We start from the raw sequence: 68,903 nt of genomic DNA, 5'->3' as shown, positions 1-68,903 counted from the left end.
AATAATCTATTACTAAATTTTGAGTTATCCGATTTTATAATTTTTTTTAATCAAAAATGGTATATAATTAATTAGTTTTGACTCAAATATATTTACTTAGGTGAGTTTGAAACTAATGATGATAATTAAGCTTTGATTTAATCTATATTCTATACTAATTTGAGCTTAGAGTTAAACACACACAGCTTCGTGTGAGCTGATAATACTCAACAACTATACGATTTTGCACATTTTTGTTGACAAATTTAGTTTAAATATTATATGAAAATAATTTCTTAATTTTATATTTAGAAGACGGCAAGACTTTCAAGTTTTCTTGTTCAATTTTGTGATAACTTTGCCAATTTGGTCGTGGCAACACTCATGTCTTGATTCGTCAAAGCTCTTCTTTTGGATTGTTATTTATTTGTTCGTAGTTTTCGATTTTCTATATTTCTTTTTTTTAGTAAAGAAAAAAACACTCAAAAATGGTATATAATTAATTAGTTTTGACTCAAATTAATATATTTTGGTAAGTTAAATGCATGTTGACTCAAATTGGTTTATATATAGTGAACAAAATATCAATGCAGAAATATAAGTGAATTAAAAAAGTTAAACAATGGATTTAAATCTAGTGTTTGTTCTATCTTCTTATTTGTTTCTTATACAAATGGTTGAAGGAAACAGTGATGTGAGCTTTTTCTAACTTCTATTTTGTAAAAATTTAATTTCTTATAAGATTATATAATTCAATTTTCTCAAGAAATTTGTTTTTTAGTCAATTTTACAGGAATTTGATTGTGTTGATATATACAAACAACCCGCTTTCCAACATCCATTGTTAAAACACCACAAGATTCAAGTATAGTAGTGATAGTGGTTAATTTGATACAATCAAATGTGACTATGCAATTGTAAAATAATAATCTTGTAACTCTATTATATATATTCCTAATCACATTATTTTGTTTTGTTACAGGAAAATTTTGGTTTCAATGAAAACCATGAAATAGAAAATAAATATAAAGAAAATGATCTAAGTTGTCCAAAAGGATCTGTGCCAATTTTAAAGCAAAAATTTGGAACTGAGAGCTTTCATCTGAACACAATGGAATATTTTGGCCACCATGTAAATTTCTTGTTTTTCATATATTTTTTTCTTCTTTTTCATATATTTTTATTAAAAAAATTATATAAACTCATATAGTTTTTATATAATTCGCAGCTAAAAAAATGAATATAATAAATGTAAAATTTGTGAGCGATCGAGTCTATTTTTAATATACATTTTATATACATGTGATGTATAGTTGGCTACTATCGAGACCATTTTGGATGAGAGCATTTATCGCGGAGCAGAAGCTATGATAAGTGTCCACAATGTAACTGTACAAAATAACCAATACTCTAAAAGTCAAATTTGGTTAGAGAATGGACCTCGTGATGAACTCAATAGCATACAATTTGGATGGGCGGTAAGTTATTATCATTTATAAAAATGAAAGTTATATACATAGTGTGTATTATATATATACTTTAAAAGAAATTTATAAAAAGTATATTTATGCATATATATTCATTGAAAATTAGGCTTAATACTTTCTTTCTGAAAAGAAATATTCACACTTTAAATTTTGTTAATATTTTAAGTTAGCGTACACACGTTTTATCATGTGTTAATATGTTTTTATAGGTTCATCCAAGAATATACGGGGACACTTTGACGCGATTTACAATATATTGGACTGTAAGTGAATGAGTTTTGTTTTTTTTAATAGCAAATGATTATTATTTTTTCTACATGACTAACCAATAAAATAAAGTTGACTACATTTTCTATATATCTTTGCATCTTCATAAGAGATAATAATTTCTTTGTATGTTTATAAAATAAAAACATGTGTTGCATTTTTCACTTTGTGTCTACCTCAAAATATTTTGACTTTTTAAAAATTTCAGGCAGATGGATATAAGAAAACTGGATGTTATAATACAAATTGTCCTGGTTTTATTATTACAAGTCGAGTTCCCTCCATTGGAAGCTATATTAGTAGATCTTCTATTTACGTTGGTAAAGAAACAAGATATGTCACACCACAAGTTTTTCAGGTAAAATTTTCACATGTTATATGTCAAATAGTTTATTTGAAAAATAGTCTATTTCATCAAGTTTGTGATTTAAATGGCCAAAATTTGAAAGTTCGTGAATATAATATTTATCTATTTTCTTGTTAAAATAACATATATGCTTATAATATTCAACTATTTTTGTAATCATTTTTAGAGTTTTTTTTAATATTTATTAGGATGGTTTCACCGGAAATTGAGCGCTAAAAATATTAGATGAAATAATTGGTTATTGGCCCAAGGAATTATTCACACACTTAAGAAAAGGAGCTTCTTCGGTGCGATACGGAGGAAATACCTTCACATCTCCTAATGGAATTAGTCCTCCAATGGGAAATGGACATTTTCCAGTTATTGACTTTCACAAAAGTTCACATTATGTTCATGTTAAAGTGAGGAATTCAAATTATCAACTCGTTGACATTGAAGACAATAGAATAAGATGTTATGCAGATTCTTACAAGTGTTATAGAGTATCATTATGGGGTTACTTCAAGTCAACTGGAGTAGCTTTCTCTTTTGGTGGACTAGGTGGAAACTGTGGTAGTTGATGATAGAGGAATTTTATATATGTACCAACCAAAACTATATTAAATTTGCAACATAAATAAAACTTCACTAAACTACTCTCATCTTGTGAACAAGACGTTTTTAAGGTCTTTTAAACAAACACTTAAGGATGTGTGCATGAGAAAGTAATTCAAAGTCAGAAGATACCAAAGAGAAATTAAACAAACCACACTTAAATTTCTACTAACTTGGTTACAAATCTAAAAATTTAAGTTTCAACAACACGAACCTATTTTTATAACAAAACAAACAAAATGTTAAGGGTGTGGTGCCCAACATTTTTTCTTCATGTTGTATATATTTTCCACAATTCAGACATATTTAAAACTGTTTCGATAAGGATTGATATCTTCAATTCCTTACCTTTGGTGTCTTAAAAAGCTAAGACTGGGGAGACCCTCGAGGTCGGATAGAAGTAGAGATGATCGGCTGGATTGAGATTCAGTATTGTCCCTCTGGTAAAATTCTTGAGTCTTGACATGAGATTATATCTAGGATTTGTGCTTTGTTTGATCTTGGTCTGATGAAGTCATTAGTGGCATAGTATAATGTTCTAGATTTCAAACATCATCAAAATAAATAATTGTTCAGATCACAATGGACGACGTACCTAAACTATCCAACTGATTCATAGGATAACTTTTCATTCTTGGATTTATCATTCATGTTTAATACTTGCATTAATAATTTGTGTTTTCCTTTTGACAAAATATGTAAAATAATACTTTGCCCTATTTACTTTTTCGGAATCGATATTTAACATATATATATCTACAACTTTCCTTTTCTTTTTTTCTGAACATGTTGCTAGCTAGCTATATATATTGGGATTTATTCATTCTTCTAATCTTAAGTGACTTCAGAGATATCTTTATAAAACCAAGTCTAGAACCAAAAACACAACACACGATCTTCTATGGAAATAGAAGGAGACTCAGATCCCATCCCTGTTGACATCATTCTCGACATCCTCTCGAGATTGTCTGTTGAATCAATCGCTAGGTTTGGTCTCGCATCCAAGTTCTGCGCATCCATACTCACCTCTCAAGATTTCACCGAGTCGTTCTTAAAAAGATCCTTGACTTCTGAGCCACGTCTCTTATTCGCTGTCAAAAACTCCAATGAGTGGCGCTTCTACACGTCGCCTCAGCTCCAGAATCCAGACAAGAACAACTCTCTTGTAGTATCAGCCGATTTTCATATGAAGTTACGGGGAGATATCGGACAAGAGATCTGTGGTCCAGTCTCTGGCTTGCTCTATCTCCCTAATATGAAGAGAGGTGAAGTTCCGGCTATATGTAACCCTAGCACGGGACAGTACACGAGATTACCTCAACTGAAAAGGAAAAGGGATTCAAGAACCTTATTAGGGTATGATCCTATTGGCAAACGATACAAAGCATCAACCCTAAGGAACTCGCTTTATGGAGCATCTAATGATGAAGAGGGACAACATATTCTAACATTAGGAACTAAGAACGTGTCATGGAGACAAATGTATTGTCCGGAAAAACATTACCCTATAGGTGAAGGTGTATGCATCAATGGGGTTTTGTATTACATAGCTGGACAAGGAAAGGGTCAGAAGATAGATAAATAAACCGGCTAACCACAATTCTATGTTCCAGTTGTAAAGTCCTCCCATAAAATGATACTGAAGAAACTAGGAACTTAAATGCTTAAAGAGCATCCGAGATTCCAAGTCTAAATACTAAACCCCATCCCGTAAATCAGCTGGAAGATATCAATCCATAGACAATGATATAACTATACTAACACAATCTGATGAATACACACACACACTAAGCAACCAAGTTAGACAAACTGAAACAGAACAACTAAGCTTAAAGATACATAACAACGAACACAATGTCTTAGAAGATATTCAAGATTCTCGGATTACACAACTCTGTTAAGTCGAGAGTGAGGAAAATAAGAGAAGAAGAGAAATAAGATAAGATTAAGAGATAGAATAGACCTTTCAGCCGTTTAAGGAAAGAGATGGAAATTATTGTTCATTCATAAGATAAGGATACACTATAGAAATAAGAAAATCAAAACATTTAAAAATATAAAAGAATATTTAATTGAAAATTAACAAATATATAAAATAAAATTGATACAGTTAAGGTTTTTTTCTTTATGTTTGCTCATGTTTTGCTAAATTTATGATGAACAAGATCAAGAAATGGAGTTTGTTCCCTGAACTTAATCACATATACTAGCTATCGACGAGAGAAATATATATATATTTACTTAGGTGAGCTTGAAACTAATGCAGAAAATTAAGCTTTGATTTAATCTATACTAATTTAAGCTTAGAGTTAAACACACAACAACTATACAACTTTGTACATTTTTGTTGACAAATTTACTTTAAATATTATATGAAAATAATTTGTTAATTTATATTTAGAAGACGGCTGGACAAGGAAAGGGTCAGAAGATAGATAAATAAACCGGCTAACCACAATTCAATGTTCCAGTTGTAAAGTCCTCCCATAAAATGATACTGAAGAAACTAGGAACTTAAATGCTTAAAGAGCATCCGAGATTCCAAGTCTAAATACTAAACCCCATCCCGTAAATCAGCTGGAAGATATCAATCCATAGACAATGATATAACTATACTAACACAATCTGATGAATACACACACACACTAAGCAACCAAGTTAGACAAACTGAAACAGAACAACTAAGCTTAAAGATACATAACAACGAACACAATGTCTCAGAAGGTATTCAAGATTCTCGGATTACAGAACTCTGTTAAGTCGAGAGTGAGGAAGATAAGAGAAGAAGAGAAATAAGATAAGATTAAGAGATAGAATAGACCTTTCAGCCGTTTAAGGAAAGAGATGGAAATTACTGTTCATTCATAAGATAAGGATACCCTAAGATGGGATCATTCTTTAAATACATCATAGTTTAGGGCAACATTAGGAGAATTGTAAAACGACATAACATTACTCATTATTGAATCACAGAAACCCTCTCTTAGAAGCGGAGGCACTCCTTCTTCTTTTAACTTCTTCTTAGCCACTTTTAACTCCCACCTTAGCTCTTCTCCCTACTGATCTGTTCTTCTTCTTCATAAAAGCTAACAGAATGCGCAACCTATCAATACCCCCGGTTAGAGAACTGACCTTGTCCTCAAGGTCGAAATCCGGAAACTGATCCATTATCACTGTGACTGGTTCCCAAGTAGACTCAAATTCAGGTAAGCCTTTCCACTGGATTCTGACCTCTGTTTCATTTCCCTGAGGAGGGCGACGCACATCAAGTATCTTTTCAGGTTCTACTGCCCATTCTAAAGTAGGAGACAGGATGGCTGGGATCTCCTGAGCTTGTCGTCCAGAAGGAACAACAGCTTTAAGCTGAGAGACATGAAATATAGGATGTATCTGACTGTAAAGAGGTAGCTGAAGCTTGTAAGCTACCTTCCCTCTGCGTTCCAGGATCTGATAAGGGCCAAAGTACCTCTGTGCTAACTTCTCATTCCTTCTGTTAACCACTGAGTTCTGCCTATAAGGTCGCAGCTTCAAGTACACCCAATTACCGACCTTAAATTCTACATCTCTTCTATGTTTGTTGGCGGATTTCTGCATCATAGTCTGAGCGAGTTCCATGTTCTCTTTTAACTCTACCAACAAACTATCTCTGTCCTTTAGCAGTTCTTCTACTATTACATTTGCTGTTGGCACATCCCCATATCGTAAAATCTTAGGAGGTTCTCTTCCATACACAGCAAAGAAAGGGGTGGTCTTGATGGTGGAGTGGTAAGAAGAATTATACCAATATACAGCCCTGGGTGGCCATTGAACCCAAGTTGCTGGCTTCCTGCTATCAAGTATGTTTCCAAACACCGGTTGACTACCTCTATCTGCCCATCAGTTTGCGGATGGTAGGCTGAACTCTTGTGGAGAGTGGTTCCCTGGCTCTTGAATAATTCTGTCCAAAAACTGCTTATGAACACTTTATCTCTGTCGGAGACTATGTTCTCTGGGAAGCCATGATGTCTTACCACCTCCTTGATGAATGATTTAGCCACAGTTCTTGCAGTGAAAGGATGCTTCAGCGAAATGAAATGCCCATACTTACTTAGGCGATCCACTACTACCAGTATCACCGTGAACCCTTTAGAAGGTGGCAACCCTTCTATGAAATCCATGCTTATGTGGGACTAAATCTATGGCGGTATTGGTAGGGGTGAGAGCAACCCTGCGGGAGACAGTGTGGCCTGCTTATTTTCTTGGCAGATCTGACACTTAATGATGTACTTTGTCACATCTCTCCTCATTCCTTTCCAAAACACCTCTTATGATAACCTTTTATAAGTCTTCAAGGCCCCTTCATGACCCCCAACTGCACTGTTATGGAACTGTTCCAGCAAGGTCTGAATGATGGGAGATCCCTGAGGAATTACCAACCGCCCTTCCTTGTAAAGCAACCCTCCTTCCATGATGTACCCCTGTTGGTTTGGTTGCCTCGTTTCACAATCCTTGATTATGGCTGCTAACTCAACATCTTTTCTCAGCTGACTTGCTAACTCCTCCTTATCAAAATTTAATGGTGAATGTGCGCTTATCAGGCTGAGCTTCTCATCATGCGGTCTTCTGGATAGAGCATCCGCCACCCGATTCTCAACTCCTGGCTTGTACTCTATCCGGTATTTGAGACCTATCAACTTTGATGCCCATCGTTGCTGGACTGAGGAGACCCCTTTTTGATCCAACAAATGCTTGAGACTACTTTGATCTGTTTTAATAACAAACTCCTTCCCCGCTAAGTAGTGCTTCCACTTAGTAACCGCCTTAACTATGGCAAGGAGCTCCCTCTCATACACAGATTTGATTCGGCCTGATGATGAAAAGGCTTGACTCAAGAAGGCAATAGGTCGCTTACCTTGAGATAAAACTGCTCCAATCCCCAGCCCTGAAGCATCAGTCTCCACTGTGAACTCCTGATCAAAGTCTGGTAACTTCAGCACTGGGAGACTAGTCACTGCTCCTTTCAATTCTTGGAACGCCTCCTCTGCTGCAGTGGACCAACAGAACCCATTTTTCTTGAGAAGGTCAGTGAGAGGTCTTGCGATCTGTCCATAATTACGCACAAATTTCCTATAATAACCAATCAGCCCCAAGAACCCTCTTAGTTCAGTCACGCTCTGAGGAACTGGCCATTTCACCATAGCTTTGATCTTGTCAGGGTCTGCAGCAACTCCTTCACCTGAAATGATGTGCCCTAAGTAAGCTATTCGCTTACTACCAAATGAACATTTCTTTTTGTTGGCATAGAAGTGTTGCTTGCTCATAATCTCCAATACCAGCCTTAAGTGGTGAATGTGCGTCTCCAAATCAGGGCTATAGACCAAAATATCGTCGAAAAACACCAGCACAAACCTCCTTAAATAGGGTCTGAATAGGTCATTCATGATGGATTGAAAGGTTGACGGAGCGTTAGTCAATCCGAATGGCATGACCAAGAATTCATAGTGTCCTTGGTGTGTCTTGAAAGCAGTTTTCTCCACATCGCCTTCCTTTACCCTGATTTGATGGTACCCGGACTTGAGATCGATTTTAGAGAAGATCGTCGCTCCCTTCAACTCGTCTAACAACTCTTCTATAATGGGAATGGGGTACCTATCTGGAATTGTCACTTGATTCAGGGCCCTGTAGTCAACTCAAAATCTCCAGCCTCCATCTTTCTTTTTCACTAGCAGGACAAGGCTGGAGTAGGGGCTGATACTAGGCTTGATAATTCCTGCATCCAACATTTCCTGAACCAACTTCTCTATCTCGTTTTTCTGGACAAAAGAGTAGCGATAGGGCCTGATATTGATCGGTGAGGTCCCCTCATGTAGTGTAATCGCATGTTCTTTGTTTCGCACTGGTGGTAGTCCCTGTGGGGTCTGGAAGACTGTTGGAAACTGAGTAAGAAGTTGTTGAACCTCAACAGGTCCCTTCAGCTCTTCGACTTGTCCTTCTTCTTCAAACAAGGTCTTTAGTTCCAGGAGATACACTTCCCCCTTTCTGCGGATTACTCTCCTCATTGCACTGAGTGAAATCCGCCCTTTGCACCAAGCTTGGATCCCCTCTAATAGTTACCCATTTGTCACGTATCTTCCAACTCAGTCTGAATAGCTTCCAGTTGGTTTTTGTCTCCCCCAAGGTTTCCAACCAAGTATATCCCAGCACTATATCCAAGTCATCCAAATCAAACAACAAAAACTCTTCCATGATTTCCACTCCTTGTACCTCCAATAACTCTCCAGAACATTTCCATGTGCTATTGCTGATCTGCCCATTAGCAAGCCTGACACTAACATTTCTGGTTGCTGTGGCAGATAGACCCAACTCCGCTACTACCCTTTCTGACATGAAGTTAGAAGTGGCCCCAGAATCGATCAGAATGACTACTTCTCTGTTGCCAATCTTTCCCTTCATCATCATGGACTTCTCAGCTGTAATACCACCCATAGAATGCAGAGTCACCACTTCTTGCTTGCTGGCTTTCTGATTCTCTCTCTCCTGCATCTCTTGTTCATCCTCATATGCATCATCAAACTCCTCACAATCGTCTACCTCCATCAATTTAAACCGCTGTTTACACCTATGACCCGGAGACCATTTATCACCACATTGCCTTCACGGGTTAAAATTGCGAGCTTCCCCACTGCCCGATGGTTTCTTGTAGTCATTACTCCTGGAATAAGACTGATTAGGTGGTCGGCTAGGCTGAGAGAACACCGGTGTCTGAGCTGGCCTCGGAGGAGGTCTAGCTTGGTAAGTATTGGTTGCGTTCTCCTGAGATTCAATGAGTCTCGCAAAGTCCACAATCTCTGTTAAATCCCTCGGTCTGCAACGCAACACTTGGTCATGTATTGTTTGCTTCAGTCCACGAAGGAAAGCCGCTTCTAACACGTCATCAGTGACATGAGGTAACTCCACGGATAACTGCTCGAATCGCCCTCTATAATCATCCACACTACCTGTCTGGGTGATTTGCATCAGATGGTCTACAGAAGAACTCCCACGACTTGGTTTAAATCGAACCTGAAACCTCTCTCTGAAGATCTGCCAGTTGATGATGCACGTGAACGTTGCGCCACCAGGTAACTGCAGCTCCGACGAGACTAGCCACGGCAAGATCTAGCTTTTCAAACTCATGGGTCTGGTTCATCGCGAAGACCCTCTCTGCTCGAAACAGCCAATCGTCTTGGTTTGTGCCATCACACGACGGTAGATCGACACGCTTAAAAGTCATCTCCCCCATCTGGCGGGGCAATTCGACTCGCTGCGGTAGGACCGGCGACGGAAGCAAGCCATCCGACGGTCGTTGGGGAGGAAAGGGCATGGTGCGCTCCTGTCGAGTCTGCTCTTCAACGACAGGCGCTGGTGTCACCGGCGTTGGTGTCACCGGAACGTGGTTGTTCGTCCCGGAAACCGGAGTCGAGAAACCCACCGGTGTTGTGGAACGGCTCTCAAGTGGACGAAAGGACCGCATCGACTCCACCAAATAGTTAATCGATTCGCGCATCCACTGGATGTCCTTGTCGTGACGCGCCATGATCTGTTCTTGCGTCTCCGTCGGAAGTGGTGTGTCAGACGCATGAGACTCGAGTTCAGATCGATTAGTGCGTTGATCTGGAAGTGGTGGGGTTGACGCCATAGCTCTCAATGAAAGCACCAATTTGTTAAGTCGAGAGTGAGGAAGATAAGAGAAGAAGAGAAATAAGATAAGATTAAGAGATAGAATAGACCTTTCAGCCGTTTAAGGAAAGAGATGGAAATTACTGTTCATTTATAAGATAAGGATACCCTAAGATGGGATCATCCTTTAAATATATCATAGTTTAGGGAAACATTAGGAGAATTGTAAAACGACATAACATTACTCATTATTGAATCATAGAAACCCTCTCTTAGAAGCGGAGGCACTCCTTCTTCTTTTAACTTCTTCTTAGCCACTTTTAACTCCCACCTTAGCTCTTCTCCCTACTGATCTGTTCTTCTTCTTCATAAAAGCTAACGGAATGCGCAACCTATCAAACTCAACCTATCAAACTCACCCTTCAAAAAAGCAAAGTCCTTTCAATATGCATTGGAAGTCTATACAAATCCTCAAAACAATACGTGCAAAATCATCACTAAAGACCCATCAAAACGATTACACAAGAACACCCAAACTCACACAAACCCTAGAAATCAACAGAACATCAAATTGAGGAATCATTCGCATAAAAATTGAAACTTTGAATCATGGGTACTCAATAAACTTCGATAAAAACTGAAAATTTCGTATAAAAGAATCAGACAGAGAAATTGGAAACAAAAAAAACGAAGGAGACGATATCAAATTAAGATGAGATTAAAGTAGTTTTCTATTTATTCCACGATATCCCAACTACCCAATCTCAAGCCTCAATATTTAGACGAAATTTTGTTTTATTTTTTAACTAAAATGAAATTTATTGCAAAATTTGTTAAAAGAAAACAAAATTTCAAGCTATAACTTCGTCCAAATACATCTATATTAACATTTGTGGAGCAAGTTTAGAAAAAAATCTTGCTTTGCTCACTTATTTACAACCCTCTGCCACTGACTTTATTATATTAAACTTTTTTATCAACAACTTAACAAATAACACAACAGATACGACACCAAGCTTTGACTATTTAATTCAAATTCGTTTTAGTAAATCCTATTCTCCGTGAATCTCTCTATGCACATTATTCAAAAATTGAAACTGTTAATATTGCAGTTTATTATGCTAATAATTAGTTACTAAATTATTATCAAAAGTTCAAAACAATATATGTTTTGCGTGACTGTGGGGGAAAATCTTAAACTCCCATACTCTTCTATAAATAGCTGGCCGATTTACCCAACTTAAACTCACAAACTTGATTTTTCATATCCAGAAAACATTGTTTCGCTTCTACAGGAGATGGTTCTCTCCGATGAAATGGTACGAATGCTTTAACGTAAATATTGATTTTCATTTTAATCTTATGCCTTCCTAGCTAATATTTGTTTTGTTTCAATATTCATTACAAGGCAAGAAATTCACTTAATGAAGGGAAATGAAAAAAAAAATAAAAAAAATCAATGACCTTTGATAAACACTATGAGCCTCTAAGTTTTGAAGACTCAAACAATAAATTCACCTGTTTGCGGTGAACCGAGAGGGATGACCGGATATTAGTCAAGTAGTTTCGTTATTATTTTAATTAGATTTGTGTTCTACAAACAATTAAGTAATTGACAGAAATTAAGTAAATGTTTTTTTTAAAAAGTTGTTTACGATTTATTAGTTTTATTACTCTAACATAAATAATTTTACATAAATTTTATCTATATATCATACATATAATATTTTATGTTACAAACACCCTTAGAATCATCTAGGCCCTGATTAAGTGTTTTATGCGTTAGTTGTTGGGTTTACTGCCTAGATACTGATTAATGTTTCCTTGAACACTGATAGTAACCTATGTTTACTTTCACAACAACTAATTTTGATTGATTAAATTCTAAATGAAAATAATTATTTGCATAGACGTCAAGCAAATAAAATTACAAATATCTATATATTATTCTAAAAAGCTATAAAATTTAAAGTTTTATATTATATCCAAAATATGTTTTTTTTTAAATTATATAAAATAAAAAATATTAATCCCGCGGTGTACCGCGGGTTAACTGCTAGTTGAGTTTTAAATTTCGTTTGCAATATGGGGGTAACAAGAATATTTAAAATATAAGAAAATAAATAACGTTGATATTTGGGCTCTCTTATGGTTTCTATTATGGGCTGTTTGTTATATTGAGTTGGGCTTTTGTTTGAAAATTACGGCCTACTTTTGTGGTCATTTTAAACTATATTAAAAAAAAAAAAAAAAGTTGAATCCATCGAAGATTGGTCGTTCTTTTTTTTCTCTTTTTGTAAAACTGAATTTGTTCATTCTTCAACCCCAAAATAGAAAGAATTCACCGGCGGCGAAGTTGTTCACCTCTCCGGCGGAATCGAAAGGTATATCTCTTAGCTCAAATTTAGTAGCTAAGCTTTAGACCTACACGGAAGCTGTGAAGAAGGCAACATTCGAGAGAAATAAATTGAAAAATATGAAAATGAGATTTTGTATTTATTAAGGAGAGGTTATAGAAATTTTATTAAATATGATTATTTCCTAATTAAATTTTCCTAAAATTCTCTAAAATCAATTCTCTATAATCCACATAAACAGTAATAAATTCAACCTATGTCTTCTAGGAACCATCATGCATGTATATCAAAAAATTATAATAATCTAGGAATAATCTATTACTAAAATTTCTGAGTTATTCGATTTTATAATTTTTTATCAAAAAAAAAAAAAATCTCATTCACTATAGAAATAAGAAAATAAAAACATTTAAAAATATAAAAGAATATCTAATTGAAATTAACAAATATATAAAATAAAATTGATACAGTTAAGGTTTTTGCTTTATGTTTGCTCATGTTTTGCTAAATTTATGATGAACAAGATCAATAAATGGAGTTTGTTCCCTGAACTTAATCACATATACTAGATATCGACGAGTGAAATATATATATATTTACTTAGGTGAGTTTGAAACTAATGCAGATAATTAAGCTTTGATTTAATCTATATTCTATACTAATTTGAGCTTAGAGTTAAACACACACAGCTTTGTGTGAGCTGATAATACTCAACAACTATACGATTTTGTACATTTTTGTTGACAAATTTAGTTTAAATATTATATGAAAATAATTTCTTAATTTTATATTTAGAAGACGGCAAGACTTTCAAGTTTTCTTGTTCAGTTTTGTGATAACTTTGCCAATTTGGTTGTGGCAACACTGTTGGCTTCCTCATGTCAAAGCTCTTCTTTTGGATTGTTATTTATTTGTTCATAGTTTTCGATTTTCTATATTTCTTTTTTTTTTTTAGTAAAGAAAAAAACACTCAAAAATGGTATATAATTAATTAGTTTTGACTCAAATATATTTTTTGGTAAGTTAAATGCATGTTGACTCAAATTGGTTTATATATAGTGATCAAAATACCAAAGCAGAAATATAAGTGAATTTAAAATTTAAACAATGGATTTAAATCTAGTGTTTGTTCTATCTTCTTATTTGTTTCTTACGCAAATGGTCGAAGGAAACAGTGATGTGAGCTTTTTCTAACTTCTACTTTGTAAAAATTTAATTTCTTATAAGATTATATAATTCAATTTTCTCAAGAAATTTGTTTTTTAGTCAATTTTACAGGAATTTGATTGTGTTGATAAATACAAACAACCCGCTTTCCAACATCCATTGTTAAAACACCACAAGATTCAAGTATAGTAGTGATAGTGGTTACTTTGATACAATCAAATGTGATTATGCAATTGTAAAATAATAATCTTGTAACTCTATTATATATATTCCTAATCACATTATTTTTTTTTGTTACAGGAAAATTTTGGTTTCAATGAAAACCATGATATAAAAAATAAATATAAAGAAAATGATCGAAGTTGTCCAAAAGGAACTGTGCCAATTTTAAAGCAGAAAATTGGAATTGAGAGCTTTCATCCGAACACAATGGAATATTTTGGCCAACATGTAAATTTCTTATTTTCCTATATTTTTATTAAAAAATTATATAATCTCATATAGTTTTTATATGATTTGCAGCTAGAAAATATGAATATAATACATGTAAAATTTGTGAGCGAGTCTATTTTTAATATACATTTTATATACATGTGATGTATAGTTTGCTACCGTCGAGACCATTTTGGATGAGAGCATTTACCGCGGAGCAGAAGCTATGATAAGTGTTCACAATGTAACTGTACAAAATAACCAATACTCTAAAAGTCAAATTTGGTTAGAGAACGGACCTCGCGACGAACTCAATAGCATACAATTTGGATGGGCGGTAAGTTATTATCATTTATAGAAATAAAATTTATATACATTGTGTTTATTTTATATATACTTTAAAAGAAAACTATTAAAAGTATATTTATGCATATATATTCATTGAAAATTAGGTTTAATACTTTCTTTCTAAATAGAAATATTCACACTTAAAATTTTGTTAATATTTAAAGTTAGCATACACACGTTTTATCATGTGTTAATATGTTTTATAGGTTCATCCAAGAATATACGAGGACACTTTGACGCGATTTACAATATATTGGACTGTAAGTGAATTAGTTCTGTTTTTTTTAATAGCAAATGATTATGTTTTTTTTCTACATGACTAACCAATAAAATAAAATTGACTACATTTTCTTTATATCTTTGTATCTTCATAAAAGATAATAATTTCTTTGTATGTTTATAAAATTTAAACATGTTTTGCCTTTTTCTCTTTGTGTCTCAAAATATTTTGACTTTATAAAAAATTTCAGGCAGATGGATATAAGAAAACTGGATGTTATAATACAAATTGTCCTGGTTTTATTATTACAAGTCGAGTTCCCTCCATTGGAAGCTATATTAGTAGATCTTCTATTTACGTTGGTAAAGAAACAAGATACGTCACACCACAAGTTTTTCAGGTAAAATTTTCACATGTTTTATGTCAAATAGTTTATTTGACAAATAGTCTATTTCAGAAAGTTTGTGATTTAAATGGCCAAAATTTGAAATTCTTGAATTAAATGACATTTTTTCCTTATATTTTTTTTTGAATATAATATTTATCCATTTTCTTGTTAAAATAACATATATGCTTATAATTTTCAAGTGTTTTTGTAATCATTTTTAGAGTTTTTTTAATATTTATTAGGATGGTTTTACCGGAAATTGGGCGCTAAAAATATTAGATGAAATAATTGGTTATTGGCCCAAAGAATTATTCACACACTTAAGAAAAGGAGCTTCTTTGGTGCGATACGGAGGAAATACCTTCACATCTCCTAATGGAATTAGTCCTCCAATGGGAAATGGACATTTTCCGGTTATTGACTTTCATATAACCACTGTGTTTCTTTCCAAAGTATATGTTCAATATTTTCCTTTAAGTTCTTTTCTCTTTTCGGTTTGGTTTGGTTATTCTCTTTTCCCATGTATGTTGCAGCTGTCAGAAAGCAAATGGTTAATCATTTGTAGTGAATGATATATTTAGACAAAAGCGTCTAAATAGATATACTGTATAAGGGATGTGATAACAAAAGCGTTAATCACTCGCTAAGAAATCTATATATACATTTTTTAAGTACATTTGGTACTAAAATCTATTTAGGTTTATAACCTTTTATTTTAGAATATTTGCATAATCAAACTCTTGCCAATTGAATAAATAACAAAACTTAAAAGTAAAATTTGTAATTAAATTACAAGCAAATCGTAAAATTGGAAACAAATATTTATTACACAAAAAGATTTCCTAAAACGTCTCTCTCTAATTAATCGAATATCTCTCCAATATATTTATGTAATTTTATTTGTTTTTAATTTATATTATTACATAAAATATATTTATAATAAAAATACAAATTTTTTTTCACACATTTTGCAATTTAAAATTTTGAAAACGGGCGTATATAACTCAAACGATAAAGGAAAAAATATATGTACAACGTCTATAAGGTAAAAAAATTAGATAGTTCAAACCCATTATAAATAGTACTAATATTTTCACAACTTCAAATGAACATGAACTTTGATTTCTCATGTATCCAAATTAAAATTTTAAAGTTTTATAGAATATTTAAAATATAAAAAATATTTAAACTCGACAAAAATTTAAAATATTATTAATATTTTAACTCAAAATATTTCAAATATAATAATATTGTAAATAAATATGAATGAACGGTTTTGAGTTTATATAAATATGATTATATGTTTCTTACGGTTGTGTATATTAAAAAAGTTTTACGGGTTAAGGTAAAATATAAATTTTTATTTACAACAAATCATCCTGCGGTGTACTGCAAGTTTTTTTTCTTTTGTGAAGTGTATCGCGGACTGACCACATATATCTATGAGTCTACTTATTATACAAATTCATAAAATTATATAAAATTAAAATAATATAAACACGTATAAAACTATAGTATATAAACCAACTACAAAAATAATAAATCAAGCAAATATAATAAATTATGGACCCGTGGTGTACAACGGGATAAATCCTAGTACATATTAAATAGATAGAAGAGATGTAATAAAAAAAAACGTTAGTCCAACTGTTAGGTTCAAGCAATAAATATTCGAGAGAAATAAATTGAAAAAATATGAAAATGAGATTTTGTATTTATTAAGGAGAGGTTATAGGAATTTTATTAAATATGATTATTTCCTAATTAAATTTTCCTAAAATTCTCTAAAATCAATTCCCCTCCGATTTTGTATTTATTAGGAAGAGATTTTAGAATTTTTTTTAAATGTGATTATTTCTATATTTAAAATAAATGTAAATTGTGTTGTTTTGATTTTAAGGGAGAAAATATAATGGAATTAATTGTGTTGATTAATTACACAATACCAATCGGAGGGGAACTGATTTTACAGAATTTTAGGAAAATTTAATTAGGAAATAATTTTATGATTTTATGTAATTAATTGTGTAATCGAATTTGACAAAAATAATAGGAAATTATTTTTTAAGCTAATGGTATTTAGGTGTAAATATGTTTTAACCCTAAGGTTTTTTTTCAAATAGTGCTGCAAAAATGTTCTAATAGATTTACTTTCATTTTTTTTTACATGTTTTGTTTTCATCACAAATTTATATTTCTGTATTTAGTTATAAAAACCTCGAAAACGGTATTGAATTAATTAGTTTTGACTCAAATATATATATATTTTTTTTGGTAAGGACTCAAATATATTTTTTGGTAACATGTTAAATGCTTGTTGACTCAAATATATTTTTTGGTAACATGTTAAATGCTCATTGACTCAAATATATATTTTTGGTAGCTTGTTAAATGTTTGTTGACTCAAATTGGTTTATATATAGCGATCAAAATATCAATGCAGAAATACAAGTAAACTTAATAAATGGGTTTAAAACTAGTGTTCATTCTATTTTCTTATTTGTTTCTTACGCAAATTGTCGAAGGAAACAGTGATGTGAGCTTTTTATAAATTCAATTTGTAATTTTTAATTTCTTTTAAGATTTGATAAATTTAACTTTTCTCAAAAGGATTATTTTTTAGTCAATTTTACAGGAATTTGATTGTGTTGATATATACAAACAACCCGCTTTCCAACATCCGTTGTTAAAAAACCACAAGATTCAGGTATAGTGGTGATATTGGTTACTTTCATATAATCAAATGTGATTATGCAATTGTAAGATAGTAATCTTGCAACTCTATTATATTTTCCTAATCTTACTATTTTGTTTTGTTACAGGAAAATTTCATTTTCCACGAAAACCATAATACAAACAATAAATATAAAGAAAATGATCTAAGTTGTCCAAAAGGAACGGTGCCAATTTTTAAGCAAAAAAATGGAACTGGAAACTTTCATCAGAACACAGTCGAGTATTCTGGCCAACATGTAAGTTTTCTTCTTTTTCATATATTTTTATTAAAAGTTTGTATAATCTTGTGTAGGTTTTATACGATTCATTACTAAAAATGAATATAATACATGTAAATTTGTGAACTGAGTCTATTTTCTTATATACATGTGTTGTACAGTTTGCAACAATCGAGACCATTTTGGATGGGAGCATTTATCGAGGAGCAGAAGCTATGATAAGTGTTCATAATGTAACTGTGCAAAATAACCAATACAGTAAAAGTCAAATTTGGTTAGAAAATGGACCTCGAAGCGAACTCAATAGCATACAATTTGGATGGGCGGTAAGTTATTATCATTTATAAAACAAAATTATGTATGGTTCACATTTAGTCATGTGATATTATTATACATAGAACTAAAAATTACATTATATATATATATATATATATATATCCTTTACAAGAAAAATATAAGTAAATATAAAAATATATATTTATGCATACATACTCAATCTTAACTCGTTGTATACCGCTAGACAACTAATTCTTTTTTAATTCATATTTTTGAAATTTACAGATTTTATTGGAATTTACTTAATAATGATTAAGATTGCATAATATAAATTTCATTAAATAAATTTGATTATACATATTTTTTATATGGGTGTTATTGAAATATAAGATTAATGATATATTTTATTTTATTTTTAGTATTATAGATTTTAACCCGTCTTGTCATATAATCCGTTCGTATTAAAAATATATTGTTTAAATATTAAATATATCAACTATATTATTTTACAATTTCTTAAAGTTTAAAATTGACTATATCGAATTAAATGAGATACAACTTTACAATTTGGATGCTGATTAAGTAAATTTTATATAGCATAACGCTTAAATTTTTGGGGGAATTTCAAAAATACCCCTTTTCATATACCTCTTTTTAAAAATACCTCATTTTCAAACTTTATCAAAAAACCCACTAAAAAAATTGAAACTTATCCAAATATGTATGTAAGCTTATAAATATATACACAAATTACCTTTATATGTGTATAAAACTTTATATACCTTTCATAAATAGTGTAAAAATAAATTATAAAAACCTTATAAAAACCGTATAAACCCTTTTAAAAACCTTTTAAAAACCTTATAAAACTTATAAAAACAATTTAAAACAATTTAAAACATTTTAAAATATTTGTATCGAATCTCCCAGTAGTAGTTATTATATAGAAGTAACTTATAAACTATATTAAACTTTATAATTTTTTATATTTAAAAAGGGGTATTTTTGAAAATGGATAGATAAAAGGGGTATTTTTAAAAAGGGGTACACCAAAAAGGGTATTTCTCAAAAATTCTCTAAATTTTTTATACAGTTGAAATATTTGAAATATTTTAACCATTCTATAATGCTTAAGTATTTATAATATTTAAACCATTTAAAGGTTTTAATATATTTAACCTATTTTAAACTTTAAAGTCTATAAATTATAAAATTTTGATTTTTTTTTATAAAAGCTTGTAACTTTTACAAGTTTCAATATTGATAATATTTTAAACTTTTAAAAATAATAAATATTTTGAAACTCGTAAAAGTTTTAATTTGCTATTGTAAAAAACCGGATTAAACCTAGTAAAAAATATACTTAATAAATCTAGTAAATGTCTCTATAGTATTTTTTTTTCAAAAAGTGGTGCAAAAATACTATTGTAGATAAATTGAAATTTACAAAAAGGCTTAATACTTTCTTTTTACAAAACTATTAACACTTAAAATTTTGTCAATATTTTAAGTTAGTTACACGTATTTTATCATATGATTAATATTTTTCTTATAGGTTCATCCAAGATTATATGGTGATACTTTGACGCGATTTACAATATATTGGACTGTAAGTGAATTAAGTTTTCTTTTATTTATAGCAAATTATTATGTTTTTTTTTACATGACAAAAAAATTACTACAGAAATAAAGTCTTTACATCTTTATATCTTCATAACAATAAACCATTTGTTGCCTTTTTCTCTCTATAGCTCATAATATTTTACATTTTCTGAATTTATCAGGCGGATGGATATAAAAAAACCGGGTGTTATAATACAAATTGTCCTGGTTTTGTTGTTACTTGTCGAGATCCCACCATTGGAAGCTATATTAGTAGATCCACTATTTATGGTGATAAAACAACAGTTATTATCCAACCACAAGTTTTTCAGGTAATTTTCACATGTTATAAGAAAAATCTTTTAGTTGACAACAATGAATTTTAGTTATTACTACTTTACCAAATGCCAAAAAATTCAAATTCTTGGTTTAGGGTTCAGAAATAATTGCATTCATCCTCATTATAATTTTTCATCTCTATATTAGTAAAAGAGAAGTACAAAATAGAATGCGGGTCGGGTCAAGAGTAAAAAATAAACCCGATTTTAAGAATTAGATACTTCAAAATTGGATATTAAAATGGGTTTGGATACATACATCGGATACTTTTCATATTTAAGTTTAGGATTATATTATTTCCATAACTAATTTTAGGATTTCCTAATATTTATTTAATATAATATATTATAAACAATTATTATTCTTCTTTTACTTTTATTTGATCTTTCCTTTTTAATTTATGATATTATACTAAATAATAAAAATGTTTCAAAAAATTTTAACTTTTTATTGCATATGATGCAATTTAAATTTTTCAAAACGGACATATAATACTCAATTACACTCGGTTAAATATTTTGGACAATGATTGAAAATCATTATAAGTATGACCAATATTAAAACCATTCTTACATAAGCATATTTAAAATATTTGTTTTGAGACATAGATGTAAATTTGGAGACATGATTTTTATTGGTAAAATATTATATATCAAACTACGTAAATTTTAGATAGTTCACGGGTAGTTTGTTAAAATCACAATTATAATGGTAAAGCGAGTTATGAATAATGTTTTTACGATATGAATTCTGTTACGGGTTGGTTCTTCAAAAAATAAATTGTAAGTGTGTATTTTTTACATCTATTCCTACTTCTATTACAAAAATGGTCAAATTGAACAGTTTATCGATAAATATTCTTTCATGCTGTTAAATTTTCACCTTTTTTTAATTCTATCAAAACTCAATATATTATTATTTACTCGCTTTTTCCTTTATTATTTTATTTAAACTTATTATACAAATATATGATTCACTGTAATCGACTGCACTGTAATAAAATTAAAATGTAATATAATTTAATCCATTAAACTTTTTTTTGGTAAAAGTTTAAATAAATTATTTTTAAAAATCCGTTAAACATTATCTATAAGTAATTATTTCCCCCGCGCTGTAGCGCGGGTCCAAACCTAGTCTATATATACATTTTATAAGTACATTTGATGTTATAACCTTTTATTTTATAATATTTTCATAATAAACCCTTGACATTTGAATGAATAACAAAAATTTAAGGTAAATTTTGTAATTAAATCAAAACAGAATCACAAAATTTGAAACCAATATTTATTACATTAACAAAATTTCCTAAAATATCTCCCAAATATATTGAATATTTCTCAAATATCTTTATATGATCTTATTTGTTTTAAAATTGATAATATTACATATAACATATGTATAATAAATATACATTTTTCCGCATATGTTGCGATTTAAATTTTTGAAATTGGATATTATTGAATCTATAAAGAAGAAAAAGTATGTACAATATATATCACACATTGGGTAGAAATTTGAGAATTTTTGAGAAATACCCCTTTTGATGTATCCCTTTTTAAAAATACGCCCTTTATCAATCCATTTTCAAAAATACCCCTTTTTAAATATAAAAAATTATAAAGTTTTATATAGTTTATAAGGTACTTCTATATAATAACTACAACTGGGAGATTCGATACAGATATTTTAATATTTTTTAAATAGTTTTAAATCGTTTTTATAATTTTTATAAGGTTTTTAAAAGGTTTTTAGAAGGGTTTATACAGTTTTTATAAGGTTTTTATATGATTTTTATAATTTATTTTTCCGCTATATATGAAAGTTATATAAAGTTTTATACACATATAAAGGTAATTTGTATATCTATCTTAACATTTTTGAAGTACATTTTGTACTAAAATCTAATTTAGGTTATAACCTTTTATTTTGTAATATTTGCATAATCAAATCCTTGCTATTTGAATAAATAACAAAACTTAAACTAAATTTTGTAATTAAATCACAAGCAAATCTCAACATTGGAAATAAATATTTATTACATCAAAAAAATTTCCTAAAATATCTCTCTAATAATTTGAATCTCTCTCCAATATATTTATATAATCTTATTTATTTTCCATTTATATTATTACATAAAAAATAATTATAATAAAAATACAATTTTTTTCACACATTTTGAAATTTAAATTTTTGTAAACGGACATATATAACTCAATTGATAAAGGGAAAATGTTTATATAAGAGTTCAAAACCATTATAAATATGACTAATATGTTTTCAACTACAAATGAGCATGAAATTTGGTTTTTTAGGCATCCAAATTAAAAAAAAAAATTGTTTAATCCGGTTATATATTTAAGAAAACTAAATTTTTAAAAAGTTTCAAAATATTATAAATTTTATTTTCTTAGAAAGGTTTAAAATATTATAGAAACTCTTACTAATGCCGTAATATTCTAACATTTAATTGAAAGTATTATTAATATTTTAACTCTAATTTTTTAAAATAGAATAATATTGTACATAAATATGATTGGACGGATTTGAGTTTACATAAATAGGATTATATTTTTTTCTTACGGGTTGTCTATAATAAAATATTTTTACGAGTTAAGTTAAATTATAATTTGTTTTACAACAAAATTATTCCGTGGTGTACTGCGGGTTGACCACATATATTTATGAATCTACTTATAATACAAATTCATAAAAGTATGTAAAATTAAATGAAATAAATACATATAAAACTAGACTATATAAATCAACTACAAAAATGACCAACCAAACAAATATATTAAATTATGTACCCGTGGTGTACCACGAGGTAAATCCTAGTATATTTATAAGCTTACATACATATTTAGATAAATTTCAATATTTTTAATGGTTATTTTGATAAAGTTTGAAAATGGGGTATTTTTAAAAAGAGGAATATGAAAAGGGGTATTCTTGAAATTCCCCCTAGAAATTTTTACGCCATCATCGTATCATTATTTGAAATATTATACATATTTAATTAAGTTAATTAAATTACGATTATATAAAAAACAAATTTTCATGTAGTATTCCATGGGTTAAATTGTAGAATTAACGATCATAATACAATTGAACAATCTTAAATACTTTAAAAAATTAATCAACAAATACAACTTAAAATAAAATAAAAATATTATTTACAAAAAATATATCCAATGAGTTAAGTAATAAAATTCACAATCAAATTACACAATTTAAAACACTAAACAAAATTAACAAATAACTTAAATATAAATATTTTTAGTCAAAAAAATCGTCACGCGTGTACCATAGGTTAAACCCTAGTTTTTGAATATTATATCAATAAAATTACCTTGTTAAAATATATCCTTATAACATTGCCGTATTTTTTGTAATCATTTTTTGATGTTTTAATATTTATTAGGATGGTTTCACCGGAAACTGGGCACTAAAAAATTTTGATGAAGTAATTGGTTATTGGCCCAAAGAATTATTCCCACACTTAAAACAAGGAGCTTCTTTGGTACGATACGGAGGAAATACTTTCACATCTCCGAATGGAATTAGTCCTCCAATGGGAAATGGACATTTTCCGGTAGTTGACTTTCACAGAAGTTCATATTTTCTTCATGTTAAAGTCAGGAATTCAAATTATCAACTGGTTGATATTAAAGACAAGATGGCAAGACGTTATGCAGATTCTTACCAGTGCTATAGAGTATCATATTGGGGTTATTTCAAGTCAAATGGAGTATCTTTCTCTTTTGGTGGACCAGGTGGAAGCTGTGGTATTTGATGATAGATAAATAATTTATAATAAGAAGGAGAAATGTTTTCTTATATTCAATCGTATTGTCATATCTCTTGCAGCAACAACCACGATTTACATAATCTATTGCTCTTACCAACCGAGAAAAATAAATAATCAACAAAGCTTAAATTTCTACTATAAGAACTTGGTTACGAATCTAGAACTTCAAGTATCAAGCTAATCTATTTTTGTAAGAAAACAAAAAAAAAGAGAAATGTTAAGGGTGGTACTGCCCAACATTTTTTCTTCATGTTATATGTTTTCCATTCCTTAACTTTGGTGTTTTATTGATTGTCCCGTTCAAAAGAGGATCCCAAAAGAGAACAATGCTTAATTACAAAGTTTTCAACCTCATGGTTAGGTACAACGATCTGAACATTAAGCAATTTTGGAAGAGAGTATATATATAGCTTTAATTAGAACCATTCTTCAACGAAAGAACCATAAAGCCTTAAGAAGAGAAGATAAAAAAAACAACTAGACTGTGTATAAATTTACAAATAAAAGTAATACAAAATCCTGATAAAATAAAATAAATTGACGTAGATAAGAAACGCCACATGGATTCACCGGTTCACGTATTGTCTTGCCATGTTAGATATGATTCTCAAACATCATCAAAATAATAAAAGTTCAGATCACATCATGCATTATGCATATATATGTTTGATATTTACATTAATTTGTGTTTTTCTTGTGACAAAATATTAAAAATAATACTTTACCTTATTTACTTTTCGGAATCGAGATTTAACATTTATGAATCTACATTTTTTTTTTTTCCTTTTTTTTTTTACATGTTGCTCTCACCTCAAAATATCCCAACCTCTATCTATATATATATTGAACTTATTCATTCTTCTAATCTTAAGTGACTTTAGAGATATCTTTATAAAACCCTAAAACCAAGTCTGGTACCAACACACGATCTTCGATGGAAAGAGAAGGTAACTCAGATCCCATCCCTGTTGACATCATTCTCGACATCCTCTCGAGATTGTCTGTTGAATCAATCGCTAGGTTTGGTCTCGCATCCAAGTTCTGCGCATCCATACACACCTCTCAAGATTTCACCGAGTTGTTCTTAACAAGATCCTTGACTTCTGAGCCACGTCTCTTATTCGCTGTCAAAAATTCCAATGAGTGGCGCTTCTACACGTCGCCTCATCTCCAGAATCCAGACAAGAACAACTCTCTTGTAGTATCAGCCGACTTTCATATGAAGTTACGTGGAGATATCGGACAAGAGATCTGTGGTCCGGTCTCTGGCTTGCTCTATTTCCCTAATATGAAGAGAGGTGAAGTTCCGGCTATATGTAACCCTAGCACGGGACAGTACACGAGATTACCTCAGCTGAAGAGGAAAAGAGATTCAAGAACCTTATTAGGGTATGATCCTATTGGCAAACGATACAAAGCATCAACCCTAAGGAACTCGCTTTATGGAGCATCTAATGATGAAGAGGGACAACAAATTCTAACATTAGGAACTAAGAACGTGTCATGGAGACAAATGTATTGTCCGGAAAAACATTACCCTATAGGTGAAGGTGTATGCATCAATGGGGTTTTGTATTACATAGCTGGACAAGGAAAGGGTCAGAAGATAGCTTGCTTTGATGTTAGGTCTGAAAAGCTTTGGTTTCTTAAGACAGACGCTATCATTAAGAAGTTATTAGTTTCATCTTCGCGTACTAAACTGATTAATTACAAAGGTAAACTAGGAGTGATGAGTTGGTGCTGGTATACCTACGATGATGAGTATGACGAAATGCCTAGTTGTGAGCTCTATTTGCGTTTGTGGACTCTAGAGGACATTGACCAGCAGAAACAAGAATGGTTGGAACATAGACACAGGTTTCCAGTGGATATAGTCGTCAAGGGAGGTGTTTCCATGGTCGGAGTGACTACTACTGGTGAAATTATTTTGTCATCGGAGTATACATCTAAAGCTTTGTTTGTTTTCTACTGTAATCTCGGAAGAGGCACTCTTGAGAGAGTTAGTGTTAAAGGTTTTGAAGCGTTTAAGAATCCTACTAGAGTTTACACCTTTGTAGACTATGTTGAAGATCATAAGTTTATAAACAGAGACTCTAGCTAGCTCCACCATTTTGTTGACTTATTACATTGTTCTTCTCTATCTCCTTATTTTTGTTACATTACTATTTAAAAAATGTTTTGTTTTCTTTTATCAAAAAACTAAAATAAAAAAATGTTTTCTCTAACATATTTAATTGTATTTTCATGGAAAATACCCAAAATTCTCCATATGACTTGTTGATATCGATATTCGCTAAACAAACTACTTTGGTGACTCACTTATCTTGTTTATACTTAATCTAAGCAAACAATACAAAGCACCACCAACCATGATATCACTTAATGTTCATATCTTACTTAATCTAATCTAAGGTGAACTGTTTACGATGTGCTTGTGCATATATACATAATGGTATTACAAGATCAAAACATCTCGGAAAAATAAATGTAGTTCTGCTTCTGCTTGCATTGGTCAAAGGCAAAATCCTCTCCAAAGTGATCGAGTATTAATGCAACTTTCACGTTGATGCTGATTCTTCATATTGGATGAGACCACGAAAGATGATAGCAAGAAGTGGGATGCTGAGTTTATGGAAGGTTGATCATATATATCCACGCTCTTTGATCTCATGGAGGCTGCGAATTACCTTGACATCAAAACCTTGGTTGATCAAATACATTCTTTGTTTGTAAATTGAAAAAGTTAAAATAACATTGTTTTGATTTTTAACGATTTAGAAAGATTTGAGAGGAATTTCCTCCTTAAATATACATATATAAAAATCTCATGGTTTGAAGTGGAACTTAAAAAGATTTTACAATAAATCATATATCAACTTCCTAAAATTATCAAAATCATATAAAAACTCACGAAAACTCAAAAACTATTCATATTCAATACACCCAAGTCGTCCGAAAATTATCGAAAATAAATTTGATAATGTTTCAAATTTTTAGATGACAGACAATTAAAAAAAAAAGTAAAAAAGTGTCAAAAGCTCAAAATCCATCAATAGTTTTTTTATGGATTTCCAACGAATCATGAGACTGTTAAGAGTTCATAGAAGTCATAAACTCTATTACTTGTATAGGGATTAACATCCATTGATGTATGGTAATCATGATTTTTTGGTTGTTAAATCTGTTAAATTTCAATATTGTTAGTTTCGTTTTGTTGTTGTTTGCTTCCTTAGTTTGATCTTTGAATTTGTTAATTTTTTTTTGCTTCACTTGTTTATATAGTTCTTGTTCAGTATACCATTTAAGTTTGTTTTTAGAAGCAAATTACAAACAATAATTTTTCTTGCTTGTAGTGTCATAAATTCATAATTATATTCTTAATATCATATAATTACATTGATATGTATGATTGTATGTCCAAAAACTAATTCGAACCGTAGTAATTAGAACCTAGTTATTTTATAAAACGACATGATTATCAGATTAATGTAAATATCAGGTCATTATACGTACTAAAACAAGACCATCCTTAACGTAAAATTATACCACTTGAACGTAAATAAGTGAAAGTTTTTTTTCTTTTCTAAGTAACTGTACCTTTCAAATACCTAACACCTACGACAAACTATTTTTATTATAGGATAATATATATATATATATATATATATATATATATATATATATATATAAGAGCTTAGAATTAATGTCGAAAACAAAGTAGAGAAACACTTCATGTGTCTTTTACAAAACATATACACATTCATGTCCCTATTAGCAATTTATATATACACAATTATTGATCCCTAATTAAACCCCACAAAACTCTCATTTCTAAACTAAAATATTAAGTAGCTAGGATTGGTATAGAGACAGGTAACTTCAAACCACTAACTACATCGATTACTCGAAAATAAAGTATAAAACATATCTCCACCGACATTATCGTTCGTAGTCTAACTATATCCTAATATTTTCAAAATGATTCCTTCCTTTGCAAAGAGTCCTTTTTGAACTCTTGATTTTGTATAATGTGTTATAAAGAAAGAGATGAGACTTAATTACATGTAACAAAATAATAATTAGTGTATCAAACATAGTCCATCCCACAATCCTACTCATCTTAGATAAGGTATAAAATTAGCTAGAAAGGTATTTGATAATGAATATATATATATATATATATATATATAAAGAGTAGGGAAATTAGGATTTTTCTTCTATACAAATTGTTGTTTTCCATGTGAGAGGGTTGTGAGGAGTGAGCTGGACATTGTACAAATTGGGAATATATAAATACACCCACCCAATAACGCATATACTATGCTAATTTGAGTGGACCATTAAATGGGGTTTATTATCAAATAAGTTAAAGAAATGAATTTTGTATTATTCTTATATATTTATATAAATTTCTTGAAAAAGATTAGATTAAAAATTAGGAAGCAAAAGGTGCTCTATGAGGAATGCCTTTTCGTCGCCTAGAGTTAGAGGTATGAGTTGGAGGATGCGTGCCTTTGTGCGTTTCTTGTTGTCTTTCTTTACGCAATCTTTCTTCTTCCTTATTCTTCCTCATTCCTTCAACCTGACATTTTTATGATTATGATCATCATCTTCATCACATCTTACATTATGTAACGTTTATACATTTTTCTTAAGATCATAATTTATATGTGACAAACAACATGTATTATTATGCATATTTGAATATAGATGATTGAAAATGTTGTTGGTCTAGTTGAGAAGTATACTTGTTGTATCGATATTGACTTCACATTGGCTGATATAGTGAATTGTGAATTCAGAAATAATGTGTAGGGTTAACTAACCTTGCAACCCAAGGAACAGAAGCGGAAGGGATCAAGAAGTGTTCTGCAACATGTCTCGCAGAAGTAGGACATGGTTTTCGGGGCGGAGGAGGCGGCGCCATGGGAAGAGTTCTTAGGCTGAGGTCTCTCGTTTAAGAAGAGTACTCTCGCGCTATTGATGACATAAGTTTGCACTCCTCTTATGTCCAATGCCTTCTCTATCTCCGATACTCTCACCACATCATGATATGAAGATCTTCTGATCTGTCTCAAAGCCAATGATCATTGTTGATAAAGAAATTGGATTGAGTAAAAAAACTTATGCAATGTATGTTTTGAGAAAAATGATGGACCTGAAGGACGGGATGGTCAATGTGGAAAGAGGAGCGGCAGTAGAAGCAAAACGCAGCGTTTTTGCATGAGAGGCAGAACATGTTGCACTCGTTCCTCGGTGATTGGCGGTGTTTAGGACAAATGGTGAAGAAGTTTGTTCTTAAGAGACCTTCAAGCCATTTTGGCTCCTCCATTAGTCTCTGTCTTTTTTTGTTTCTCTAAGGGAAAAAACAAGAATTACAATATAAGGAAAGAGAAGATCGAGACAAAAACCTTATGAACAATGTAATAAGTAATGAAGAACACATGATCTTGCCATTGGCATTACCTCTATGAAGATGTTGATCAGTAGAGAGAGAGAGAGAAGAGGTATTAGATGAATTGGTTTTAGGCAAAAAGAGGTTTTAAGGGTAAGAGAGCAAGAGGAGATATACACTTTATATTATTGTTGGTAAATGAAGATTTTATGTTTTTTTTTCTTCTTCTTATATAGGGATTGGTAGATATCTTTTTATCTTTTAAAATCATTTAATATTTATTGTTAATTATTGGGGAGAGGATGAAAAGTGTATATAATTTAGATATGATGTTTTTTTGGTTAAGGTTGATTCCAAACCATTTGATTGGGCCATTGGCTAATGAGTCTGATGACAAGAGTGGATAGGTTTCATTGGGTAATGAGTCTGATGACAAGTGTAAAGACATAGATCAAACTTTTTTCATACTTGGACTTTTACAATCAAAACCAAATTATCTTGGCCAATCATGATATAATTAATTTGATAATAATAATAACAATAAATATTATTCATCACTTTTCTTATGAAAAATATGAAAGAAATTAAATAATATTAGTAAAAGTATATTTACTTTACTGCGCATAAATACATCAAATCTCATATAACATTATTAAAATTTATGTTTATTTTAAATTACATAACAGATTTAAGCCAATCAAAATTTGTACACGTGTAAACGGTCAACAAAATCAGCTGAATTTAGCCAGATTTCAGCTAAATTTATGATTTTTTTTTTCAAAAGCAACTGACATGTAGAGATATGTTCATTTCCAATAGTAACAAATATATATCAATAGTTTTTAAAATTTGAGATACAAAAAATATATCATAAAATTAAAAATAATAATATGTCAAATATAGCTCGATTTAGAACTATGTGTAATATGATATTTACCTAAAATAATAAGTAATATATAATATCCATCTTCATAATTTTACAATTGAAGTACAATGAAATTTGTTGTACTCAAAAATGTTTAATAAATAAAAATAGTCATGCTTTTAAGAAATAAGAAGATCACAATATATATGTTTAAGGTGGTGATACAGTTTCGATATAAGTTATGACAAGTCTTCTCTCCAATAGAGAGTTAAATTACAAAAAAAAATAGATGTCTAACTTAGCAATGGGATTTAAAATCAAAACATGTACATGCAATTGAAAACGTTTACTTCATTATTAGGTTTCTTCGGTTAATAATGATAAAATTATCAAAAAAATACAAACACGTAAATTAAATTATATGTACAACAAGAAGTATTAACATTAATAAAATAATAATCAGGACTAATCAGTGGACCAACTCGTGTAGTAGTGGCAAGTGTGATGGGAAGAATGTCCGCTAACTAGTCTGTGGGGATGGTGCTAAGCCTATGTGGTTGGGCGTGCCGTTCTGAGTCGGAGAGCATCCGATCATCAGGACCATTATAGACATTTTATGTCATAGATGCTTATTTTTGCATATTTGTTGTGCACTAACCATAATGAATGAAGCTAAGTGGCATACAATTTGGAGCCAAAGGAGAGAAAAAAGCGTAATATGGGTTGTCATGTTTATAAGTACCTGAAAACAAAGGTCTTCAAAGATGGGATGTAATGGTTTATACAATCAGAAAATCCAATTAATTTTATACTTCGACAAAAATAATGCTGATTTTAGCTTTCTAGCATGCCTAAATTGTTTATAAATGAATTTGTGAGGAAAAAGTTACATATACTTGAATATATAACAATAAGTTACGACAAACCCGAGAAAGAAAAGCCAAGCTTAGTTTGTTCGAGCCGAATAAAGATAACAGAGCTAAAATGCCGAACTAGTTTATATGAGCAAGTAGTTCGAGTAGAGCTCTGAGAAGGCGACACCGTGTATTATTCGATTGTTAAAGTGAAACTCGAGATCCCTCTCTTCTACATTTTTCTCCCTTATCTATTGGACAGATGGACAATAGCAGGCTTGATGCTGATTTTCATTTCTGTCCTCCCAAAATTGTTTTCTTGTTAAGCCGGGCTGACTAATTGGCTATAACCTAACTCTCTTTTATTTGTTCGAACTCGATTTGGACCGAGATTTGTTGACGGGCGTGGCCCATATCCAACAAACTAATCGAAACAATTAGTCAACAAAACGCATAACCAAAAAAATAATATTATATTGACGGGCTGACAGCCTATACTAAAAATCTTAAACAATTACTCTATTAATAATTAACAAAGATGTGTAATAAAATATTTACGAAAACAACAAATGTGTATTATAATGATCTGAATGTAATTTATAAATCCCTAAATTTTCTCTATAAACACGTGTAAACATTAGCAAAGAGTATACAATCTTTTCTTCCTTTGCCGCCGCTTACCCTATATGTCTTTCTCCTATGCTCTTTTCTCCGGAGACATTATCTTTGGTTCAAACATCAATAAAAAAATCATCTCACATTTTAGAGGATCTATAAGATATTCAAGAGTCTTATATATCTTTTAGATCCTGAATCTAGATCCTCTTGTATCACAAATCAAAATTTACTCAATGTTACAAAAATTGACTCTCATGAATTATAGTGTAGAGTCGCCAAATGCATGCTCTTCTTGATGGCTACACTCCTGCTAGACACATAGATAGCTCACATTTCATATGGATACATGGTATAACTTTTCTACATTGCTCTTCTAGAATAGATACATTCTAATTGTATTTTTAATTTAGTAATTTTAGTATATTTCTATATTGATGAATTTTGATTCCAATGTAAGATGCATGCATATTATACCTATTGAACGAGAAAATATAATTAATACTTCCTAGAAAATAAGAAATATGATAAATTAAGTTAAAGCTATTCAAAACAGATTTAACTTGTTATTTGCTTATATTTAGAATTTAAGCAAAGAAAGATCTCGATAAAATGATTTGGAAACAAAGTTTCATAAATATCTTTCTCCGCCTAAAATAAACTAAAATAAATAATAACTTTCATCTTTTTAATGAAATAAATAGGTATAAGATAATTAACACTACTTATTATTATTTTTTATGAAATAATTAACCCAATTTCTTGATCAAGATTTCCAAACACGAGTGAGAATCAGAAAATTTGAAAGTAAATTAATTGAGATAAAATATATACACACTACAAAAAAATGAGTGGACTGAATCATTTATTTTGTAACTTTACATTACTTATAAGTGATACAATGAAATTTTACATCACTTATAAAAGTGATACTTATATTGCCGATGCAAATAATACTCTAACTCAGTCACTCTTCCCTAATAACCATGAGATTAAATATTTGTGAGTTTTGTTTTTCATGATTTAGTTGTTTTTCTTAATTAAAAACAAATATGTACAGTATGTGTTATCATCAAATAAGATGATAAGTTTAAAAAATATTTTCAAAAGATGATAATTGAAATAATTGTTTATTATCCATTATTTGTATATATATATGTTCTGACATGAAAGCTAAGGCTCCGATTGGTAACCCATTTAGGAATAAAAAGAACGAAAAAGAACAAAAATAAAAAAGAACAAACAGGAAAAGAATTCTCATAAAAATAGGAATAAATGCTGAGGAAAAATAGTACAAATGTTCCAGTAAATGGTAACAAAAAAACTGAACAAGTAAACTTAAATAATATAAATAATTTATACAAAAAGTTATTTAATAAATTTAAGTTTAAAAAGAATTTTAGTTTAGAACTTTCATTTAAATTATAATACTTAATATATTAAATTTAATTTTTTTTTTATATTTTAAAACATTAATAAATGTTTTAAGTTAAAACCTATTTTAAATTTCTTTAAATATTTTTCTAATATAATATATAAATTCAAAACATTAATAGAAAGTGAAAATTATGATGAAATAATATTTTATTTAAAATATATAATATTTTTTTAAGTATTTTTTTATATAGAAATGTCAAAATTATAAATATAAATGTTTTTAAAATATTGAATTATAAAAAAACGAAAATAATATTTGTTCCTCGTTGTTCCTCTACAATTTTGAGTAGGAACATTTTTGAACTGTTGTTCCTTTTTATTTGAGGAATGAATAGGAATAATATAGATCCCACATATCTGAAAATTGAAAAAACATTATGTGTAAATGGTAGCAAAAATTGAGGAACAATGAGGAACACCACATTCCTCTTCATTCTATTCCTAAAAAGTGGTCACCAATTGGAGTCTAAGTTTGGCCATGTACGTATGAGTTTGGATATTAAATTTGCCTGAATATTCAGATGTACTTTTTTTATAAATTTAACTCTCTTTTATATATAATACTTTATTTTTACATATCTGTTCTTTAGCTCGAGAAAGTGACGCGATACTGAAGCCAACATGTGAAGTGGTGGTTGCATCGACCTTACGTCAAATTCCCCCGAATGGCTAAATTATCATATCACTTTTTCATATATTCTACTTTGGCAGCTGATCATTTTCAGTTATGGTATATTTATTGAAAGAGTATCAAACTTACGCATGCACCTAATCTTAATTCGTAGTAATCAATATCGAAACTCGAAACTACTTTTATGGTGTCATGCACCAGCATCATCTAAGGAGAGCAAACCAATGATATTTTTGTTTCTGAGGAGAATTGTAGAAGTATATTATTCACTCTTTTCTCCGGATGTAGTTGGAGATTACTTGCCTTTTCGGAGCTCGGATCCACTTGAAAACGGTTTGTTTTCATTTTAAAATCGGCATTTTTTAGCTCTAAAATCGGTTGTTGTACTACAAAAAAAAAAGTATTTCTCCGGTTTTGCTATATTAATGTTTCGGCGAAATGTGCGAAAATTAATTATTTTATAGGTTATGTATACTTTTTGAGGTTTAAAACTCATTTGGCCAATTGTAATTTTATATAATAGAAGTAATTATGTAAAATTAGATTAACTTGCACATAGTTGAATAGATTAAAAAAATGATATGAAACAAAAAAAAAATAATGAAAACATCTTATAAAATGAAATGAGTATTTTATATTACTATATTTCATTGAATATGTAACATGTGGCTTTTCAACCCAAAATGATACCCTGCTCACCAAAATTAATCACAAACCTTTTACTTATTTACCTTTTTTGTAATGGTTATTTAGTTTTGCAATTATTATTATCCATTTACTACCTACAAGAGAAGTTTCAAAAAATGCAAAAAAAAACTTTAATCTAGATCTAAATTTAATAATCAAAATATCTATACAACAAAACAAAATATGTATTCTATCTTATGCAATAAAACATTTCTTTTTTTCTTTTTTTCTTTTTGGTTAATGAATTTTTCTGACATTCTACACATACTCGTGTTTTCATTATATGGTTATGGTATATATATACCAAATAAGGTTGAACCAATAGCATTGACTTAACGACTTGACATTCCAAATATATATAATTTACTTCTTCCTAGTGTCTCTGTCTTTATCTCTCTCTCTCTCTCTCTCTCTCCCTCGCCCTACAATCACAAGATAGGAAAGAAAGAAAAAAAATTGATCCACAAGAACAGAGTCGTCTGAATGAAGAACACATCAGTTGTTGTTCATCTGTTACTTCTGCTATGTCTCATTGTGTCATGTACCAATGGAGAAACCAAACTTGAAAGAAGCAACTCTGATGGATCCGAATCTTGGGGATACGTTGAAGTTAGACCAAGTACGTTCTTTATCTCTCTCACACAATTTCAAGAAACTATAATGGGTTTTGTTTTTCTTGACTCTTTTTGTTGTTTCTAAATCAAAAAACATATATATATAGAAGCACATATGTTTTGGTGGCATTATAAAAGTCCATATAGAGTTGATCAAGATCCTTCTAAGCCATGGCCTATCATCCTCTGGCTCCAAGGTGGACCTGTAAGTTTATATATATATATATATATAAATTTTGTGGTTGTATCTACTTTTTTTTATATGTAACATGTTGTTGTTGTTCTCATCTCATTCGTCTTCTTCTTATACATTTTGGTTCTTCATTGATGAGAATGAATAGGGAGCTTCAGGGGTTGGAATAGGGAATTTTCAGGAGGTTGGTCCATTAAACACATTTCTCAATCCCAGAAACTCTACTTGGTTGAAGAAAGCTGATCTCTTATTTGTGGTATTATATTTTTTTTTTAATTTTTTTTTTCATTATTATTTGATATAGAATAAAACAAGATTGTAATATGAAAAAGTATTAGTGTTGCGTATTATCTAATTTTATGTTTTTTTTTTGGGATAAAATAAAGGATAGTCCAGTTGGGGCAGGGTACAGTTTCGTGGAGGAGAATGAAAAAGAATTGTATGTGAAAAGTGATGAAGAAGCAGCAAAAGATTTGACCAAACTGTTGCAACAACTCTTCAACAAAAACCATACTTTAAGCCAAAGCCCTCTCTTCATTGTTGCTGAATCTTATGGTGGCAAAATCGCGGTTAAACTCGGTTTATCGGTTTTTGAATCGGTTAAATCTGGTCAATTGAAGCTTCATCTTGGAGGTAAATTAGATATTTCTTTTTGTTTTTGTTTTTGTTTATATGAAATGAGACTCAAATAATGTAATAATGTGTGAATAGGAGTGGTTTTGGGAGATAGTTGGATATCCCCTGAAGATTATGTGGTGAGTTCTTACTTACTACTTTGTTAGAGTAAATAATTTTCAATAATCTCATTTATTTGTGATTAAACCATATTAATATGATTTTTGATTAATGATTTGTCACAGTTTTCATGGGGACATCTTCTCAAGTATATCTCTAGGCTTGATGACAATGGCTTGGTTCTCTCAAATAGGTCTTTCTCATTAGTCATTACAATAATATTTTATTCTAATTAGTACATAACAATTATTAATTATGTATCTAATCCATACATATATGTTACTGTTGTTTAAACAGCTTAGCTGAGAAGATTAGAAAACAAATCAAGAATGGTGACTACGTTGGAGCCACGCTAACATGGATGGATCTTGAAACCTTGATTAGCAACAAATCCAATTTCGTCGTAATTATTTATTCTTTTAATTTTCTTTCTATCCATTATAAAGATTTGAATGATGATATAAAGTGAAATAATTTTACATCTTTAGTTTTTAATTTTGTAGGATTTTTACAATTTTCTATTGGATGCTGCTATGGATCCTGTCTCTCTTACCACGAGTTTAGAAACCAAAAAAAAATCAAATAGAATAAAAAAGTATTCGAGTTACTTGAATGGTTTGAGAAGTTTGAGTGACGTAGAAGAACAAGAAGGTGACCTTAATACATTAATGAATGGTGTTATTAAGAAGAAGCTCAAGATCATTCCCAAAGACCTCATGTAAGTATATACAACTTCTTAATTAATCTTTAATAATAATCAAATATTTTAGGTGTTAATCAATTCTTAATTATGTGTTTTATGAAATTAACAGATGGGGGAACAGTTCTAATGATGTGTTTACGGCGATGTATGCTGCTTTTATGAAACCAGTAATCGAAGACGTAATAATAATATAATTCTTACTTTTCTTATATAAACTATGGTTTTAATTATTTGATAATTAGGAATTTAGTGATTTATATTATTGGGCAGGTCGATGAGCTTCTTGCCAAGGGGATAGATGTGACTATCTATAATGGTCAAGTAAGACTATCATTATCTTATATATAATTGTCAATTATTAATTGATATGAAAGATGAGAAATCATTTGTATTAATATATTGCATAAAGAAAACTGTTTTACAATTATTGAAATGAGATAAATTGACATGTTGTGGTTTATACAGCTTGATGTGATATGCTCAACAAGTGGAACTGAAGCATGGGTTCACAAGCTCAAGTAAGACCATTCTACTTCTTTTTCTAATCTTTGTTTACATTACAAATATAACATCAACAATATATAATAAAGTATATGGCTTTGAACGGATATTGCGGTGAGTGCGGAATAATTTGTCAACGGTTTAGTTTATTTTATTTTTAAGATGTATAATAAAATTATCGAAAAATAATTTTATCTTATTATAAAAACAATCCATAATTTGATTTGCGTTGTTTTTTTCTAATCCACACTCTTAAAAACTAACATTTATAAACAGTAGATAATAGTAGATGTATAATAAAATTATCGGAAAAATAATTTTATCTTATTATAAAAACGATCCAAAATTTTATTTGCGTTGTTTTTTTTCTAATCCACACTCTTAAAAACTACAATTTATAAATACTAAGATACAAACAATCTGGTCTATGGACGGTTTTGTCTGTTTGAACCGTCGTAATCATTCGAACTTTTGTATCCATCTATGACTAGAGATGGGGTATTATTAAATCAATGCTAATAAATAGGGAATAAAAGTAAGGAAATAACTCAACCAATGTTGTTGGTACTATTAATTACCAAGAAAAAAAAAGGTTGTTGTTATTACATGATGGTGATGGTGGTGATGATGATAATGACTGACGATGGATGTGTACATGTAAGGTGGGAAGGGCTAAGAGAATTCAAGAAAATGGAAAGAGAGCCATTATACTGCGAAAGTGACAAAGCAACAAGAGGCTTTACAAAATCATACAAAAATCTCCATTTCTATTGGATTCTTGGTGCTGGTCATTTTGTAAGTCTTTACTACTATACTTCTCCATTGTTATTATCCTTTGGTAACTTGTCTTCTTCATTCATAGATATTTTTTCCTTGCAAAAACTTGATTTGGTCAGTTCAGCCATCACAAAAGAAGTCAGAATAGTGAATAGTTCATATATATATTTATTGAATAACGTGAGAGATACGTGATGGCTCATGCATCTCTATCTATCTATTAAACGAAAGCACAAGTCTCTCTTTATGCTTTCTCTTTGTCTTTATATCAAGGGAAACATATATATCGAACTGTCTCTTTTAATACTTTTCAAACACTGTCTGAATCTTTTTATGATATTTTGTTTTTTTTTTTTATCAGAATTTATTTACTTCTGTCTCTTTTCTTTTACACGCAACATATATGATAGAATAATTTTGGAGAACTGATATATAATAATATGTTGAATGTTTTTTGTGGTAAAACAATGAACAGGTACCAGTAGATGAGCCATGTGTAGCATTAAACATGGTTGGAGAGATAACGAAGTCACCACAACTTTGACTATTCACATCACACAACATGATGATGACTTCTTTCACTTCTGATTGATTTTATAACTCAAAACGTTTCAAAAAAAAAAGATAATAAAAAGAAAAAATCAACAGTGATATTACTACACATGCTTTGTTCTTTTACTTATATATACTACAAAAACAAAAAATTAAGAAATATTTGATATATTTATCATCATTGTCTTTTATTCTTATAAAAAAAAGTTCATTCATCTATTACATTTAAGGATCCAATACTACAAAAATGCAAGAATTGGTTTAAGGATGTGATAATACAAATACTTAAGAGATTAATTAAGTAATTAAATGGAGGAAAATTTTGTGTGTTAAATGTACAAACTTCATGATGATCTTTTACACAAAACCCATAAGCAAATGATAGTAAACTACTACGCAGAAGGAAGCCTATCCTCAAATTTACACCACTCGATACAAATGCAAAAGTAAGAACAGACAGGAACAAAGACCAGGAGAAAAGAAGTATTACTTGTTGTTGCTGAAGTTTCCAAAAGCTTTATCGATTGTTCTACTACGCAGAAGCTGATTCGATCTTCTCGATAATTTCCAGCCGCGTTTTCCTCTTCCAACCTTTCATGGTGGCTACTAAATTCACCAGTCCAACCACTTGTGGCTTTGTATATTCCTGTATACAGCCCATGTTTACACATTTTCATCAACTAATTCAAGACGCAAATATATCGGTATGGTTTATGCAACACTGGAAATATAGAAGATTTGTTTATTTACCGGACGAGCCCTTGCCCAGTGAACATATTCTGTCTCTGGCAGATAGTATGCCTGCAAAAAAGAGTGACGATTTTGGTTTAAGCCATTAAAAAGGTAATGCGGATAGTATGCCAGCAAAATGGTGTGATGATTTCGGTTTAAGCCGTTGCAAATGATTCTGCTTTTGAGTCTGCACTTGCATATGAGTTTCTATTTTTCTTACCTTGATAAAGGTTTCGACGATCTGGAACTTCGGCTTCACATTTGTTGGCACAAAGTGCTGTAGCCCGTTTATTAGAACCTACAAGAAGATATATAATGTCTAGTCAAAATCGACACGTGATTCAATACATCAATTGCTTATGCATTATGTCATCAATACATAGCAAAGACTAATTCTATCCTGACAATCTTTGCAGCTATATTGTTTATATGATGTTTCTATATATTAATAATGGAATGCTGCCAATGTTGATTGTAAAAATTGTTATTCATGTTCTTGTGTAGAAGAGAATTACAGTGAGTAAAAATGAGGAAATGTACCTGCATATCTAATGACATGAGAACACGTCCTTCATCAGTACATCTTTTTATTCGAGATATACCTTCAACCAGAATCTCTGCAAATATTTCTACTCCATATTCCAGTAGGCGATTTTGGACCTATATATGGAAAAAAAGAGTTCAAAGTGGATACAGATTTCCCTATAGTTGAGAAGAAAACATGATCAATCTTATAGATTAATCAAATTGAATTGCATGCTGTCAGTTGATTTTCTATGCAGTAGAATTTGTTCAGTTTGATTGTGACACCCACGAACATAAAAAGGCAAAACCTCAACAGGTATCAACTATTAATTGGGGGATCAGGAAATCAGTCACCACTCATGTCTCAATCCAAAGATGCAAGCATTGGGTATTTCGGACAGCATAGTTAACTTTTGAAATTGTTGAATCAAAAAGCCATTTACCTCCTGTGGAATGCCTCCATGAGCAAGCCTTGTTTGGTAGTATTTAAATTCTCCCAGCATCAAATCAACATACCTGTAAGTTCAATGAGTTTGCTACATATCAGATAGCAGTGATGCAATCAATGGTCCAGTATGCCAAATCTAGTTCTAGGAGTATTAGCGTATACTGAATAACTCGGTACAACACAGACATTTGAAAAAAGAGTTTTAAAGATGAAAATAACTATATATTTTATATTTCATAAAGCGCAAAAAATGTATCAGATTGATGAAGTAACAAACCCATTATGCTCCACTCCAAGCTCCTTGACTTCCCATTTAGAATTAGCAATCCGGTCGACATATCTGTAAGAATAGTTGAAGGTTAATGAACATACATACCCCAGTGAGAACCGATAACAAAAAAGAAAAAAAAAAACACAATTTTCAACTTTAGCATACCAATTGAACTCACAGTATATACATTCAATGTGAGTTTTAAAAGGTCATTAAGAATAAGAATGAAAGGCACAAGGGAGGAGCGATGTAAGTCATCTAATAAAAAAAATTGAAACACAAGCTCGTAAGTAGATCGGCAATTTACCCATTAACATGCAGAAATATCCTCGCAGTGGTCCTATGTAAGTGCTCTGTCAGATCAGGTACAGAACCAACCTGATGAATCATTCCACTTAATGCAACTCCTTCAAATATATTTGCTACCACATATCGTATATAAATAGTTTTTCATTAAATAGAGGAGAAATTAATTTAGCAAAGGCATATAATGAAACTACTCATGATCAGGTCCTGCATAATCCATTGTTTGATAGTTGCCAAAAGCATATTAGATGCTTCAGAGGTCATTTTATAATATGATTGTATGTTATCAAAAAAAAAGCACAGCAAAGTAAGGCAATATTTCCAACCAGAGTTCTCCTAATTTAATGAATCAAAACTGAAAGAGATGCATACCAGTTGACCAAAGAAGTCTTCAACCAGAGAGCCATTTCTTGACATAAGCATTGATTGGAGATGAGCCTTTGATTTATGTAGTATCCGAGCCACAAGAGAAACAGTGTCCACTGCAGCACATCTTTCCTGCAAGCGATAATCATGCGTTAATGAATCCTTTTATTATATAACCTTGAGATAAAATGAATAAGAGGCTGCTCTTCTCTTCTAACACTTCATATATGAAGACGGAAAAAATCAATGAATAGGAATAGCTATATTTAGGGTTACTAATGGACAGAAAAACAATATCAATTGTAGTTAGTTCATATTGTTGAAAGCCTCGCTCCAGTTTATACCTTGAGACTAAAGGATACGCCTGATAAGTGACCAGAAGTATTTAAGGGACTTGCAGGAGTCACGTCCGCAAGACTAACTGTGTTGGGAAAGGCATGTGATGAAGATGGTGATGATGAAGGGTTAGGTTTTATCCATTGCTCACACTCTTGTGATATCCGGGATAAGCTGCTTCTCAGACGATCTGCATTTCAAAATTTTGAAATATATCTATATTGAGCAAAATGGATTTCCTCAGATATCGTAGCATAGGAGTCATACCACTACTCATACTGACGCTAGTTGGGGTTAACTTTACAAACAAAGAGGTGCATCAAAAGGAAACCAATCAGTAACTCACGATTAGAAGAGTCGGCAACTCCCTTTCCACCTGAACTGGTACTTTCTTGACCAAATACTTGATATACGAAATAGAAAAAGACACCAAACAATTGGCATATTCCCTATAATTTTGCAAACAGGAGTAAGAAAAGCTTAATTAGACTAGAAATCGAGGGAGAATAGTAAAGATATCTGCAGAATCCAAGAGTTAGGATTGGTACCTTAAAGAACTCAACATTAACAATTTCTAGCTTCTGCATAAGCCTCGCGTACTTATCCATTGATCTAAGACATTGAACACAGTAAATGCAATTCCACGTCATAAAAAGCGACCCAGGGAAAATATGCGAAAGGAAGGGTGTCATTATTAATATCAAACATTTGCTAAACCGTCTATATTACCTTAGAAGACAAAGGGATGATCCTGTTTGAGCTGTCAGATCATCATTGGTACTGAAATTTGAAGAAGAAGTCCTTGATTGACTACGTGTAAAACTTCTTCTTGGAAGCTGACTATCCTCATCAATAAAGTCAGCAAGAAGGTCTTCGTTTTCATCTTCTGAAACAGGACTACCTCCATTAATGCGTTTTTGATCTCTTATCTTGGGATTCACACCATCATCGTGAAGACTATCATTCCCTTCATAATCTCCAGAGACAGCTCCATTGACCGAGGAGTAGTCTTGATCTTCTCTATAGTGAGTTAACTTTGCTGAGAAGGGGTTTCCACTTTTCAGCCAATATGAAAACCCACTTCTGTTACCACTTGGATCAATTGAGTTATTTGACTTATTAGACTGAGGGAATCTGGAAGAACTAGTGGCACTTCGGGAAGAAATAATTAGGGGAGCCCCATCCCCCACAAGACCAGCAAAATTAATAGCTTGCACAGTATCAGGAGACAATTTTGTCCACGTCTCCTTCTCCAGAACCATTTTAAGCGCCTGTTAAGGAGAAAAAACCAACAAAATTTACCTTTACGTCATTATGTAGGAGAGGTGATACATGAAAGTAACTAAGTATGTGGTAACAGCGATGTCACTCCAATGGGCATATGAAACTGAACTTACATGCATGCTTTGTCTATGAAATGCACTGAAATAATTTTCGCATACACCCTTTAGCTTCTCCCTAAAATCAACAACTTCAAATCCACAGAATGCTTCACCAGCAAGGATAAAGATGCTCAGGTCTTCATAATTCTTTAGGAACTGATGTATACTTGTTGAAGAAGCACCTGGGGAAGAGAGCAAAACTGACACACGGCTCGTTGTAAGTTGCCAAAGATTTCTGCGTCCTCTCTGAAGAGTTTCTGAAACAAAAGCTGCACTTTCTTTTCGTAGATAGTACCATGGCGAGTCGCCACATGATACAGCATCTCCAGAATTCCTAGGCTCATCTATTGCACTATCAGACGCCTGCAGAACCTGCTGCAAGGAACTGGATGTTTCACTTTCATCAGACTCTTCAGCAGAAATGGGACAAGAAGGTATACTTCCCGAACACTTGTCTGACGAAAGACCACCATCCTGTGGGTCACATGAACTTCTAGTCACTGAATCAATCTTTTGAGCCGTTGCAGAACTTGGTGAAATCAAACTTTCTACCTGTTCCAATTCAGAATCTTAGCCCTTGTAAACCAACAGATATCATTTAAACGAATTAACAGGGAAAACATACAGAAAATAATATAAAGGAAGTCAATAACGTATAAGATAAGCCATCAAAGAAAAAATATTTTGTGACCTATTATCTTTCATACCGAAGACTGGAACAAAAAAGTATTGTACTGAAATCAAAGAAATTAAAATTCTTGAAAAATCAGTTGCCTCACTTGGAGTACTTTGATATATAGTATGACCAAACACTTAAGATTTGTTAACTCTGTAATCAAGTCATAGCCAAGACTTACACACATGATTATATATAATCCCTATCAATAAACCAGATATTCTTAGGAGTTCTGGACACCAGCAAAAATTAAACAAACACACAGAAAATCAATAAAAATATGCTAAGATTCCCACTAATTACAGCTTAAAAGAGAACTGATTTATATAATGCTTATAGGAATACTTCTGCTCAGATTATAGGTCAAAAGCCTGCACAGAGGTGTTTAAGACTATAAACCTCACAAAAAATATTATAGCACTGTTTCAAGAAACCTATTAAGGTGATCAGAAAATGTTAAAGACAAACTAAAGCAGGGGATGGAACCTACCTTCTCTTCTGGCGTGAAACTCATTATCTCATGGTATGAATATATTAACTGAAACAGCACAGCTAGTGTTCTCAAAAGACATTGCCTAAACTTGGATTCTGGTGTCTGAAGGCACAGATCGCTGTAGGTAAGTCTGAAATTAATTTACGAAATAATCAGCAAGAATATTAGAATCCAAAAAAAGAGAGGCCAGAGATAAATACTAAATACTGTAATAGGTACCAATATAACTCAGGTGCATAGAGCATACCTACTATATTGGGTGGCAGCATTGTTATCCTACAAAAACGAATTACAGAAAAGGGATCAACAGCTTGATATGTTGACTTATAAATCTAATTGGTTTGATACGTTGACTTACAAAACTCATTTCGTGGTCAGTATCATGAAGTCAAAAAGCATGATCGCATGTGAAAAAAATTGCATGCAGAATGAATATAAGATAAACCAGAACATGTAAAACAAACTTTAACCATCTTTACATGTTAAGAGAGAAGTGATGCCATCTATTAAAAAAAGACCACATTTGTTAACAATTCAATATATCTATATGTATACCCAATATTACTATTTCCATAAATTCAATTTTCTACTTCGTGTATCTGCTAGAATCAAAAGTTGCATCTAAGCAACACGGAAAAAAAAAAGATTGCGCCCTACACCACAGAAAAAAGGGGGGAAATGATTGCAACAGACACCACCAAACTCATTACATCCAGATCCAACCATCCATCTAACTATGCATGACTATAACACCCTACAGGAGAACAATTGAATAACTAACATACCTCCCCGACAATGGTCTTTAGCACCGAGTGGGTTTCTGAGATAACTTCTTGCATAAAGAAGCTTTGTATTTTCTCCGCAAGACCAGAGACATCACCGATCAGTGCATAAGCGTCAAGGACCTACAATGAGCACATAGACAAGTTAAATTTTGCCACTAAACAAAATTTCTTATTCTCTGACTGAACTGAAGGCCCAAAAATTGATCCTTATAGTTTAGATATCTTATGGAGATGGCTACGAAGATATAACATGAGAATTAGTTCGCTTACTAACCATTACATAACTATCTTCTTTGAACTCCTGGCAAACGCCCAACAATAGTGAATCCAGCTTATGAAGAGTTCTTCCTAACCAAACCTTGAAAAGAGTATGAGAAGCTCAACCAACTGACAGAAGAATTATAAAGACAATGGTTGGTCATGAATAAACCATAACTACCTCAACACCACGGGTCATCTCTTGAGCTGCCGAGAATTCAGATAGACTGTCAAGCAGCTGCAAATACTCTGATAAAACTTGAAACGCCTGCATAATAAGAAATATATCTCCCGTCTCTTGTTAGTTTCATACCATAATATCACAATAATTCATATAAGAAAACCATGGAAGTATACAACAGAGACAGAGGTAAACTACCAACCTTGCAATAGTTTCCTTCTTCAACTAGGTCTTCAAGAGTTGACCGCATTACTCTTGCATGGCGGAGATCGGTTAGTATAGGAAGCATATCCTGCAAGTACAGTAAATTAAACATTCATGATGCTATAATTACATGGTACTGAAAGAAGTAAAAAGGCATGCTAGAAAAAAAAATTACAGTATGTTTGGATATTAAGATAAACACTTAAGCCCTTGCTGATCAGCCAAGATTACACAGTAGATTGTATCTAAGAGAGTACTTGCATATACAAATCTTTAGAAATTAAAACAAACCAGATACTTAGCCACTTTCTAAAATTTGATAAGACAGAGTAATTTTCTAGACAATCTCAGAGCAAATTGATGGGAGTTCAGAAGGAAACTATATACTACATGAAATTTTTTCAAGAAAACAGATTAAAGAAACGACCACCCTAGATGTCTGAAATAAATAGAGAAGCCTACCAGAAGAGCTTGTTTCTTTTTGGAATGAGTGTGTACAATAAGATCTCTTGACGCCTCATTCATAGAAGAAGTCAAATTTCGTCTTCCATTCTGGCAATAAACACAAAAACGACCACAACCAAGTTCAAACCAGTAACAGATAAAATATAAAATAAATCTACTGTTTTGTTTATGTAACTTTAGGTTAAAAATATAGAACCCATACCTTGCAGATAACATTTGCAATCTTCAAATCTTTCTCCAATTCTCTTACCAAATTCATCCCCTTCACTGGCCAAAAGAAAATATCAATATAACCAAACGCACACTGTCTTCTCAGTCGACATTGGCTTTTCGTAAGAGGAAAAAAGAACAAGTCTTTCCAATTCAAGGTACTTACCCATTACTTCATGATGCTCCATAACATGGTGAGAGAGATTTTCTGCTACTCTATCCAACTGTACCAACCTCAAGGTAGCCTACACAGCAGAAAAAACCCTTATAAACTCCTTAACTAAAACGTTCATCAGCATTCTTGATTCCTTGAGAGGAGTTAGTAATAGTACCTGCTTCTCAAAATAAGCCAACTCACTTTGATCATCCGGCACATTCTCTAATATATGCCTTACCGGATCAAAATCCTACACGAAAAAAAACAAAACCAAAATGCCCCCTCTAAGCTTTAGTGATAAAACAAAATCACCAAGATAAAGCAGACACACACACACACAGACCTCTTCATAAAACCCTTCTTCAAGTTCTTCAACTTGTTGAGGAAGAGGTCTATTCCCATATATAGAGCTAAGCTCAGTAGCAGTAGAAGATATACTCAACCTCTGATCAGAAGGTAGTCCAGCCAAAGCACGAGCAACAGCAGCAGCAGCTGCAGCACGTGCAGGAATCTACACAAAGATTGGATTTTTACAAACTCTCCAAATCTCACAATTCTATAAAAACTCCAAAAAATTGGGTTTTTATAAACTTTCAAATCTCAAATTCACTAAAAAAAACTCCAAAGTTGAGAGATTTGATGATAAAAATTAAATACCTCAGGACGATCAGAGAAAGAAGGAGAAGGTAAGAGACCAAGCGAAGTAGCGGATTTAACAGAGCTGAGGAACTTTTCACCAACCTTAGACAAATCCATCCCACCACTACCTTGGGATAATAAGAAAGGGAGTAAGAAAAAAACCCTAGAGCTCTCGAATCCAACACCAGAACCAAGTTCGTTTAGATCTTCTCCGCCATTGAAGAGGAATGGATTGCTCAAAACTGTGCCGAATGGGAAGAAGAGATTAGGCTGCATCTCTCATCTTCGTCTTTATAGCAGTGAGATCAATGATTGATCCATCCAAATCTCAATACAGAGGAGGAGTAAATCGATTTCAAGATCGGAGCAAAAATGTCCGGCGAGTCACGAATCGGATCGGACAAGAGATCTAGAAGGAGACTTTTTTGATTTTGTTGGTTCGATTCGACAGTGTTGTGATTTTGGTTTTGTTTTTGCCCAACAAAATAATTTAACGCCACATTTTGTTTTTTTTCACACTTCTCTATTAGTAGTGTTTAATGATAAAATGATGATTTATGATTTCTATTAGTGTTTGTTCTAATCAAATTATGAGATTACAAATAACAGTTGACAAAAAGAAAAAAAAATATTGAATTTACAAGTGACAAATGATAATAGTAATCTTATATTGAACTTGAGTGTCTTAAATTTGAATATCATATAATTAATTTAATATAACCTAAATTAGACCTGAGACTTTCGAAACAAATATAATATATCCAAAAAAAAATGTAGACTTATTTTTATTTTTTATTTTTGATCAAAAAATTACTTAAACTGATAAATCTATCTATGGTTTTGAAATTACCTTGAACATAACTTGAATTTTCAGTTTCATCGAAAATTATGTTAAACTCAACTATGAAATGTAAAGAAAGATTAGTAATAAACAGTGGTCATAGTTTAAATTTCTCAAAGAAATAAGAACATGCCAAGAAACTAGATAAACATACCATTCATGTGAAAATTTCAGAGTTTAGATCTTTATCCAAAAAAACCCATAATTAACCTTTTGTTTTTCACAAACGACAAACTTAGTCACCAGACCATTGTCTACACCATAATTATAATCCTAAGAGAAAAAAGTTGGCCGAGTCTTTTAAAACATTCCAAGCCAAACCCCAAAAGAGATATAAACCCGAGAGCCGAATGTATATAGTTTTCTTCAAAAGTATTAACGGCTATTAAAACTAGCAAAATAGAGAAGTATCAAATCATATCACTTCATCAGCAATAAAACATCACATCCTTGACGTTGTCTTTTACTGCTGGGAGCTTCGAAGCGACTGCACCTGCAGTTGTGGTCGTGTTCCTCGACCTGCTCGAGCCTCCATCTGAGAACTCACTCTCCATGTAATAGCGAGCTCGGAAAGCAGCCAAGTGCGCATAGTAAGCTGGTGGCACAATCGACACTGCTTTAGTGCACCTTGCATACCTGTGCGTATATGGTTTTTATGTTTTGTTTAGCGAGATAAGTTCAGATGGTTAATCATGCCAAAATAGGAAATGTAACATGTTGTTGTTACTTACGTGTAGCAAAGGTTGTTGGTTAGTGTTTGCATTGCATCAGCTGAGAAACCGTTCTCGTCGTAAAGCACATGGTAGTGCGCCGGCCTGCTTGTTCCCTAGTACCATTCAAACATTCAAAGAAACTTAATAATAACTATGCAGGGACAAAGATCTCATTAATTGGGATTAGATTCTTGGAAGCAATCAATACCTGTATACCAGCGTGGCTGTTCAAATAGAAGTCAAACTCATTTGGATGACAGATTTGAGTGTCAACCACAGTACCTACGAAGAAATGCAAATATATTGAAGATTTCTGAATTCTGATCATCAGAAAAATTAAGTTGATCGACAAGAGGAGATTGTGGAAACCTGGAAGAATATTGCCACTCTTATCAGTCATATCACGATTCCCGTGTTCAGCAGGGAACAAACGAGTGTGGTGTCGTTTCTGGACTATTACGAAAGTGACGCGAGGAAGATAATCCTTCTGGAGAGAGTTACAAGCCTTGCGTATAGCATTCATCTCATGGAAAAGAACCTGGTTGAACTGCCCTTCACTGACACCATCACTACATAAAGAAAAACCAATTAGACAAACCTGGTCAATTACTAGACAGATTATTGCATTCACGTAAAGCCAAACATGGTCATAGACAGATTCTAACATTTCAAGTAAAACAACTTACCGGTAGAATATGATCCTCGAAGGTATTTGCCCCGTAGCCTTCCTGAATGCTATGAAATGTTCTCTGCAATCACAAACAGTGTCACTTTTATTTGATCTTATCAATCAAAGAACATAAAAAGTTGGTAGATATTGTGTTCATACCTTATTAAACCAGAGTGGATTAACCCTCGCTGTGGATCCTGTTCCAGCTTATACAGGTCCTGGATGATTTCTTCCCTATGAGCCTGAGCAGAAACTAATGCTCGGTATTTTGTTATTTCAGGCCAGTCCATTGAGGCTACAACCTGTAGTTTAAAAAACAGAGTTAACTTTTATGATGAATCACTGATATAATGAGATACCAATAATATTGATCAAGATACATACAGCAGCAATAGAAGGACTCGAGTCCTCTCCAGGTTGCGGGTGAGTCACATCAGCACCCATGATTATGGTTGGGCGATCAGTAATAAGAGGTATGTTTCTTCTGATAGCATCATTCAGAACAGTGTTCCTTCCCCCAGTCTGTAATACAAATAACCGTTCTACACCATCATACGGAAAAAAGAATTGAATGATTAAAGACTAAGATGCATAGATGGCCAGACCTTGACGTTAATCTTCAAGGCAACATTTTCCATGTACTGATTATTGAGTTTAACAACTTGTCTTGGTTGACAACACTGAGAGACGATCCCCAATTCTGTTTCACAGATCCTTTTGATTTTTCCTGCAGACAAAAAAAGAACTTCATGAACAGATGGTCGGAATAAATTCAGACCAAATATAGCCAGCTATATGCACAGACTTACCGTATGATCCAGTCACGTCAGGTAATATGACAATCAGTAGTTGGATACCAGCTGCCCTTTTGTGAATATCGTGAAGAGCTTCCTCGATTGATTGACGCGGATCAGAGATGAGTGGAATAACAGGTGCTGGATTAAATTGCTGGAAAGAATATAAAACAGTTAGTAACCATTCTGGTGTGAAATTGTGACTAAGAACCCAAAAGCATGAGATGATAAGTCAGACCATTCCTTTACTGACACACATCTCAGTCAGCTGATAGCAGAACTCTTCGGGTAAACGTTGGTCAATTCGCCGAGAGAAATTTACGCAAGTCCAACGATCAACACGTGCTCCATTAACCATTTTCTATAGCACATAAATATCACAGCCAAAGGGAGGTAAGAGATCCAAGAGTTTAATGACGCCCATTAAACCACAATAGAAGCATCAAGTACAAATCTTCGTAACAAACTTTATCTTCCACATCCAAATGCCAAGCAAAAACATATAAGATTTATCAAAAGAGAAAAATATAACTATGTGTCATAACTAGTTTCAAGTGCCTACAGAAAGCAAAGAGATAATGATAGTCAATTCCGGTATTACCTTGTTAATCATGTTCCACTGTCCTTGCCTCGGATTTACCATTTTCTCTCTACCACTATCATGGTACTTCAACTGTAAGACAGAACCAACATCGTGATGAGTATCATTGAAAACAAATGCATAGCAATAAAGCAAAGTAAAAACAAAAGTGTAGTCGAGAAATTCACCATTGGTGGAGGAAGTACACGAGCTTCAATCGAGGCTAGTTGGGAAGTCACTGACATCCCAAACTCCTTCACAAGAGGGCTGTCATATTTATTTCCCACAACCAACTAATTACAGAAAAAAACAAATGTGATGTTAAACAGAGGTGCAAAATCAAACTCCTTTTCCGATTGAAGAATTATTGTAAAAGTGATGCAAAGAGGACTAAACCTACTCTTTGTATTGATCTCTCTCTTTCTTCAGGTCGTTGGCAGGTAGCTTTTAACAATGCCGTCACTTGCTTCTCATTGAGCCTTTTCGTGTATCGCTGCTCTCCAACAATTTGACATAGCTGCAAGAACCAGAAATAACCAGATCTTCAATGATACATAATGCATCCAAGAAAATGATGAGGTAAAAGAGTAGATGTTTAAATTGAAATCATACTTCCATGGGTATGTAGACAGGTCTTGAGTCATTCCCAGTTTGGATAGCAGGTAGAGCCGGGTATCTCACCCTATGATTATATCTTTCAAAAAAATATTGTACAACCGTCTTCTCTGACTTGTCCTCTAAAGTGAACCTGAAATTATAAGAACAAAAGAAACATCAGCTACTTTACCAAAGATCAGACACCACTTCCAAGGAAAAGCAACCAAACGAAGTTCAATGATTTTGCACTTGGTTAAGGCTCAATGAAGTAAGCATCTTTACCTTAGCTGACTGATGGGACAGGTGGAAATCCCAGTAATCTTGGCAGTTTTTCCGTTCTTCCAATGTAGCAACTTAACTTTTACTGTCTTCAAAACTTTCTTCACCTAGATACCAACATATGATTTTCCAGATACAAATTATAAAAGACATCCTCTCTAGTATTATTAATAACTTAAATGTGGAGTAAAGTCAGATATGTACCTTGAGCCTATCTGAGTCATTAAGTGGTCTGCTCATGTCCCTTATATTCAGAAACTTGCTAATAAAGTCTGTGACAACAATGGGTTCATAGAACGATCTTGCTGAAACGTCTGCATCATAAGAAAATAACAGAGCTATAATGCATCAAAATCATAAACAAGTAGAATTAGAATCTCAACCAAAGAAGAAAAAAAGATCTAATCAACAGCATCAATCCAGGAAAACATTTAGCATGTTTCTTACCAATGTTAAGAGACAGGCCCATCTGAGTTAACCTTAGACTTTGGAAATAGCCTCTCCAGTACTCAACACCATCTCCAAGCTCACCCTTACCAAAAACAGTGCTGAAAAAAGACCTCCCAACAGAGACATAACTGAACAGAAAGCAATACAGGGAATGTTAAGTCTATGCATAGCTTTGATAACACGGAATTGTTAAGCAAATTCTAGATTTCCTACTCTTTAGAAGGCTGATCCCTTAGAACAACATCCAGCAGTTGGATAACATCATACGGAGCCTCTCTTTGCCTCTGACGCAGAAACTGTTGCAACTGATAAAGATCAGGTCTTGAAGCCACCTGCTTTATAGCAACTTTAAACTTTCTATCCTTCCTGCCAAAAAGAGTCACAACGCCAAAAAAACAAAAATGTAAATAAAGGTGCTTGCTACTACGAGTTTAATAAGGCATCTACGAAAGAGTTTAAAAAGGGCATTACCCAGGAGAACCATCAGCTAATTTTTCAGTCAGATCCACAACAAACTCTTTGGATTCAAAAGGTAAAGCACCAGCAGTGTAGATGCTTTTCCTTCCATCATACGCAGGAGACTTCCCTCCCAAGTGAGACTCTTTATACATACTAACCAGAGCTTTCATCACGTTCCTGTTCACAGTCTTTGATATCACCTCAGGATTGATCGTAACCTGTCACGACACCCCAAAAATAAAAGTTTTAGCCGTACATCTCCCTTCATGAAACAACAACAATAACGCTATATGACAAAAACGCAGCAGACACTGAAAAAGCAGACTCATAAGAACTTGGTGATGAACAGAAACGACAAAATAAAGTCCAAAACGCAGATACATCGTTCGACGTACAAGGTTTTACAAAAACTGAACCAAAAAAAATCACTACAACTTGGTGAAATAGAGAAGATTACCAAACAAGAGCAGATTCGTCGAAATCAAAAGACGAAAAAAACAACAAACAAGAGCAGATTCGTCGAGTAAAACAAAAAAGTTAGAAACTTGGAGAAAGAACAAAAAAAATCAAAAGAGACTCACATCGTAATGGTAGAGATCACGATCGGCGACTTGAACAAGGAAATGATTCGCACGAACAGTGATTTTCCTCCCAACAGTGCCACGCCCTGGTCGTAACTGAAGCGGCACAGCCTTTGACGACGACGGAGGAAGAGTAGACTCCGGTTTCGTCTCCGGCGGAGAAATCTGAACCTTCGCCAAAGCCGCAGCCGCGTCAGAAACCTCCGTAACAACCGTCCTCTCCTCCTTAGACGAAGAAGCAGAAGCAGAAGCCACCACCATCGTCTTAGAAGAAGACGCAACAGAAGGAACAACTTGACTCGCCGTCGGAGCTCCGGTGAAACCCCCACGTCCGACGTTACCACGACCTCTCCCGCCAGAAACTTGACTCGCCGTCGTCGGATCTCCAGTAAAACCCCCTCGTCCAACGTTACCGCGACCTCTCCCACCAGAAACAGGAACCTCCGTCGCCGTCAGATCTCCGGTCCCGACGTTACCACGACCTCTCCCACCAGAAACACCACGACCACCACCGGAGGTTTGTGGTAAACCAGGCCAAGCAACGGAACCAGAAGACTGATCTTGTCTCTGGTCAGACCTCCTTCCTCCTCTTCCGCCACGACCACCGCCGCCGTGACCGCCACGATTCGACATTGTTGAAAAGAACAAAAAAAAGCAGAAACTTTCCTGAAGAAGAAACAAAAATCTTTTTCTAAAACAGAGAGAGAGAAGATGAGAAGAAAATGGTTTTTACTCTGCGTAGTGTGTGGAGAGTCTCGGGGTTTTTAAAGAAACTGCAACATCACAAAAAGAGAGTAAAATGACTATTTTGCCCTTATCACATCGCCTCAAGTAATTATACCATCTGACTATTATACCCTTACCGCTTTGTCTTCCCGTTTTTTAAACCGTACAGAAACGTAACGATTTTTGCCCTTGGACCTTTGTCACCACGTTCTTTGGTATTTTTTAACTTTTATTTAATAAAAAATAAAAAAACTCTGATCATTTTTCATAAATAGAGGTATATGCTTTATGCAGAAATCAGAGTGGAGACAAAATAACAGATTTTACCACTATTGGACTATATGTTATTTTACTATTTAAATCAGACTTCAGCTTTTGTTATTTTGACTAACCAAAATATATATGACTTTGTATTTTGATATAAAAGAGAAAGAAGGAAAGAAAGAGAAGATGAATTTTGTATTTTCGTAATTGTATGATTTTTGAAAAAAAATTAAAAGGAGATTAGTTGATGTAGAAGAAAAGTGTGATTTGATATAATTATGATGATATTGATATGTAAAATCTGATACATTCATAATTCCTATCTTTAATAACTACTCACATCAGTATCTTTTTTTTTTACGGCAGGGGTGAAATGGTCACGACTCACGAGGTCTGATTCTTTTTGTTTTTTTTGTTTACTGATGGTGAAAGGGTAAAACCAAAAGTTTCAGGAATAAATATTTTTTGTTCTCCTTTACGCCCATGTCGTTGTACTAGGGAATAAAAGCCTTTCCTTTATTTGTTTTTTTTCTTTCTTTCTCATTAAGTTTGAATAATTACAAATAATCTTTGAATAATTAAAAGTTCAAAGACTCATGTTTTTACTACTAATAGACAAAATGTGAGTCAAAGTTTTTGTATAATTAACATTTTTGTGAGATGACTTTCTCTTTTTAGATACTGAATTGAGATAAGTCATGTAAGTTTAAGAAAAGTTTTGTTAATGGACGGTTAAGATTGAGTTTTGTAAGTCAAAAAGCGGTTTTTGGTAGCAAATCTTATGGGTTTATTAGTAGGGATCACGACTTATCAAGAACAATGAAATGCAATTGAATAGTTTTGACTAGAAATTTGTGGAAAGTTTTTGAGATAGATAGGATCGAGTTTAATTCGAGTTTGGACGACTCGTATAACACATGAAATGAATATACATTTTGATGCCATTATGCCAAGATCAGACACAACATGATGACTATATGATCAAGTGTATATATCTAATGCTAGTATATATATAACTTTTATATACATTTGTCACAATTCGAATTCATGTGTAATGCATAGATGATGACTCGAGACATATTTAGGATATATATTACTGCATTAGGGGATCTTGACTAATCAAGAAAGTGAAATGCATTTGAATAGTTTTGACTAGTAAGATTATGGAGAGTTATGAGATTATATAGAACCGAGTTTGGACCGTACGTATGTAACACATGAAATGAAAAGATACATTGATGAATATGATCATGCATGTTTCATAAGTTACGAAGTACTATTATATATACCTAATGCTATAGTATATACATTTGTCACCATTCGAATGCATATGTTATATAAAATGCATGTATATGCACTCGAGACATATTTAGAGTATAACTATGATTTCTTTTACGATATTATTTCCAACAAAACGACATCTCTCAAGCTTTTTGAGCAATGAGGAATTGAGAGCTTCAGCTTCTCAACACATATTGTTCAAATATTTTACTTTGAGCAAACATATAACGAAGTATATATGCACACAGTTTTAGAAGAAGAAATAGCTAGACATAATGAGTTTGAATCAAGTTTGGACCGTACGTGTTATATGAAACGAAGAAGCATATATAATGATGTATTGATTAGTCAAAAAGACTCAGAAGAAAAAAAGAGATCGATGATCGATGTTGCATGCATGCATATACACGATTTTGTGATAAGGAAACATTTGATGAAAACTTTTGTGTAAAGGCATAAAGCTATGAACAAATAAAGTAAATGAGTTCGTAAAATTGGATTTATGCAGCAACATCCAAATCACAAGAGAAAGAGTGTCGTTGGGGGTTTATATAAAATATTGTTCATTATTATTTTCTCTCTTTCTTTTCTGTCTCAATCAAAAAAAAAAAGGACAAAAAGAAAAATATTAGCATGTTCTATAGTTAAAAATTAAGATCAATTGTGTTAATCATGTGGCTATATCAATGGCTAGGTTAATCACATGAGATGAACCTAAGAAAAAAAAAACTATAATTGTTTCTTATAAATGAATTAAAAACTCGTTTATAATGAGATTTATTAGATTATTTACAATGGATATGTTTAGTATTTTCTACATTTGAATAGTCACAAACTCACAATGAGATAATATATATTGGATTTGGATATTGAAATGATATAGAAGTTTTGGTGTTAAGTAAATATTATATATTAAAAAAAAAAATATATATATATATATATAAATAAATCAATGTGATGTGGATTAAAGATCTCTTAAAACAGCTGAGTTACGTTCTATTTGGAAATTAATAAATAAAGAATATATAAAAAATTATAAAATTTGATAATATAAGGTAATTTAAAAGATATTTCTCGATGATATATACGTGAAACCATATTTTTTTAACACGTAATCATGTTATTTCATCACTTTGCATACGTACATGCAATTAAGGCTATACTTAAGAATGGACTGTGACCAGTAACTACTAAGCTTAAACTCTTTAGGAGCAACACTAAGAAACTTAAGATTCAAAATTTAAAATAAAACATTTTAATTTATCTATCACGATTTAATATTTTCTCCTTAAAATCGATTTTATTTTTAACAAAAATTGGAATCTTCAGTGTTACTTGGTCAAGTTTTCGTTTACGAAGAGAAGACTCTTTGTATTGATTCCAAATCCATTTCCATATTGATGTAAATATTATAAATTTGATTTCAATCAAAATTACAATTTTTTTAAAAAACAAATATTGTTTATCCTCCTTTTCTTTGACCTTTTTATGTACTATTTTATAATTAGTTCTGATGACGCATAAATATTAATTTGATTTTAATCAGAAATTATAACAACAAAAACTTTAGATTTTTGGGGTCAGATTTTTTGCTGCCGACATATATGCCATGAAAATATTTAAATGAATTATCCATGTGTTTATATAACAATATTTATCTACTTAAAATTAATTAACGAAATAAACACATGATTAATTAATTTATTATGTTAAACAAGTCATAATAAATAATCATTAGCCGAATAAAATTAAAAATTAAACAGATCTTATTAGCTCACACTCACAAGTCACAACTACTCTCAAATCACAACGAGATCACGTGGATGTACAGATAACGCGAGTACACACAACGCGCCGGTACCGAGAGTGAAAAGTTTCAATTTCGACGAATCCATTTGCCTCCGTTCACATGCGATGCTTCTCTTCTTCTTAAATATCCCACCGTCACCATTTAGCTCATTTATAAACGAAGGATTTGGATTCTCTCTCTGATCTGATCTGATCTTCTCAATGGCGACCGGAGCTAATAGAGTGGATCTAGACGGCAAACCGATAAAACCGATCACGATATGCATGATCGGAGCCGGAGGTTTCATCGGTTCTCATCTTTGTGAGAAGCTGATGACGGAGACGCCACATAAGGTGCTTGCGCTCGATGTTTACAACGATAAGATCAAACACTTGCTTGAACCTGATTCCGTTGAATGGAGTGGTCGGATCCAGTTCCATCGTATCAATATTAAGCATGATTCCAGGCTTGAAGGACTTATCAAGATGGCGGATCTGGTAATTGGATTTTGTTTTCTCTGTTCTTCGTTGTTTTTGACTTAGTGTGATGATTTTTAACTGTTGAGGAATTGATAATTATAGGTTAGAATGATTTGTGATTGATGATGATTGTTGTCTCAGATCTGATTCATTATCGGAATTTTGATATATTGATCTGTGATTTTTGGTTTTCTCAGTGTTGAGATTGGTGATGTTCTGATGTAATTCTGATATTTTGTGTTTTTGGTTTCTGCAGACAATAAATCTTGCTGCGATCTGTACTCCAGCTGATTACAATACTCGTCCTCTTGATACTATCTACAGCAATTTCATTGATGCGCTTCCAGTGGTATGTGTTTCTTACTTCGTTAATTACTTTGGTTGTGTGGAGCAGATTGAAGAATTGGAAAACAGTTATGTGCCTTATTATTAGTTGAAATTGATTGGTTGATGTGTTGGTTTTTGTAGGTTAAGTACTGCTCTGAGAACAACAAGCGTCTCATTCACTTTTCAACCTGTGAAGTATATGGAAAGACCATTGGAAGCTTTCTTCCTAAGGATCATCCCCTGCGTGAGGTAATGCCTTTTTGCACCTTTCACTTTCAACATTTTTTTTTTATCGATCTCACTAATGAATGTACTGAGGAACACGTTGAAGTTGACATTTTCTTTCTTTTTCCAAGCAATAGGACTAAGAAACACTCATCGGATTACGTTAAACTTTTTTTTTTTAGTTCAGTTAATAGTTTACATAACTAGTCTATATCACACACCTCTACAAACTTAGAATAATTAATATTATTTTATTTTAGGAATGTCTGGGATCTTAAGAATGTTTAAAACATTGTTTCCTAACCTCGAATTGCTTAAGGTTGGCTTCATTATTTACTAATGTCCTTCACTGTGTTTTTTACAGGATCCTTCTTTCTATGTTCTTAAAGAAGATATTTCCCCTTGCATATTTGGTTCAATCGAGAAGCAGAGGTGGTCATATGCGTGTGCAAAGCAACTGATTGAAAGACTCGTTTATGGTAAGCATTTTTTTGTTAGCTGACATGTGAGTGAATATAATGTGGTAGGAACCAAATGGTTTACACTTGACTTCATTTGTTTCTTGTGACAGCTGAGGGTGCTGAGAATGGACTTGAGTTTACCATTGTAAGACCTTTTAACTGGATTGGACCTAGGATGGATTTCATCCCCGGCATTGATGGTCCTAGCGAGGGTGTCCCACGTGTCCTCGCCTGCTTTAGTAATGTAAGTATCAAAGGCGTATAATCCAATGTTATTATGTATATACGCAAATACTTTTGGTTAATGCATTTTTCTTTCTTTCAGAATCTTCTACGTCGTGAGCCTCTCAAGCTTGTGGATGGTGGAGAATCACAGAGAACTTTTATCTACATCAAGGATGCTATTGAAGCTGTCCTTTTGATGATTGTACGTTCAATTGCTCATACCATTCTTTGTGGTTTTCGTTTTACAAACAGTTAAACTCCAACCAAGTTCCAACTAAAAAAAACCTGCACTGATATATGATTGTTTTTGTGGTTCAGGAAAACCCAGAGAGAGCAAATGGGCATATCTTCAATGTTGGCAACCCGAACAACGAAGTTACAGTACGACAGCTAGCTGAAATGATGACTGAGGTGAGGAAGAATTGTTGCAAAACAACCGAAAGAGTTGGATTTTTCTTTCTTTCTCTGGTTCTGAAATATCAAAGCAAATCATGTTTCAGGTTTACGCAAAAGTGAGTGGAGAAGGAGCCATAGAGAGCCCGACAATTGATGTTAGCTCCAAAGAGTTTTACGGGGAAGGTTATGATGACAGTGACAAGAGAATTCCAGACATGACCATCATTAACCGCCAACTCGGTAATTCCCTCATCTCAAATGATTGATAGATAATATGCTTAGAGAGTAAAGAAAGATCACTGTCTAATCTGATAGATTTTTTGACATTGAAAAATAGGATGGAACCCGAAGACATCTCTGTGGGACTTGCTCGAGTCGACCTTGACATATCAGCACACGACCTATGCAGAAGCTGTGAAGAAAGCAACATCCAAACCAGTGGCTTCTTAAAATTTCCGAGATCCCCAATTGTCAACAAAACTCGTTAAACACACACGCATCATTTTGGCATTTTACTCTATTCGATTCTATTTTTTTCCATTGCAGAGAAAAACCTTTCTTTCTTTTTTTTCAAGAAAACAGTATAATCACGGTGCTTCATTTCAAAGTATATGTTCTATATTTTACTTAAGTGTTTTTCTCTTTTCGGTTTTTTCGGTTTGGTTTTGTTACTCTGTTTGCCCAATGTATGTTGCAGCTGTCAGAAACCAAAAGGTTAATCGTTTGTAGTGAATGATATATTTAGACAGAAGTGTTTGCGTTTATACGAACATATGAGTTCTTTTCGTTCTATTTTTCTCGGCCATATTAACTTACATAGTCTCTCTTATCAGTCTGTGTAAAGTTAAAGTCAGTGTATCCTTTTGGAAGGAAAGGTTTCTTCTTGTGCTAGGAGGTATGAAGCATTACTTTTTGATGATCTACGGGTAAATTGAAGATGATGCTTAATGTTCAAGAATCTTTCACAACAAAGACAACAGGTTTCGTGTTACGAGACGAACTACAAAGCTACTTGCAAAGTTAGTTTGGTTTCCTTGTCTTTGATTGTGTAATGTTTCTTTTCTACAATACTTAGTGTCTAAATCATATCTTTGTAACTAAAAGTGCCTTAAATATGTTTCTTTTTACTTTCTTTATCTTTGGAAGTTGCTTGTAACTTGACAATATAAAATAGCATTCTTTGGAAAACAGCTTTTAAATAAATATATTAAATAAATATAAATCTCATAAACAACAGTTACACCAAAAGCGTCTGTAGTCCAACGGTTAGGATAATTGCCTTCCAAGCAATAGACCCGGGTTCGACTCCCGGCAGACGCATAATTAATTTTACTTTTTTTGCATTTCTGCATTTTATTGTGTCTGTTTTTATTTGTTTGGTTCGCAAAACTCTGCCTAATTTTCTCAAACCGTTAAAATGTTTCAAATATGCACATGTTACAGTTCAAATATTCTAAACAGAGCAAACGACATCTTAAAGCCTGATTAGACTCTAAAGCCCACGCTAGGCCCAACTTTATTTAGGGTTTTTATGTATCTTCATTAGTTGATGTGTGTTGTGTCGTGAAAAACTTTGTCCTTAACCTTTAGCCGCAAGAAATCACTCTGTCGTGTAGTTTCAGAACGATGACGACGGCAATGATCTCCAATCTTCCAAAGGATTTGTTAGAAGAGATTCTTTCTAAGCTTCCCTTTAACTCCATGAAAGCAGTGTGTTTAACTTGCAAAACTTGGAACGATTTGTCCAAAACTGAGAGCTTTGCCAAGATGCACATTTGTAAAGCAACAAGATGCACATTTGTATATGATGATCGCGATGATACCTCACAATCTTTATCTAATGAGCAGCTTCGTCGACGACAACAACAACAATCCATCTATAGAGCATAAATGTCAACTAAGATTCCTTAACAATCAAGTAAGCATATATCGAGTCTTCCACTATGAGGGTTTAGTTTTATGCATCTTGAAAGACGTTACTAGGATTGTGATTTGGAATCCGTTTTTGAGACAAACGAGGTGGATCAAACTCAGGTTCTCTCACCGTACAGACGTATGGGACACGTTTCGTTATGCTCTAGGATACGAGGTTAAAGGATCTTGTCGTAGCGTTAAGTTTTTGAGGTTTCTTGATTATTTTAGTCATCAGTTTTTTTGGTATGAAATCTACGATTTTGACTCGGGTTTATGGAGAAGTCTTGATGTCACTCCATACTGGTGTATATATTGTGCAGCCACTAGTGTTTCTCTTAAGGGAAACACTTACTGGTGTGCTAAAGAAAGAAACATGTCAATAGAAAGTTACATAAAACATATCATATGTTTTGATTTTACAAGTGAGAGATTTGGACCGCTTCTGCCTTTGCCGATGGTTAACAGTGAGGAGCATAACTATAATAATGTGACTTTATCTTGTGTTAAAGAAGAGAAGCTTGCGGTTTTATTTCAGAGCGAAGATTCAGAGGAATCGCAGTTTGAGATATGGATTACAACTAAGATTGATGTCGAAACGGTGTCGTGGATCAAGTTTTTGAGAATGGATAAGAGTCCTTGGATATCTATTGCAGGTAGTTTCTTCATTGACGAGGAGAAGAACGTTTTGATGAGTTTTGGTACGCAATATTATAATAAGTGTACCATTCGCAAAAGATCTGTTAACATAGTTGGAGAGGATGGATACGTAAGAAAATTGGATCCTGGAGTACCTATAGAGGGTCTTTGTAGGCCAGATGTGTGCTGTTATGTTCCAAGTTTGATCCAAGTAATCAAGAAACCTGTAGGAGGCAAAAGAATTGAACAAAGTAGTTTAGAAAATCGTCGATTTGATCAAAGCATGTTGAGGCTTGCCGCACTTGAAAAGCTATTGAAGAAGAAGCAACAAGGATACTGGTAGGAGGAGATGCGCAGTAGCGGAAAAAAGATGGTTAGTCTCAGTGTGGAAGATGAAATGTTTAAAAAGATAGCTCTAACGATGATACAAGTATTCTTGATTCTAGTCCTAGAAAGCACCAATGCTGCTGCAAAGGAGGATTTGAGACATATGTGACATCTTGCAAGAGGAGCTGCAGAGTGGATTAGCAAAGACTCTGCTTGAAGTTTGAGGCCGTAGCAAAGGAACTATAAGCTGGTCCATGCGTTTGTTTTTTGTTTCTCTGAGATATTTTTTAATGAAGTTGAATTGGTAATGCATATATAGTATGGTTTCTCTCATGTTTATCATTCAGACAAATGAGATCTTTTGTTCTTTGCTCATTTGTCTGAATAGTCCTAGTTTGTACTTTTGGATCATCTGATGCAAGTTAATATATAGTCAAAGTTTGAATTGGTTACTATTTTCTTATTGACATAAGTACAAAAATTTGTGAAAGGGTCTGCGTTGATCCCTGTTACTGCCAACCACCATATACTTGTTTTGCTTCACAAATTCACAAAATCGTTTCATTTCATTAAAACCATTACCAACATAACATATATTAGAAATAATCCAAAATATTTAAGAGCTCAAAAAGCCTCACAAGTATCTCAATTCTCAACCATTCACTAATAAGATCAAAATTTTCAATCAAAAGAGCAAAAAACTGTGACTTGGCACAGTCTCTAGTTTTTGCAGGACGAACCACATGGGAACGGACACTTCTTCTTCCCTCCTGATGACTTGTTCTGAAACGCAGCTTTAGCCTTCTTTGATGCAACTGTGTTGTTGTTCATTGCTTTACCATTCGGGATCTTCTCACTTGAAGGCTCCACCTTTAAAGCTGCTTCGTCCTCTACGTCTTCTTCATCCGACTCATCCTCATCGTCGGAACTTATCATCTAACCACACAAAACAGTAAAAAAGAAATCAAGATTAGCTCTTTATAGTGATTCATTGCTTCCTACACAAAAATCCTTACACAAAATCTACCTCATCTGAGTCGGAGTCAGAGTCTTCTTCTGAAGAGTCAACATCTTCTATCGGCTCGATCTCATTATTCATCCCATTTGGAGGCAAAGCACCTTTATAAAAAGGTTCAAGGTTAAGATTCATAATAGAGTCACAGAGTAAACTTAACTCACCGCAAAACTGTAGCTTAGTAAAGTAAAACCTACCAATTTGTTGTCCCATGAACTCGTCTAACTCAGAATCTACACACACACAAAAGACAAAAGGCAAAAGATTAGCTTTCAAGCTTGACAACAGATTAAATCAAATACTAACTAAGAATAAGAAACTCACCAGAATCAATCTCCTCATCCGTGAAGCATCAGAAAAAAGCAAGAGCAAAAGCAAATCAAGGATAAACAGACACAAGAATTCGAATCACCATTGATAAAATAGTAGAAGATATAACTAAAAAAGGACAATAAAATAAAAGGATATTGTTCGTCATCAGGGGTTTGGTTACCAAGAAGAAAGACACTGGTTTTAGAGTCGTGAGAAATCTCAAACTCTTGGTCAAAGAAGAGATCAAGAGAAACTTGAGGAAACTTGTGTGAGAGATTTCCAATAAGATACTTATTCTTATCATCACCATACTTCACATAAACGAGAACATTCTCATCTTCGTTCACCTTACTCAGGTCAATACTAACCTAAGAGATGGTACAACAAGTCACAACAGTCAATATCAATCATGTTCAGTTTGTTTTACAAAACGAGAGTTACAAAAAACTGATACAGACCTGAGAGACATGGATCATGTACCCATCTTCTGGTTCTGCCATGAGAGGCTTCCCAGGCTTAACTTCAATTCCTACAATTGAACATTACTCATCACATATCAAGTACCAATTCAAACTCACAAAGATAGATTCTTTCAAACCAAAACTCCCAAAAGTACTAATCTCAGCAACCAATCATACAATCTTGAACACAAAAGACAATGCTTATTGACTAACAGAGACATATCAATACAGCAAAAAGTATCAATTTTTATAAATTTCAACGCTAATATAAGCAAACATTTATAAAATTTTGAACCAAAACTATGCTTATTGAATAAGCAGAGAGAATTCAATGCAGAAAAACCAGATTTTTAAGGCATTTTCACAGAACAAAGTTAAGGAAAACAAAATTGAGTAATCAATAGAAGTAATAAAGGTATAAAATTTTCAGAGAAGCATACCCCAAAACTCCATAGCTAGTGAAGATGTGTGTGGCTGCTTTGAGAAGAAGAAGATTTAGGGTTCTAGAGTTGGTTTGAAAAAAAAAGAGAAACAAAGGAGCGGCTTTTATTTATAAGGATGCTCTTTACTTCTTTGAACTTCCTTTTAGCCAGTTAGTAGGGTTTTACGACAAGAACATACAAATGGAAAAACAAAATTAATCACCGCTTTTACTAAGTTAATGGGCCTTAATTCATATTGGGCCAGTTTAGATTCGGCCTTATTTGATGATGGGCTTTAGATATATCTATCCTTTTTAAGAAACAATCTTTAACTTATATCTATCCTAGAATTAGAAGGATATACGTATTTGTGATAATCTTGGATAGAATCAATCTATAAATAATTTTCTTAAATATAAATTTTCAATCTAATATTTATTTTGCAAATTAACCCTTAAAAATTAAGATATTTGCATAGTTATCTTATAAAAAAGAGGATTAAAACAAACCATTTTCTTAAAGCTAATAAGAGAAGAAGAGCAACACGGCAATGAATTGGTTTCTTCGATGGATCACAAATTCACAAATGTCTGAGTTTAGGGATAAGGTTGGCTAAAGTCGTTATTACACAAACATAAAAAAGCAAAGTTCTGTTATTAGATGTCCGAAACCAAAAGTATCTTTTATTACATGTCCGAAACCAAAAGTATCTCTTATTACTTTTTTTTTTTTGCTTTTTTTTTTGTCTTCTCTATTATTACAATTATACAAACAAATAATAATAAAATAACAATCATCTTGGCGTATATAATTAAATAAAAATAACATTATATATGTACCACTAAATCATTATGATTATTAGATTTATATATACAGATTTTTTTACCAAATTAAAATATGTTTCTTCCTAAAATAAATAGAAGTTGTAACAAATTTGGAAGGAAAAAAAAAACAATAATAATCCAAAATGTATTAAAAACTTCTAGAAACCGATAAATTTGAGCCAATGAAAACTAGTTTTAGCCGCTTTCTCAGCTTCCTTAGAACAAGACTCCGACGAAGAACCACCGCCGCCGCCGTTATTTTTCCGGCCACATAAGAAAAAGTTTCTTGATCCAAGCGATATCAGTTTCTCATCTCTTCCAATACTCTCAAGACTAAACTGAGAGTAATGAAGATCAAACCTTAACGGTTCAGATTCCGGTAAAAAAGGCCGGCGAGCTTCTTTAACATACTGCCTTATCGCGGCGTCGATTAAGTCACTCACGGTGGATTCCGGCGAGATGATAATCTGCACAGCTCCTAAACTCCCTTGAACCGTCACGTTTAGCAAAAGTTTCGTCAGACGCGGCGGGAACGACGACGCCGTATCCGGTTTTCCGGTGAAGCTTTTATCACCGCCGGCGGAGGCGGAGGAGAATAGCTCCGGTAACGTCTTGGGTCTACGAAGTAGCTCACCTGGATTAGATAACGGCGTTGAACCTCTACCGTGAAACGACATCGCTTTATCCGATAACAGCTTTCGACTCCGGTGATGATGAGACTTTTCTGTTTCCGGCGTTGCTTTCTTGTTACCGTTCTTCATGTTTTTCCGACGCCGGTCACCGGAAGAAGAAGCTTAACATAAGTTTTTTAAAAAGAGTGGCAGAAGTGTAAATAGTGGAGGGATGGTGAGGGTATATGGGAATGTGAGAAAGGTTAGTGTAGAAGGAGAGAAGTATTTATAGTGTTGTTGAGATGTGAAGATAATGAAATAAGAAATTTCTTGGAAATTTCTCAGTTTGAGGTGTGAAGGGGAACCGGCTATAGCAGGTGAACCGGAGATGCAATGATTGTGTGTAAGTTTGGTATTGAGTACAGGTTCAACCGGTGGCTTAGTATTATTGTTATTATCCATATGTTGTAGAAACCAATTTGGACTATGTTTTTGATTGGAGTGGAAGTGGACTATTATTTTTAAATTTTATAAAGTTCATTTTCTTATGTTAAAATTGAATTATGACAAATAAGGTCATTATATTTTGTTGATTTAAATTTATATTCATGCACATGGTTGGTTATTTTAGTTAGTTTATAGTATAAAATCGAAATGAATTTTGAAGATATACTCCAGTTTAATTTTTTTTATGAAATAGGATGTTAGAAGGAACGTTTTGTTTACGTTATGATTTGTACATTATATATGTTATGTGCTTATTATTATTATTATTATTATTACTATTACTATTATTATTATTATTATATGTATTTTTAAGAAAACTTTTTAAAACAGTTACATAATTAAAATTAGATAAAATTCGATTTATACTTATGTATCTTAAACAAAATTAAGTAAAGAAACGTAAAATTAAGAGTTGTTCTCTCGTTCCGTCGTAAAATTTAGATCAAAACTCGATAAAATCTTTTATTATTGGAATCAAATCCATTTTCAATCTATTATATAAATTTAATTTATGCATTTCAAAATTGGTTTTTTCTTTCTAAAAGTATATAACTAGTATTTGAGTTACACAACGTAAGATAGTCATATAAGACATAAAAGATATAGATCATGAAGAAAAACAAAATCTTTGGGTCAAATTGTAGTCCAATGGTAATTTGTAAGCTAGGTCTTGAGTATATTGCCATATTGGTAATACACAACCGACCCTTATGTACTAAATGAGCTTTGTTCGGATCCAAAGATTGACAAAGAGATATTAAGAGCTAAACTAGGGATTAGGTCATACAAGACAAGTCCCATACATACTTAACCAAGTTGAAGAAGATGTGTAGTAAATAATTGTAAAATAAAACATGGTTGTAATAAAAGACCAAAACACACGTGCCAGGCAGGAGGAACAGAAAGCGAAGATGGACCCGAACGCCGACATAACTGAACGATGCTGGAAGACGTGACCAATCTCATCCTCTTCACACCCAACTTGCTTCGTGATTGTGATTAGTAGTAGTACCCTCTCAATAATTGTAGTGATCACATCGTAGTTTTAAGCCTACAATTCTCTTTTTAATGATTATCAAATCAAAGGATTCAAGAATATATACTACTAATAATTGCAACTAAACTTAGACTAATCAATTATATCATTGATACAACAACAACATATACCATTACGTAAGTGAACCTCATATGGCTAAATAAATGATTATTCATTGTTGGGGCATATCATTACGTAAGTGCAACCCTCTCATGTCTATACAAGATTATTATATGATCCAACCTTATATGTGAGGTTTAACGAAATAACTAATTTCTAAACTGATTAAAATAGGAGTGCACCTAATTATTAATGTGTTTCTCTGGTAAATGTATAATATAATTATTGTTGATGCTTCACATGTGACATGGCCTAATTATATTTTTATCTTATCTACTTGTTTTCTGCAACATAGAACCATACAAAATGCATAATGCCGGACGAACCATTGTTTTCTATGTTTTTTTTTTTTCCAACAATCTTTATTAAAGACTAAACAGCGGTTCAGAACATACTTTGCGAATCGAAAAAATATTCTAAAATAAACATTATAAATAGATGGAAATAAATAAGAAAAATTGATTGAGTGTGATTATGTATCATGTCTAAAATAATAATAAGAAGAATATTCCTTAAGGAAAATGATAAATAGAAACTTGGCTATGTGTACAAGTTTTGATAGATAGCCTTCCACACGATTCAACACCAATTTGCATTTGAATAATGATACAAATGTTTTTGGTTGTTTGTTTAGGGGATGTTGCCTCCCCCGGATGATGATGATAGCTAACTCAAAAACTTGCATTGTTGTCAGAAGTTTATATACATTAATGGATGGTGCTTTGTTACAACAATCACATGAAAGGTTTGTTTATGTATGGTATTGGTAAGTATGGTCAGCTGTATGATATGTATGTCTTCTAGCTAGCTACACGCTCTCAAGCATATCTCTGATGAAATATACTAATCTACTTAGAAGTCAACATTAATCAATCAGTCACAAAGTAAGACCATATTCTCATATCAAACATCATCTTTCATCACTCTTGAGATAATCCCAATATTACTTGAGATTTTTCACTTTAAACTTTTACCTCATAAACCACAGAAAAACACCATAACTAATGAATGTATTTGTTATATGAGATCAAATTCGTCTAAGTATAGGTTCAAGTGATTCTATCTACACGAATAATGAGTCATTTCGCTAGGATCAACAATTAATTAATGAAGTTAACTACATTCGTTAATATTACGTGTATATGAAGAACAATGTAAACGACATAAACTTTCAAATTCTTATATTTTTGAAAAATAGTAAAAAAAAAACAAAAAAGCTTCTCTCTAGAAACCCTTCTCTCTACAATTTATAAGAGAACTCTTTTCTTCTGTTTCCCTTTTGGTTCCTCTCGTCGTCGTCTCTTTCTCCTACAGCAAGGTTGTCGTTCAGTTTTGGCTGGTTTTGTGGTGGTTCCTGTAAGG

General features: G+C 32.5%; 12 protein-coding genes and 1 non-coding gene across 15 annotated transcripts; 8 read left to right on the top strand and 5 right to left on the bottom strand.

The window, feature by feature from the left end:
- Window positions 1-3,595: 3,595 nt before the first annotated feature.
- On the top strand, window positions 3,596-4,279 carry LOC111831085 (putative F-box protein At5g52620). The gene has a single exon (XM_023784599.1). It carries the CDS (start codon window positions 3,596-3,598, stop codon window positions 4,277-4,279), a length of 684 nt encoding a protein of 227 aa, XP_023640367.1.
- Window positions 4,280-13,796: 9,517 nt separating this feature from the next.
- On the top strand, window positions 13,797-15,816 carry LOC111831084. The gene is made up of 7 exons (XM_023784598.1): window positions 13,797-13,868; window positions 13,956-14,039; window positions 14,157-14,306; window positions 14,461-14,625; window positions 14,843-14,896; window positions 15,107-15,256; window positions 15,487-15,816. Exons 1-7 carry the CDS (start codon window positions 13,797-13,799, stop codon window positions 15,814-15,816), a joined length of 1,005 nt encoding a protein of 334 aa, XP_023640366.1.
- Window positions 15,817-17,678: 1,862 nt separating this feature from the next.
- LOC111831030 lies at window positions 17,679-24,323 on the top strand. Of its 2 annotated transcripts, none has more exons than XM_023784522.1 (7): window positions 17,679-17,780; window positions 17,880-17,951; window positions 18,067-18,216; window positions 18,360-18,524; window positions 20,030-20,083; window positions 20,259-20,408; window positions 23,840-24,323. In XM_023784522.1, the coding sequence occupies exons 1-7, from the start codon at window positions 17,709-17,711 to the stop codon at window positions 24,209-24,211; spliced, it is 1,035 nt and encodes a 344-aa protein (XP_023640290.1). In that variant the 5' UTR covers window positions 17,679-17,708; the 3' UTR covers window positions 24,212-24,323. The 2 variants fall into 2 exon arrangements, with proteins under 2 accessions (XP_023640290.1, XP_023640289.1); XM_023784521.1 differs by having other exon boundaries at window positions 17,868-17,951.
- An 837-nt stretch (window positions 24,324-25,160) lies between these two features.
- On the top strand, window positions 25,161-26,327 carry LOC17890026 (putative F-box protein At5g52620). The gene has a single exon (XM_006296447.1). It carries the CDS (start codon window positions 25,161-25,163, stop codon window positions 26,325-26,327), a length of 1,167 nt encoding a protein of 388 aa, XP_006296509.1.
- Window positions 26,328-28,559: 2,232 nt separating this feature from the next.
- On the bottom strand, window positions 28,560-29,904 carry LOC17889349 (uncharacterized protein At3g50808). The gene is made up of 4 exons (XM_023784799.1): window positions 29,693-29,904; window positions 29,385-29,582; window positions 29,053-29,295; window positions 28,560-28,808 (listed from the first exon to the last, which is right to left on the bottom strand). The coding sequence occupies exons 2-4, from the start codon at window positions 29,556-29,558 to the stop codon at window positions 28,662-28,664; spliced, it is 564 nt and encodes a 187-aa protein (XP_023640567.1). The 5' UTR covers window positions 29,559-29,582; window positions 29,693-29,904; the 3' UTR covers window positions 28,560-28,661.
- Window positions 29,905-35,103: 5,199 nt separating this feature from the next.
- LOC17889872 (serine carboxypeptidase-like 51) lies at window positions 35,104-38,960 on the top strand. The gene is made up of 13 exons (XM_006295459.2): window positions 35,104-35,329; window positions 35,432-35,529; window positions 35,666-35,773; window positions 35,904-36,150; window positions 36,229-36,272; window positions 36,378-36,445; window positions 36,550-36,655; window positions 36,756-36,970; window positions 37,065-37,134; window positions 37,226-37,276; window positions 37,421-37,473; window positions 38,119-38,251; window positions 38,709-38,960. Exons 1-13 carry the CDS (start codon window positions 35,194-35,196, stop codon window positions 38,775-38,777), a joined length of 1,398 nt encoding a protein of 465 aa, XP_006295521.1. The 5' UTR covers window positions 35,104-35,193; the 3' UTR covers window positions 38,778-38,960.
- A 98-nt stretch (window positions 38,961-39,058) lies between these two features.
- Window positions 39,059-47,759, bottom strand: LOC17890125 (syndetin). Of its 2 annotated transcripts, XM_006295700.2 has the most exons (25): window positions 47,238-47,736; window positions 46,924-47,091; window positions 46,756-46,830; window positions 46,590-46,668; window positions 46,416-46,480; window positions 46,211-46,300; window positions 45,747-45,836; window positions 45,545-45,631; window positions 45,380-45,463; window positions 45,106-45,225; window positions 44,568-44,596; window positions 44,318-44,450; window positions 43,167-43,703; window positions 42,499-43,040; window positions 42,318-42,381; window positions 42,116-42,218; window positions 41,778-41,959; window positions 41,440-41,565; window positions 41,069-41,139; window positions 40,768-40,830; window positions 40,486-40,558; window positions 40,058-40,177; window positions 39,738-39,815; window positions 39,536-39,586; window positions 39,059-39,431 (listed from the first exon to the last, which is right to left on the bottom strand). In XM_006295700.2, exons 1-25 carry the CDS (start codon window positions 47,493-47,495, stop codon window positions 39,318-39,320), a joined length of 3,402 nt encoding a protein of 1,133 aa, XP_006295762.1. In that variant the 5' UTR covers window positions 47,496-47,736; the 3' UTR covers window positions 39,059-39,317. The 2 variants fall into 2 exon arrangements, with proteins under 2 accessions (XP_006295762.1, XP_023639383.1); XM_023783615.1 differs by lacking the exons at window positions 39,059-39,431; window positions 39,536-39,586; window positions 39,738-39,815; ... (1 more) ...; window positions 40,486-40,558; window positions 40,768-40,830 and having other exon boundaries at window positions 41,092-41,183; window positions 47,238-47,759.
- A 470-nt stretch (window positions 47,760-48,229) lies between these two features.
- On the bottom strand, window positions 48,230-53,816 carry LOC17889187 (protein argonaute 5). The gene is made up of 20 exons (XM_006296229.2): window positions 53,184-53,816; window positions 52,615-52,820; window positions 52,357-52,509; window positions 52,141-52,271; window positions 51,898-52,007; window positions 51,697-51,800; window positions 51,430-51,565; window positions 51,218-51,334; window positions 51,006-51,110; window positions 50,839-50,910; window positions 50,476-50,598; window positions 50,253-50,391; window positions 50,049-50,170; window positions 49,828-49,965; window positions 49,603-49,745; window positions 49,460-49,522; window positions 49,143-49,342; window positions 48,982-49,055; window positions 48,792-48,886; window positions 48,230-48,696 (listed from the first exon to the last, which is right to left on the bottom strand). The coding sequence occupies exons 1-20, from the start codon at window positions 53,814-53,816 to the stop codon at window positions 48,489-48,491; spliced, it is 3,072 nt and encodes a 1,023-aa protein (XP_006296291.1). The 3' UTR covers window positions 48,230-48,488.
- A 3,596-nt stretch (window positions 53,817-57,412) lies between these two features.
- Window positions 57,413-60,126, top strand: LOC17889777 (UDP-D-apiose/UDP-D-xylose synthase 2). Its single transcript, XM_006294314.2, has 9 exons — window positions 57,413-57,740; window positions 57,979-58,071; window positions 58,191-58,298; window positions 58,639-58,753; window positions 58,846-58,979; window positions 59,061-59,162; window positions 59,279-59,371; window positions 59,461-59,596; window positions 59,694-60,126. The coding sequence occupies exons 1-9, from the start codon at window positions 57,465-57,467 to the stop codon at window positions 59,804-59,806; spliced, it is 1,170 nt and encodes a 389-aa protein (XP_006294376.1). The 5' UTR covers window positions 57,413-57,464; the 3' UTR covers window positions 59,807-60,126.
- Window positions 60,127-60,604: 478 nt separating this feature from the next.
- Window positions 60,605-60,676, top strand: TRNAG-UCC. The gene has a single exon. It is a non-coding gene; the product is annotated as a tRNA-Gly (tRNA).
- A 318-nt stretch (window positions 60,677-60,994) lies between these two features.
- Window positions 60,995-62,249, top strand: LOC17890027 (putative F-box protein At5g41500). The gene is given in 2 exon segments (XM_023784597.1): window positions 60,995-61,147; window positions 61,149-62,249. Coding segments are annotated over 2 exon segments (1,254 nt in total).
- Window positions 62,250-62,780: 531 nt separating this feature from the next.
- LOC17888374 (histone deacetylase HDT4) lies at window positions 62,781-64,613 on the bottom strand. Its single transcript, XM_023784469.1, has 7 exons — window positions 64,462-64,613; window positions 64,019-64,089; window positions 63,717-63,928; window positions 63,573-63,592; window positions 63,446-63,481; window positions 63,261-63,352; window positions 62,781-63,169 (listed from the first exon to the last, which is right to left on the bottom strand). Exons 1-7 carry the CDS (start codon window positions 64,472-64,474, stop codon window positions 62,954-62,956), a joined length of 660 nt encoding a protein of 219 aa, XP_023640237.1. The 5' UTR covers window positions 64,475-64,613; the 3' UTR covers window positions 62,781-62,953.
- A 641-nt stretch (window positions 64,614-65,254) lies between these two features.
- LOC17888940 lies at window positions 65,255-66,158 on the bottom strand. Its single transcript, XM_006294954.2, has one exon. The coding sequence runs from the start codon at window positions 66,026-66,028 to the stop codon at window positions 65,426-65,428; it is 603 nt and encodes a 200-aa protein (XP_006295016.1). The 5' UTR covers window positions 66,029-66,158; the 3' UTR covers window positions 65,255-65,425.
- Between the last annotated feature and the right edge of the window lie 2,745 nt (window positions 66,159-68,903).

This window comes from Capsella rubella, unplaced genomic scaffold (assembly GCF_000375325.1).
Source record: "Capsella rubella cultivar Monte Gargano unplaced genomic scaffold, Caprub1_0 scaffold_4, whole genome shotgun sequence".
NCBI lineage: Eukaryota > Viridiplantae > Streptophyta > Magnoliopsida > Brassicales > Brassicaceae > Capsella > Capsella rubella.
Note: the sequence above shows the minus strand (reverse complement) of the source record. Positions and strands in the feature narration are given on the sequence as shown.

What these genes read in the sequence shown, in the direction of transcription:
- LOC111831085 (XM_023784599.1), top strand. Translation starts at nt 3,596, where the DNA reads ATGGAAATAGAAGGAGACTCAGATCCCATCCCTGTTGACATCATTCTC.
- LOC111831084 (XM_023784598.1), top strand. Translation starts at nt 13,797, where the DNA reads ATGGATTTAAATCTAGTGTTTGTTCTATCTTCTTATTTGTTTCTTACG. An exon ending in TGGTCGAAGGAAACAGTGAT is followed by an intron (nt 13,869 to 13,955) that starts GTGAGCTTTTTC and finishes TTTGTTTTTTAG; the next exon opens with TCAATTTTACAGGAATTTGA. An exon ending in GCATACAATTTGGATGGGCG is followed by an intron (nt 14,626 to 14,842) that starts GTAAGTTATTAT and finishes TATGTTTTATAG; the next exon opens with GTTCATCCAAGAATATACGA.
- LOC111831030 (XM_023784521.1), top strand. Translation starts at nt 17,709, where the DNA reads ATGGGTTTAAAACTAGTGTTCATTCTATTTTCTTATTTGTTTCTTACG. An exon ending in TAAAAAACCACAAGATTCAG is followed by an intron (nt 17,952 to 18,066) that starts GTATAGTGGTGA and finishes GTTTTGTTACAG; the next exon opens with GAAAATTTCATTTTCCACGA. An exon ending in TCGAGTATTCTGGCCAACAT is followed by an intron (nt 18,217 to 18,359) that starts GTAAGTTTTCTT and finishes TGTGTTGTACAG; the next exon opens with TTTGCAACAATCGAGACCAT.
- LOC17890026 (XM_006296447.1), top strand. Translation starts at nt 25,161, where the DNA reads ATGGAAAGAGAAGGTAACTCAGATCCCATCCCTGTTGACATCATTCTC.
- LOC17889349 (XM_023784799.1), bottom strand. Translation starts at nt 29,558, where the DNA reads ATGGAGGAGCCAAAATGGCTTGAAGGTCTCTTAAGAACAAACTTCTTC. An exon ending in TTGACCATCCCGTCCTTCAG is followed by an intron (nt 29,296 to 29,384) that starts GTCCATCATTTT and finishes GCTTTGAGACAG; the next exon opens with ATCAGAAGATCTTCATATCA. An exon ending in TCTGTTCCTTGGGTTGCAAG is followed by an intron (nt 28,809 to 29,052) that starts GTTAGTTAACCC and finishes TAAAAATGTCAG; the next exon opens with GTTGAAGGAATGAGGAAGAA.
- LOC17889872 (XM_006295459.2), top strand. Translation starts at nt 35,194, where the DNA reads ATGAAGAACACATCAGTTGTTGTTCATCTGTTACTTCTGCTATGTCTC. An exon ending in TCTGGCTCCAAGGTGGACCT is followed by an intron (nt 35,530 to 35,665) that starts GTAAGTTTATAT and finishes GAGAATGAATAG; the next exon opens with GGAGCTTCAGGGGTTGGAAT. An exon ending in ATTGAAGCTTCATCTTGGAG is followed by an intron (nt 36,151 to 36,228) that starts GTAAATTAGATA and finishes ATGTGTGAATAG; the next exon opens with GAGTGGTTTTGGGAGATAGT.
- LOC17890125 (XM_006295700.2), bottom strand. Translation starts at nt 47,495, where the DNA reads ATGCAGCCTAATCTCTTCTTCCCATTCGGCACAGTTTTGAGCAATCCA. An exon ending in AGATGACCCGTGGTGTTGAG is followed by an intron (nt 45,464 to 45,544) that starts GTAGTTATGGTT and finishes ACTCTTTTCAAG; the next exon opens with GTTTGGTTAGGAAGAACTCT. An exon ending in AGTTGCCGACTCTTCTAATC is followed by an intron (nt 41,960 to 42,115) that starts GTGAGTTACTGA and finishes TTTGAAATGCAG; the next exon opens with ATCGTCTGAGAAGCAGCTTA.
- LOC17889187 (XM_006296229.2), bottom strand. Translation starts at nt 53,816, where the DNA reads ATGTCGAATCGTGGCGGTCACGGCGGCGGTGGTCGTGGCGGAAGAGGA. An exon ending in GTGATCTCTACCATTACGAT is followed by an intron (nt 52,821 to 53,183) that starts GTGAGTCTCTTT and finishes GTGTCGTGACAG; the next exon opens with GTTACGATCAATCCTGAGGT. An exon ending in GAGAGAGATCAATACAAAGA is followed by an intron (nt 51,111 to 51,217) that starts GTAGGTTTAGTC and finishes TTCTGTAATTAG; the next exon opens with TTGGTTGTGGGAAATAAATA.
- LOC17889777 (XM_006294314.2), top strand. Translation starts at nt 57,465, where the DNA reads ATGGCGACCGGAGCTAATAGAGTGGATCTAGACGGCAAACCGATAAAA. An exon ending in TTATCAAGATGGCGGATCTG is followed by an intron (nt 57,741 to 57,978) that starts GTAATTGGATTT and finishes TGGTTTCTGCAG; the next exon opens with ACAATAAATCTTGCTGCGAT. An exon ending in AAGCTGTCCTTTTGATGATT is followed by an intron (nt 59,163 to 59,278) that starts GTACGTTCAATT and finishes TTTGTGGTTCAG; the next exon opens with GAAAACCCAGAGAGAGCAAA.
- LOC17888374 (XM_023784469.1), bottom strand. An exon ending in ACATGATCCATGTCTCTCAG is followed by an intron (nt 63,929 to 64,018) that starts GTCTGTATCAGT and finishes ACCATCTCTTAG; the next exon opens with GTTAGTATTGACCTGAGTAA. An exon ending in CTGACTCCGACTCAGATGAG is followed by an intron (nt 63,170 to 63,260) that starts GTAGATTTTGTG and finishes TTGTGTGGTTAG; the next exon opens with ATGATAAGTTCCGACGATGA.
- LOC17888940 (XM_006294954.2), bottom strand. Translation starts at nt 66,028, where the DNA reads ATGAAGAACGGTAACAAGAAAGCAACGCCGGAAACAGAAAAGTCTCAT.